This window comes from Amblyomma mixtum, chromosome 4 (assembly GCF_055824585.1).
Source record: "Amblyomma mixtum isolate Tamu chromosome 4, ASM5582458v1, whole genome shotgun sequence".
Classification (NCBI taxonomy): Eukaryota; Metazoa; Arthropoda; class Arachnida; order Ixodida; family Ixodidae; genus Amblyomma; species Amblyomma mixtum.
Window position 1 is genome coordinate 138,024,415 of NC_143015.1, and position 71,859 is coordinate 138,096,273.

The window sequence follows — 71,859 nt, forward strand, 5'->3', positions numbered from 1 at the left end:
TGTCGACTGGTCTACAAAACCGCAGTGGCAAAGGTGGCAGGCTTATTGTGACGCATTGCGGTAGTGAGCAAGGTTTTGTCGAAGGCGCAGTGAAAGTTTTCCGAGCGAAGAAAAACTCGGGCGATTACCACGAGGAAATGAGCGGAGAACAATACGAAAAAATGGTTCTCCAAGAGACTTCTCCCACTACTACCACCCGGCAACGTTATAGTGATGGACAACGCGCCATATCATTCTGTGAAGCAGGATAAAGTGCCGCGGATGAGTGCCTCAAAAAGGACGTATAGGCTTGGCTGTCCGGAAAAGGTGTCGCGTGGAGCAGCGGCATGGTGAAGGCCGAGCTCATGCAGCTTGTCAGCAGTGTGAACACAGGCGGGGAGCGATACCGTGTGGACTGCATTGCTGAAGCTGCTGGCCATCTCGTTGTGCGCCTGCCACCGTACCACTGCCGACTGAACCCGATAAAGCTTGTCTGGAGCGACGTCAAGGGTTTCGTGGCCGGCCAAAACAAGACGTTTAAGCTCCAAGACGTCGAGCCTCTGGTTTGGCAGGCCGTCACGCAAGTGACTGTTGAGAAATGTAAGAATTCCGTGCTGCATATTATCAGTGAGGAAGATGTGATGAGAAAACTGGACCACATCATCGACGATGTGGACCAGGGACCGGCCATTGTTGTCAACCTGGAGGACGATACAACCAGCATTGCTGAATTCAGTTGTGATGAGGACGATGAGATGATCGAGCCCGTTTAACGTGCGTTGACTTTAGCGCTGCACATGGGCTTGTTTTGCATTTCGCCACCATCAACATTCGGCTGCCTCGGCACGGTGGAGTAAATAAATTTATATGCACATGACACGATTACTGAAATTTACTGTGACGTGATAACAGAGGAACTGATGAGAACAGGTCGTGACAAAAAAAAAGTGGGGCTAGTCCCTTTGGAACGGGCGTCCGCCTGTCCAAAAGCAAACCAAGGAAAGAATAGAAAGACATCAAGCGCCACCTGCTAGAGGTAGAAAGAAGCTATCTACTAGTGCGCCTTCTTTCATATGGATCGAGCCACCTGGACATCAGGTGGATCGAGCCACAGGTGCATAGGAACACACTAAAGTAGTGCGCGCCATCCCGATTGGACAAGAGAGCTCTACCTTTCGTAGAGCTGCAAACATCTTGTGAGACGGAGCATAGAGAAGCGAGAATTGACAAGAGGAGACGGAAAAGTGGAAAACGCTGAAATTCAAATTTTCATCACAGACAGCTCAGTAGCTAACCACCTCATCCGGCATACCGCAAAACTTATTGAGAGCCCCTTTCGGGACAGTTTTAATGGTCTCACGTGTACTTCTCTTGAGCAGTTTCAAATAGAACAAGTTGTTTAAACAAGTCAGCGCCTTACCTTTCAACGCGCTAATGCATGCCAAACAGGCAAGCGAAGTCACACTCAATCCGGAGAAGCATCAGCACTTGCGTAAAGTGCAGAGGCGTCCTCCTTAAGATGTGTTTTTGGCCCTGGGTTCGCACCCCTTGTCGCAAAGGGTGGTCGCTAAGGGTTCGAAATGTAATTCAGCCACGCCCGCCACATTTTATCCCGGAAAGACGTGAGACAGGCTCAAAATTAATGTACACAAACTCCGGGCGTTCAAATTCTGAAAGGTCAATTTTGCTGGCGGCTAAAAAATAAGTTCACCACCATCCGCAGAGGTTGTTTTACGGATATTGACTGCATGGCATTCAACATCTACGAATTTTTTCTTGACCACGGGGTAAGAACATTAAAGCGAATGATAGCATGCAGTCTATAACTGCCGCTATTGCTCTACGCGCTTTGTTCGCTAACACGGAAAGCGGCGTAGTATCTCTGTACACTACCGAAATCAAAAGTCGCTGGGTATTGGACTCTGCATAGAGTATGGGAGGTTGTTTTTTACTGTTTCCTACAGAAGACCTTTCTTTAGGTTTACTTGAAAACTGAAATTCTGAGCATATCACGGCGCCGCAACCTTTCTCGAAAAGACACTCATTGCGCTGGCTGGTTTGCATGGAATAGTCTATCGTTTCCTCTTCTTTTTGCCTAAGGAGAAAATTGCTTGCTCAGTCACCAAAAGAGATTCGCATAGTAAACTTTGGTAGGTGAACTTCTTCGAGAAGTCCGAATCCCAAAATCATCCGAGGAACTATTTCAAAAAACCTAGAATAAATACTGGTTCCTACGGCATGGCTTCACCCAATGTATACTTACGCCCCCGCCTTGGTCTCTGGAAAAAAGAAAAAAAAAAGATAAAAAAGACTATGTGTGCCTGCGCCTCGAAAGATGACCGAATTTCAACTGAAAACTGCATGCAGGCTTTAAGATTCAAAGCGTAGTGCAGGCAACGGTTATGTTGATATCACGAAGTGCTTGTAATGACAAACTAAGACTAGGTCATATTCATTTATGATCTTACGGACCCCAGAGACTACAACTAAGATGATCGCAAGAAAGAATTTCGAAACAGAAGTACGATGCAGTAAAAGTATAGCTTCTATGAAGCAGATTTCCGAAATTATACCATCCCCTTAGGCTTACGCGTTTCCTTCGGGCCTTACTTGAAACGTTCAGTTCATCCAATCCCTGAGCAGCCACAACGGTGCTAAAGCAGCACCACTACACAAGGGCATGTCTACTAAGTATTACTCTAATATTTTCACTGCCCCACTGCTTCTCGCATGCTACTACCGTACTCCGCAATGGCCTCAGAATCGAATACGATGGCCACAAAAAGTATGTGTTTTGTGGTAAGTTGACACATGTATCTCTACGGACATCTCAGTATGGCGATACCGACTCGTTTTAGACTCGGTATCCTTACAGAAAAACGCTACTCTAAGTCACTGGTTTAAAGACATTGGTGATCAGCATCTTCGAGATACTGATCTTCCGATCGGTATCTCGCTGATCGGTATTCCATGCTGTGCCGGGCGGAAATGAGGCCGAGAACACAGTTACACTCTGTTCTCACCTGTACACAAGACTGGAGTTTCGTCGCAGGCTTTGATTCTAAGGAGTTTGAGAGCAATAACAATTTAAAAAAAAAACAAGAATGCTTCATGAAATTTGTTTACATCACGCGTATGGACATCTCTTCGACTTGCTGTTCCCAACCGCCGATAGGAGGGCCAGGACTCAACCTGAAGCACTGATAACTTTATTCCGATAGTTTCATAGGTTTCAATTCCATTGTGATTCGAGACCCTATTTGGTGATGGAGGGTAAGTTTCAGCGTCTCTTTAGAGTAGATATGCTTTGACTTTAACCCCGTTTTTTTTTTTGTGTTCTTAGAGCGATGGCGATTTGCGCATCATATAGTATTGCATTCAGAGCGGAACTTCAGTCTCTACACAATGTAATGCAAAGTCTCGCAAGGAGCCTGCGAATAACACAGAATTTAAGATATAATCAACAAGTTAAGTTCGCCTGTCCCAGTGCATCAGCGGAATAGCAATTAGTTATCAAAAGGGCGGCGCATCAAGATAGTCAGGCAAAACACGAAACACCGATGAGTTAGGTGATGAGGAAAGCAATGGTAGGTCACATACCAATCTAAAGACTTGAGGAAATGGTCCGCGTAGCGGTGCAGGTGTCCATTCAAAGCAGCGGTGTTATTGTTGTTGTTGTTGTTGTTGTTGTTGTTGTGGCGTCTTGAAATAGACTTCACCTTCACCCAATAGACTCATGCTGGTATTCTTCGTCGTCGATGCACAGCATCCTTAGATCGCGGCGTCGACGATGAAGAAGAATAAACGCTGCTGTGTCGAACCTCGCGCATTTGGTCAGATTCACGGTCAGAACTGAGCGAAGAAGACATCAATCGCGAAGCGCCATTACTGCTCGGAGTGGACTGCTTGAGTCCTTTGGTGACGATTCTGTCCTGTTAAACCGGTGAGTTCTGTCAAGTTATATCGGCGAGTGACGTCATCACTCAACTATTCGGTGCCTCCCCGCCGTGCTGGCTCAGTGAGTATGGCGTTCGGCTGCTGACCCGAAAGACGCGGGTTCGATCCCGGCCGCGGCGGTCGCATTTCGATTGAGGCGAAATCCTAGAGGCCCGTCTACTGCGCGATGACAGTGCACGTTAAAGAACCCCGGGTGGTCGAAATTTCCGGAGCCCTTCACTACGGCGTCTCTCATAGCCGGAGTCCCTTTGGAATGTTAAACCACCATAAATCCAAACTAAACCAATCTTCGATGCTTCGCCAGCTTGCGCACGTTATTGTGGAGAGCTTTTGAGAATTTTTGAGAACTCTCCACTCTTTTGAGAAGTGCTAACTCTGCCCGAAATTATGGATTTTCTAATTTTAGCTTGACTGTAACGCTTTACATTTCGTTTTCAGGTTATTAAACTCCCTTCTAATTAACACGCTAGCCGGTGAACATCTGGGAGGAAAAAAAAAGGACGATTCAAGTCAAAGACAACAGCAGAGTGACAAATTTCGTTCAGTTGCGCGCGTTCCAGGCAACACAGTGTACACAATTTTATTTTTTTTTCAGATTTCTGCTCAGCGTCATGTTCTACAACAGTCCCTACATCAACCCGGCGCGACATCTCCTGCCACGCGGTTATCCACCGGCCGCGAACGATTTGGGGCACGCGGCAGGGCCCGAACAGGACATTCCTGCCAGACTACTGATCGCAGCCGAGGGTAGGCATCCCGACTGATGATATGCCGCGTGAAATCATTTATGCCTCCACCTCATCCGTTCAAAGTGAAGTTTAAAACAGTTCAAATTCAAATTTAAATTCTTTATTTACATTTAAAAGTACACAAAGATGTGTTCAACACTGTCTGGACCCGTAGCCGTAGGCTAGTCATGGGTCCAACAAATGAAATACAATACAATCATACAGACACTCCAGTACAATGCAACTAGAACATGTAACAACAGGGGAGATACATGTATATGAATACAAGTGCAGAAATGAAAAAAAAAAACATTTGCTTCTTCACTGACCAGTGACTTAGAGGTGGCGTATTTCACTGCAGACCATGGTTCCAGAACAGGTTGGCGCAGCCACACAGGGCTGCATGTTGAAATACTTTGACCAGCCATCCTCAGACCGCAGTTAATTGGGCGATTTATTAATGCGGAACACATTTTTGCGCTCACTGCATAGACCGGTAGTAGCATTTTGGGGGAAGTAGTTGAGCGAAAGCACTACCCTAATATGCAGTTTACGTACCCTCTCTGGTTCCCATGCTGTGGTGCCCTTCTGGCTGCTTTGTGATTCATTGCTGATAAAGGCTCTGGTTTAGCTGGCCACGAAGTAAGGTCCGAAATACATGTTTGTGCGGAAGTTCGAAAACCACTATACTAAAGGGGTAGTACTCAATGCAAAAGTCGCTCACCATTCCGGGCCTGATTTGACGTTGGTTTAACCTTGAGAAGCGCACCATAACAAGAGACTGCCTTTGACACATAGACCTTGGCCGATTTGGACAAAAATCGATGTTCGACCATAATTGAACGTGCCTGACACGACGTTGACATCAAAATTTGGCCCCGGTCATTTTCAAAAACTTGGACCAGCCCACCCCCGAAATACGACCTTAGCTGGTTCGGGCCAAAATCGATGTCCAGTCGTAACTGAGCCTACCCGACACGACGGTGACATACAAATTTGGCCTGGACCATTGCAAAAATGTTATCGCTCGACCTTTGGGAATAACCATGATTAAACCTTGCCTAACTTCTTAACTGCATTCTAGTGCTTCTGATCTTTGTTATCTTGAACACATTTTGTAATATTTTCTGGGATTCGCTAAAAACTTAAATGAATTGTGCAGAGTTCCGAGATACCGCATGTCATCCCATGTAGTCTAGCATATCTAACTTGACCCCTGACTTTTCCAAGCTTTCAACTGAAAGTGTGCCCACAGTACCTCATGTAAGCCTTCTTTTCCTCTCTCTTACAGAGGCAAAGGCGGGATCGTAAGTAACCCTGTGTGCAGCCGTACTGTATCAAGAACTGTCAATCCACTTTGCCTTCAATTGTTTCTCAAGTGATTTGGTGGACTAAAACATTTCTCGCTGAAGCTAACCAACAAAGGTGTTTTTTTCCTTTATGCGGCGTTAATTTCATAATTGAGAAATGAATTTTTTTTCTACATTAACTTCAAATAATAAAACACTGCACTCCATATCATGTGTGAGTGCCAAGAGTGCCCTCTGAGGAATCTTCGCACCGCCGCACAATGCTGAGAATTTCAAGTTTAAAGTAAATCCAAAGACGTTGCGTAAGTCTTTACGAAAGAAAATTATGCGGATGTTTAAGTGTCCATAAGAGTACATTGGGGCAGTGGTGTGCTCTGGATTTATTTCAAACACTAGCGGCTGGAGCTCCCGCACGTACAGTCGGGGACAAAAGTCTCTGGACCACGTGTTCCTCTAACGAAGCCGATAGCTCTGCTATTAGTCGGTGGCTGGTGACCACACTTGTGGAGGGTAAAAGTCAAAATTTTGTTCTTTCATCTCCACAAGTGTGGCCTCCAGCCGCTGTCTAATAGTAGAGCTACAAGCTTCGTTTGAGGAACACGTGGTCCGGAGACTTTTGTCCCCGACTGTACATCAGCAGTTTTTCTTCTGTGACGACAAATGTACTGCTATCCCATCAAAACCAGGGTAGGAGTGCGGGCTGGTTGGTGACCCATTACATTATATGTAATCGCGTCTCTCATAGCCTTAGTCGCTTTGGGACGTTAAAACCCCATAAACCAAACCATTATATGTAATCCATCAGAACCAGCTCCCGTAATCCTCTGAAAAGGCAGACCACAAGCGACACTAGTTGGCGCCCATTATCATCACTAGCCTGACTGCGTTTCCTGCAGGCCCAAGGCCCTTCGCATATCTCTACATTTAACCCCGTCCTGATCCAGCTGCGGCCACCGTATCCTCGCAAACTTCTCAATCTCATCCACCCACCTAACTTTCTGCCGCCCCTGCTACGCTTGCCTTCTCTTGGAATCCACTCCATTACCCCTAACGCTACCATCGGTTTATTTGTGCATTCGCATTACATGCGCTGCCCAAGCCAATTCCTTCCTCTTGATTTCGACAAGGATATGATTAACCCGCGTTTGTTCCGTGCCTCACTGTGCTCTCTTCTCTCTTAACGTTACATCAGTAATCTTCCTTTTCCTTTATAGCACCTCGCTGCGTTGTCCATAACTTTAGCTGAACCCTTTTAGTTGTCCTCTACGTTTCTGCCCTGTAGGTGAGTACCGTAAGGTACAGCTGTTATGTACTTTACTGCCATTCATGACCTGAGAAAACCTCCCAAATGCGCTCCACACCATTCTTATTACCTCCCTAAGTAGACGTATTCTTTTACCACCTCCAGCGATTCGCTACCAATGTTCCCGGCAGGGACTGTTGAATATTACCTTGGTTTTCTGCATATAAATTTTTACACCCATCATTCTGCTCTGCCTGTCTAACTCACTTATCATGCTTTGCAGTTCATATACTAAGTGACTTTGCAAGGTAATGTCATCAGCTAATTGCAAATTACTTGGTTATTCTTCATTAGCTCTTATCCTCAATTTTTCACGATCCAGACCTTCGAATACAGGCGGTAAACAGCAATGGCGAGATAACGTCTACCTGCCTGACACCCTTCCTATCGGAATTTTATTGATGACTTTATGGAGGACTATAGTAGCTTTGCAGCCGTTTTAGACACGCTCTCCTACACCCTCATTTCGCAATGCCTGCATGACTGCTCAGGTTTCGACTCAGTTCAATGCTTTCTCGTACTCTGTGGAAGCTATATTCTTTGGTTATATTCCGCGCATTTCTCTATCACCTGAATGATAGTGTGAATGTGGTCTATTGTCTAAATTCCTTTACGAAAACATGTCTGATCAATTGGTTGATTGAAGACTAAAGCTCTCACTCCTCAAGCGATTACCTTACTAGATACCTTGTAGGCAACGCTCAGTAAGCTGAACAGTCTGCAATCTTTCAGGTCCTTGATGTGTCCTTTCTTAAAGATTAAGAAGACGTTAGCGCTCTTCCAAGCTTCTGGTATGCTCGAGGTGATATGGCATGGCGTATACTGGGTGGCTAGTTTTTCTAGCACAATCTTGCCACCGTCCTTCAACAGATCTGCTGCTTCCTGATCCCCATCAGCTGCTTTATACCTTTTCATTGCTCCCAAGGCTTTCTTTACTTGTTCTTTCGCTACTGGCGGGATGTCCCATTGCTGTGTGTTACTGCCTCTCTCATTTACGTCCTGATTACGTTGGCTACTACATAGATTTGTATAGAACTCTTCGGCTACTTTAACTATATATCTTGTCCATATTTCTAATGACATTTCCCTCCTTGACTCTTAACGCTTACACCCAATTTTTGCCTATGCCTAGACTATGCCTAATTTTGCCTGTGCCTCTTCTCCACTCCTAGATTACCCCCATTGTTTAGAGCATTAATAATCAACTTCCTTATGTCGGTTACCTTTCGCATGTTGATTAACTAATTCATGGCGGTAACGGAGCTATTCGGAACTGTTAGTTGCGCGCACACATTGCAATAGCAGCAGCTATAGACTGCATGCTATCATTCTTCTCATTTACCGCATCATGTCAGGAGGAAAAATATCAATGAAGTGGGACCCCAGACAGCCGAAATCAGTCAGAAAGTTCCGCTGATGGTGTTAGATTTATTGCATACATGTCCAGCGCTGCAAACTTGGCTCAGCAACACTGTACCGCGCGGAGTCTAACGTACTATGGAGTACTGTGTTGGAGTTAAATGACGGACCGTGGTGGTTGTAACGCGATTAGGGGAGAGATTCGCAGGGCGTGTATCTGCTCCGCACGGCTCCTGCAATTATCTTGTGCCAAGCAGAGTGGATAAATATGAGTGTAGAATGTTTGATTAGATGAAGTTGGTATAAGTCGAGGAATACTAATATAGCAAATACACATATGCAGCAGCTATCTTCAAACATGCGCAGTAAATGCACAACACATGCTCAGGAACGTGTATGCATGTCAGAGATCTACAGTCGGAGGCAGAAGTCTTCGGGACTTTTGACGCGTAACCGAAGCTGAAAACTGCTACTAGCCTGTGGCTGAAGACTACACTTGTGAAATTGAAATTTTAATTGCTTTATTCTGTGGTAGTGAATGGAGGTGATCACCGAAAAACGTCGTCCGTAGGCGCCGAGGTCTCTTTTCGCGTGCACTGGAGGCCTGCATCAAGCGACGACAAATATTTGCCTCCACTTTCCATTTCATGCAGGGGAAAAGGCGCTCCGACGCTTATGGTGATCTTGTGCGCCTTGCTGTTTTTCCTGATCTGTGGCTCGGTCATCACGGTGTCTTTGCTGATAAGCCGTAAGCACTGGCAACGGTCAAACGCCTCGCGTTCATTTGTCATTACAAAGGACGACAGGAACACTACCTTCACGTGCTGGTAACACTCACTTTTCAAATAAGTTTGCCTTGTGGAAGGAAAGCGACGGAATGTTTACCAGGTGTCCCAGCTAAATGTAACCAAGGTTTTAAAAAAGACAGGGTGTCCTAGCCGTCTGAAACCAAATGGGGGTTGTTTAGAGTCGCGTGACCTAGTCTGCAGTATTTTTTCGTTCTTCAAGGTTGTCTAATTAGTCAAGCTTAATTAACTAACTTTTTAATTATTGACTCGAGGAACAAAGTGTCAATGGAAAAGTTGAAGATCGCTTTGAGAAACAGCTTACTGAGTCATTTGCAGCAAAGTAATATTTACATAAAGTAGTTTTTTTACCGGCCTTTAACCATAACCCGCACAATAAGAAAAAGCTTCCACACGACAACTGCGCCACTTCAACGTCCCAAGACGCGCTTTAAAGAATAAAATTCGTTTTTTCTCAAGTCCTCTCCTCGATGAGACTTTGGGTGCACGTCGGGGCAGAGAAGTGAGCGAGCAGCTCGTCACGTGACAACTTTCTTTTAAGGCCAATAAATGAAGCTACGTAAATCGTAACTTGACGGAAACAGCACTACTAGCGGTTTTTCGAGGTGATATAAAACTTTTGCATGACGCTTTCTTCCAGAAGTCAATAATTAAAAAGTTAGCTAATTACACTTAACTAAATAATTAACTTTGAAGAGCGAAAAAAATACTCAAGACTAGTCCACGCGACTATGAAAAACCCTGAGTTGGTTTCACTGGACTAGGACACTTCACCTTTTTCAAAAGTTGGTTACATTTAGCTGGGACACCCGCTATACGTAGCTACATACGCGAAGCTGAAGGAGAAAAAAAAAGAGGGGCATTTGGGGAGGAGGAGGCAGTAGTATGATTCCATTTAGGCTGCTTTTTGCCCTTGTGATGTTTTTTTCCTGTTGTCAATGAAACTGAAAGTTGAATTCGCAGAAGATGACTCGTAAGACTCTTGCAGCTTTTTATTGTTATTGCTTCTCAAGAGCTATAAAGACAAGGGCCAACCTGTGTTCTGGTCTTCTTAAGCAACAATTACTAGTTTATTCGCTGCTGCAAGACAGCAGCTCTGGATCAGGAAATGAGCACAGAAATTCGTCACCCGCGTGTGCTCGTCAAAATGTATTGTTTCTGAGGATAGTTGGAACACTACCTAAACAGAACGGAATAGCCGGACAAAGAAGCAAAAGTGTCACTCATAAAGCGAAACAAATTCTTAGTTCGCGCGGAAATTCCTTCGCGTTAAGTATTTTGTGTCGCTTCTATTTTTCTCATCTTTACCATAACTGTGCTTTGACAGTGCAACATCTTGCTACTTCACAATTACGGTATTCTCTCAAGCGGAAAAAATGGAGCTCCGGATCTCGTGTTACCTTCATACCCTGAAAAATATACTCCGCAACTTTAGATAGCATTGTTAAGATGGTTGTGCAGCGTACGTCCTCAATGCACGCATTCGCTACAGGTGGTATTCCAGCAGTCCATTCTGCTAATTGCCTTTCAGAGGGTAAGCATATCTCGTTTTCAAAGCCATCTGCAACCAGGAGCCATCACGATCTTAATATCCGACCTCTTTTTGTTCGTACTAACGTTTTCAAATACAGCTTTTTTCCTCGCACTGTGGAGAATTGGAACTCTTTGCATGGCAAGATTCGTGCATTATCAGCTTCTGATTTTCCGTCATCAGTTGAGTCGTAGCATTGTATGGTGTTGTTTTCAGCGTTTATATTTGTAATCCTTGTCATGTACCCTTTGATGCGTGGAATCGTTCCACGTTTTATGTACCCATTCCTGCTATAGCCCCTAGAATGGGGCTGCAGTATTTTCAAATAATAATAATAATATTACAGAGCACAGCGATGCAAGTTTTCCTCCGACAGCGTGCCCAGTTTCCCTTTCGGAGCGCATGTACTTTTATAGCTTTTTTTTTTTTGGGGGGGGGGGGGCACAACCTCGTGTTTTACTAGAGCCACTTTTGTAAATGCGTGTGTAGCTCCCGACCACCCTGCCACCGACGTCGGCGACGAGATCGAACGTGGTCCTCCCGCGCCTGCTCCCCCCATGGTTGTGGAACTGCCGGTCTTGGTCGACGACCCGACGAACCCCACGCCTCCAAAGGGTACTGTAAGGTGCACTGTCTGCTAATCTTGCAGAGCACTGCAGAAACTTAACTTTCACACTAAATAAATAGTTCTAGCAGCTTTGTGCCCCGCAGTCGGGTTCATATGAATGAATGAATGAATGAATGAATGAATGAATGAATGAATGAATGAATGAATGAATGAATGAATGTCGGATCGAATGAGTGACTAAGCAGTTGATAAGAGCTTTATCTTAACAAATCATGAGGGAATAAATATTTGGTAAAAACTCTACCTAAATTGTGGCTCATCGATTTAAAATCTTGCGCAGTGAAAGTAGCATAGCAACGCTTAACCAGTTCACGTCACTCCGGGGAGTACTTTTCACGCTTGTTTCTTTTTCGTGCTTCTTCTGGAGAAGCGAACACCGCATTTGGCACTGGTGAACACTCACAAGTTTCGGTTACACCGCACGTAAATACCTCCGAAAGCAGAAAATTGGACAGCCGTCGCAGTAACTCACTTCGTAGAGCACCGGACGCGAAATTAGGAAGTGGCGGGTTCGGATCCTACAGCCGGCGGGTGGTTTATTTAGTCCGGGAAACTAAATGTTACCGCAATCCCCGCATTTCGTCGTTGGCTGCCTGCCTGAGATGTTAAAATCCCGTCTTTGAAAATGTAAAGTCTTATAAGGCTAATAATGATCGACAGCTGGAAAGATGTGATAGGCTGCAGTGAACAGTCGCCACATTGTTATAACTAAAAGTTAACAATAAAAATTTTGTTAATCAGCTGACTTGATAACATTATTACCTCTTTTTCTCACACTCGAAACTCTGTAGTTCCACATGACTCAGAATCCTTCTTTATACCTAAAAAAACTATTTTTAATAATTGTTTGGTGACCTTCACTGAAACAGAAACGTTCGCGCTTGTAGATTAACATTTGCCAAGCAGCTGTATTAGTGCGTTCTTGCATATGTAGACGTAAGATATGATAGGAGGGCGTTGCTCACACGCTGCGATAAACAAAGTTCTCTGTGCAGTGTTCGCACAGATGCGGGGTGCGAATGTGTAAAATACGACTCGTGAGTTTCAAAAATATGCTCGTATGTGACCCTTGCCGACAACCCTCAAGCCACTGAGGCTTGAGGGTTGAGAGAGGCATACAACGAAATCTACGGCGCGCCGCCATTTCTCTTGGATATGTCGTTCATATACTATGGCAGGTCTTTAAATGATGACATTGTAGTTACCAATTTCTTGGCCAGTAAGAGAACGATAGAAGTGCTGTTCTGTACGCGGTCGCTAGAAATTACATTTGTTGGTGTGCATTCTGCGCCGCGGTCCACGTGCTGAATAGCACGGGCGCTGTGTCCTTTGCTGGCGGTCATCCTGTTGCTGTGTAAGAATCGTCGGTGCCTCCCTATGACATGTTCCGTAACCTCGCCTATCTTCGTCGTGCTCTATCACCTCCCTCAATACTAGCGCAGCTTATGGTTGCAGTGAACGCGCCCTGTATTAGTTAAGAAGTCTAACAATATTCTGATAGTTTCAGTGCAGCAGAGGTGTATACAAACGTATACGCCTAGCGGACCATGGATGTGCACGCCACACATGCGCAGTGACCGAGATGGAAAGCGCTGCTTCTACTGCGCATGCGCAGGTGATTCCCTGCTGCTGCTATGTACTTACGTCTACGCGATAGTATACGCTATCCTAAACCTCCAAGATTTGTCATAAGTTGACGCTGAGTGTTCCCCTCTATACCGTACTAGACTGTAAGTCCTTGACGCGCGGAAGATATACCGGACATAGGCGTGTACATGGTTTAGTTCAAAAATATTATGCTGCACATGTCTGCAGCACCGGTATCCGAGACCCTGCTCTGCACCTACGGCGCCAGGACGAGCACGGACGCGGTGATGGCTGAAGACGGCCTCTGCGATTACGCTTTCTTCGACTCGCTGTACGGAGACGACAAGAACACACTCGTCGACCACACGCAGTTCGGGGATGACCTGAAGACCTTCTTGCGGGCTGCCGACAGATATACCAGGACTGCACTCGGACTGGCGTTCTCTTTCCAGTGAGTATATGCTTCCGTGGATTTACAGCGCCATAAAAAAAAAAAACACGAGTATTCACATTCAACTATTGTAATTAAAATCAAATGCAACCGAAAGACACTTTGATCGAGGAAGAACTGAATCGCTACAGTGCTTGGGGTAATCCGCTCAGTGCAGGGACGAGTATCCGGGACCTGAGGCGTCGATGTAGCATAACGTCTCACATAACAGAAAATTTCACGTTGCCATCACAGCTGAATGGCGTCATGATCAATTACTAAGCGTGTATTTAGACTGACTTGTTACTGAGGCTTAAAAGCTGTTATGGTTGCGAAATAACTACACCAATAAGATTTATTCTGGGATCAAAAAAGTGAATGCCGCGAAACACGCCCATGTAATTGAATGCCCTGCATTGCATCATCAAAAGGTCAATGCTGATATTGCAATATTCATCTGAACTCTAGTAAGGATATAAAGAGTGCATTCTTAGGGTTACTTGACATGGCCACTTGTGGCATATGATCCATGGCAGTGAAAGTGAGGCGGCTTCCTCGCGGTCACCCTTAAGCCCCACTCGATGTGCGCAGGCGAATGGCACGGGCGTCTGCCGATCTACGACAGACACATTCCAATCCGCTGGGAGATTTCTGGCACATGAGAATCTTCCATGCTGGAGTGCTCGACACGGCCGAAAACGCGTACTGGCAACAGATGCAAGAGGCCATCTCCCTGGTCAAAGTGAGTCTTATTCTCCCATCATTGCAAAAAAAATTTGCAGTGGTTTAGCTCTGGTTGACCTTGGAGGATTGCGAAAGCAACGAGAAGAGAGAGAGGCGATGGAGAGCGCGTGGCAGCGGTGGCGCTCCCGACACGCGAGCTATGCGCCGCTGCTGCACATGCGCAACCGGCGAGCACGGCAGCGGAACTTCTGAGTCACCCGCGCGCAGCGACGGCGGCTGCGCGCCAGCTGTACGCCGTGTGACGTCACTGCTCCTCGCGCATGCGCAGTATGGCCTTTCGTCAGCTCCGCGAAATGGCTCGGCGACTCGCGTAGTGTTGCTTTCGCAACAAAAAAGTACGCAGCAGCACACTCACGAGGCCGTTTGCAAGTGCTGCTGAAGTCCAGCCCTGCGGACTGCGTTTGGAGTAAATGGGGCGGATTACGCCGCCTCATCTGCTCTTCTCCTCATATGACCTCCCTTAAGTATGCTACCTTTTTCTCCTTTGTCTTCCTGTTGCTTTCCAAACTCAGGTGAATAACTTGAATAACCAATCATTCTACTCATCACAGAATTTAAGGGGACACGCGGCAACTAAAACCATTTTCCTTCTTTATACCCATGAAATCTAACCAATTCGGCAAAGATATGTAACTGCAGCTACATTTGTTAGACTACCTGCTATAGTTACTGCACAATTACAATTAACACTCTCGTAATTCCAGACGCGTCCAAGTAATTAAAACCGCGTTTTTATGTCAGCATGTTATCGAAGCCCTGTTCAATGCAATAAATGTATCGGTTCTTTCTTTATATGCGCAGTACTCATGGAAATAAGAGTTAAAGTGCAGTATGCATATTTCTTTGCAATCGTTTCGTACAAAGGTCCGAGGCTAAAAAATCTAAGCATGATGACAACTGCCGCCTCTCCGTTTCAAAGGGTATGATCTAATCTATCCATCCATCCGTCCACCCACAAATCCATCAATGCGTCCGTCCGTCCGTCCGTCCATCCATCCATCCAGTTTTAACCCTTGTGCAGGCTATGTACGCAGTTGTGAACAACGCCAGCGTGCTGTTTTTTTTTTCTTACAGACTGCAGCACCAAGCAGTGATTTCTTTGTTTCAGTGAACTTCGCATCCTTCATATAGAAAATAAGATTTTTTTTGTGCCTCATAGCGAACGCAGCAGATAATATCTTGCGAAAAAAAGAGCAGTGTTGCACGTCATGCGCCATATTTGTAACGGCTTATTTTGCCACCTCTGATAACTATAATTTTTCTCGCGCTTTCAAGCGTAATGTGCACCTTATTATTATTATTTCAAAATTACTTACCTAAAATATTCTTCTAATGATCCTTAGTGTTTCTTCTTTACAAGTCGCGGTATTTCAATGTTGCTATTCCCATCAATTATGACACTTTGCACGGAATATTTCCCGCTCTAGCAAAGAATTAACCGTTACTTGTTTTTGCTGCAAAACTGAAGAAATCTCTTAACGCCTTAATACATTATTTAGGCGGAAAAATGTTTCTTTTTGGTGAAAACAAAAAATGGCGTCTGAAAGGGTTAACCAGGTGAACTTGAAAAATATGAGTAGGAAGTAGTGGACTAAGAGCAAAACAATAGCTTGGACTATAATATACCGGTTTTTCTGAGAGGCCCTGCAAGACGAGCGCAGCGAAGAGCATAAAAAAGGTACAAACTTTATCAGAAAAGCGCACCTCCAAGTGATGGAGGTCTACATCATTTGGAGGTCTACATTCGTTAACATGAATTATATGCAAGAGTTTTATTTTTGTATAAGTGGCGAACCCTTTATGTACCGAATTTTGTGCCCGTTTCAATGTTTGTGTTATTACTAGTTTTTTATTCCACATTACCCACTCGTGTCATAGCCCGTGATCAGGGCTGACAGTATAAATAAATGAAATGATTGCTTTTAAGCCGAGCAGTGGGGTGTCCCTAGCATTCCAACAAGTTCAAACGTCCGATGGCAGGAGGACTACAGTTCCTCTGAATTACGAAATGTTCGGAACTCTGATGATGCAGAACGAACCACAGGGCGTGGCCGAAAAACAAGTCCTTGGTGACAAAGGCTGTGCCAAACAGCATAACGCAATGCGATACAATATGTCAATGCAGTGTTCGTGCGGATTGGCTTGTAAGCGTTTTTCAACCACTTACAGACGTTTCACGACGTTGCCTCGGAGTGGGGTCAACCTACACTGACAGTGCTTGCCTTGCCGACTCCGCATAAGGACTGGGTCACTTTCCTCGTCGACCAGGGCAGGTCAGTTCCTCAGGCTATCTCTATAGACCATAAAGGGCAACGTTGACCATGATACTGGCTCTGTGCGCTGACGAAGCACCTGCGCAAGGCCTACGCCGCGCGTGCTCATGGGATTTTTCAGCACGAAGAGCGACGCGACGCCGACGACATCGCCGGCTTCTCCGCCTCACGACCTCCTTAACGCTCTCGCGTTACAAGAAGAAAGTAAAAGAAATGTGTGACTAGCAAACACGCCGGAAGCAAGCAGAACGAGTAGAGAAAGTTGGGTATCAAGACACGAAAAAACACAAAGTGTCTTCGTGCCACAGTTTCGCTCAAGCAAAGCAGCCCCTTTTTTTTCAGTTTTCGCAACGTATGCAATAATTCAATGACGACTCAAACATGGCCTCTTCAATAGCAGGTCGCTTTTGCGTGGTTTGCTGAACGGCGCCTCACACAGGAACTGCCCTTCCTCTATGTTTGTGTTGTGAAGAATGCGGCATAGGTCCACAAGCTTTTTAAATGCGCACTGGAGATGGGAGCATAAACATAGGCCCTCAGTCCATTGCACAATTTAACGCGCGAAGGCGTCCAGATGAACTCGATAAATGCGCGGGAGTAGGGTGCCACGTGCGAAACAGGATTCCCCCGCGTGCAGACGTGAACATGGACACGAGAGGAACTAGTCAGTCTCCGAGTGCCAGCCGATCGAAAATGCGGGCTCGCTCACTGAAGGCTCTCTTTACTGGCGCCCACAGAACCAACTTGCAAAGGCTTTCACCCCTATTGGGTGGTTGCGGACTCTGCAAGACAAATTAGAGTTCCCTATAGGGGAAAGAGGACTGTGGAGTGGACGTAAGCGGTCTGATGGTGATGATGATGACCACGTGTGACCACAAAACACCTGAATCATTCAAGAATAGCTCATCCGTGCCCTATCGTAGCGTTATGGAAGCCTTGCGCGGTAACAGTTTCTTGTCGTTTTTTTGCCCTAATCATTTAGAGCGTTCGGAAAGGGGCCCCACCGGATGTCGTAGCAATGCACGCTACATAACGCGGTCACGTTTGAGAGACACTGTGTGGCTGAGAAACTCCAGAGATAAAAAAAAGAAACTAATAGCAAGGCTACGAGTAATTAACACGAGCGTTGAGAGTTAGCTAACACCAGGTAAGGGAGGAATAACAAAAAAAAATTGCTTCGTTTGGGGCATGGTGTAGGGCTAGGTTTGGGGGAACGGTAGTTTTTTACGCAGAACCCCAGGTGGTCGAAATTTCCGGAGCCCTTCACTACGGCGTCCCTCATAGCCTGAGTCGCTTTGGGACGCTAAACCCTCATAAACCATAAACCATTACGCAGAAGGACAACGACCTTGCGATTGCTCTTGTGAACGTTGATGTATTGTCCATGACTGATTCCATGGATGTTGCGATCGCAAATCCTCGAATTTCAATTATCGAATTCAATAATTTCAAAGTGCTTAAGCAGATGTTTTCGCTGCTCCTTCCAAATAAACAGTAAGCTGTTATGAAGGTGAAAAAATATGCGGGCATTTCTGTGTGCGAGCGGGAACACAATACCGGCTCCCTGGCGCTCACCGAAACTGAAATTGGGGCCTAAAAATGGCTTGGATAATACTCTAACGCTGTGGTCCGGATTTATCGTTTAATTTCCATACCAACCCTTGTCGGCACCTTTCAAGACGGAAAACCTCGACACGGAGAATTTTTATCTACGATGACCTTTAAGGACCCTGTATCGCTAATTGAAGACGGCATGGTAAAATGTCTGGAGGTTGTCTGTAACTACCTGAAAAAAAATTCCTTAAAATCATGGGCTTTCTTTCCAATGTGCAGGAAGTTGGGATACTATCCAGACATGTTCGTCGTAAGTGGCCACTACAGATTCGGCGACAACACCGTCGACCCCTGCGCCGTGATGCCTCCTACCCGTTACTCGCCCATTAAACTGCCGAACCATTTGCTCCAGGACTACCGATTCGACCTGGTTAGTCAGAACGCACTATTTATTTATTTATTTATTTATTTGTTTGTTTTGTTTATTTATTTATTTATTTATTTATTTATTTAATTATTAGTACCTCAAAGGCCCACTAGGGGCATTACATGAGGGGTGGGCATACATATCATTGAAAAAAAATCAGTGATGAATGATTTGAAGTATTCCAGGCCAGGATGGATGAAAGCTTCAGCGGGGAGGTCGTTCCAATCTCTTGCGGTCTGGGCGAAGACTGATTTCAGACGCGCAGAAGTGGATGCTCGAGGTGTATGAACAGCTTTCGGATGACTGATGCGAAGTGAAAGGCGGTGTGCAGGGGTGATAACGGGTTGGCTGAAATGCGCCAATGATAAAACTTGTGGGAAAGGCAGAGTCTGGCTATTTTTCGACGGGATTCAAGGCTGGGGAGGTTAGCTTTTGTTTTCAATGCTGTTACGCTCGTATGATATGAGTAATCAGAATATACGAATCTTATCGCGCGGCTCTGGACGTACTCAAGGGTTTTGGCTAGGTTAATTTGATGGGGGTCCCAGATCGAGCATGAATATTCAAGTTTAGGACGGACAAGAGTTAAATAGGCGGACAGTTTTACGGAAGCAGGTGCCAAACGCAAGTTATGCTTTAGATAACCAAGAACACGGTTAGCTTCGTTGGTTATGTTCATTATGTGGGTGGTCCAAGAGAAATCCTGTGTTAGGCTAATACCTAAATATTTATATGAAGATGCGTGTGATATCATGGAACCGCGAAGGGTGTAATTGGGAGTAGGATACGATTGACGACGATGAAATGATACTAGCGTTGTTTTATTAACGTTTAAAGACATTAGCCAGTTTGCGCACCACTCTTCCACAAGTTTTATGTCGCACTGCAGATGGTAAGTATCTCTGTTACAAGTGATGCTGCGGTAGATGACGCAGTCGTCGGCGAACAAACGAACGGTAGAAGATAGATTACTTGGGAGGTCGTTGATATAAATTAAAAAAAGTAGAGGTCCTAAAACCGTGCCTTGAGGTACGCCGGAGGTAACAGGGGAGATGGAAGATGCATGATTGTTAGCCCATACAAACTGTTGGCGGTTAGTCAAAAAATTCCGGAGCCAATAGTACACTAGTGGGTGGAGGTTTAGGCGCGAAAGTTTAAATAAGAGGAGTTGATGGGAAACTTTGTCGAAAGCTTTTTCAAAGTCTAAGAAAAGAGCGTCGACGGGTGTGTTCGTGTCCATACTAGAACTGATGTCATGAGTAAAACGGGCCAGTTGGGTACAGCAGGATAGGTTCTCCAGGAATCCGTGTTGAGAAGGGTCAAAAAAGCTGACAGACTGCAAGAAGGTCATGATGTGTGAATAAATTACGTGCTCCATTAATTTAGAGGGAACGCTAGTGAGGGAGATGGGACGGCAGTTCTTACTAGACGATGGGGGGCCTTTTTTGTGTACTGGGATGATTTTCCCCACTTTCCAGTCGTGGGGTACAATACCGGACTCGAGTGATTGCTGGAAAATACGAAAAAGAAGAACAGCTACAACGTTTTTAGTATTCTTGAGAACTTTTGTGTTAATTTCATCTATACCAGCAGATGAGGTTAGTTTCATGGAATCGATCAACGTGTTTATTCCGTTAGGGTCGAAACGTATGTCAGGCATAGGAGGGTAATCAAAATAAGGATAGTCAGGCATGTCGCCTACAGGATCGTGTGTAAAATTGGATGAAAAGGTATAATTTAATGCTTCGGCTGTGTCAGTGTGTGGAATAGGTGAACCGTGTTCGTCGCAAAACGATATTGGCGGGGTTGCTTTCGGGTTTATAGCCTTCCAAAATTGCCTGGGGTTGTTGTGAAGCATATCGGGTAATGTGGATGAGAAGAAGGTTTTTTTGGCTTGTGCTGCGTGAGAAAGAAAGTTCTTTTCGGCAGTATGATACCGTTCCCAAGCGCGGGCGTCATTGGAATGATTTGCCGAACGAAAGAGCCTTTTCTTTTTGTTAAGTAGCCTTTTGAACTTTCCGTTGAACCATGGCAATGATGACCGTGTGGTGGCTGTTTTAGTAGGGATGTAGGTGTGGATGGGCTCGCGCATTTTATAATTTTATATTCTCCCCTGCATATTGAAAGTTCGAAGCGACGCTTGCATAAGCCATAAAAAAGGGAAAGGCCCCCTTCAATAGGGACACCTCGGTCGCATCTGGCTAAAGTTCATAATGCGGCTCGTTCTGTAGACTTCGTTTCACCTCTTCCGCCATCTCATCCCTAAGGACGCCGATCTCTTGCCCAAGTTGAGGACATTTCTGAGCCTGCCAGCGCCTTTCTCGGCAAACAAAAAGCTGCTCGCTTAGGCTCTTGCATTGTAAGAACAGATGGGCCTTCCTTTCCACTGAAAGCCGCCAAACGAAAACCTTTCCCCAAAACTGACACCCTCATTAAGAAGTGTGTAGGCTTGAAATGCATTTGCATACAGCAAAGGTGCAGTGGATTCTAGAAGTGCCAATATATGGTTCTAGTTGCACCAGGGTATAGGCTAAATCATTTGGAGGCTGAATGCCCCCTCGCCTTCGCTAGCTGCTGTTCTTTGAGCTTGACAGCGTGCGCATAGTCTACTGGGCGGCTTTGTCGACTTGAGAAACCTCTATGAATACCGGCTTTTCATAGCTGGGGATGGCCGTTGCCATTCTTTGATGCTTTTGGTACTTCATCTGCAAATGTTTTTTTTTTTAATTTTTGCGGGTGGTTCTGCAGCATTCTCTACGTCATTGATACTAACAAGACAAAGCAATGGTCCAATCATAGAACCTTCTGGCACAACCGGGTAACATAACCGCGCGGCCCCACCTCCTGGGCCTTCGCCTTACACCGCACCATTGGTCGCGGTGCACTCTGCCCAGCCGACTCCTTACTGGGCGGATCGGCGCCAGGCACCTCGGAAGACTGACCTATGGCGGACTCCGGATCAACGCCCGCTCTGTTACCACTGTGGTGAGGCCGGCCATCTCTACCGGCGGTGCCCCTATCGCGAAATGGGACTACGCGGTTTTTCCATCGACAGCCCCCGTCCACGCCCTGGAGAGCGCCCTCAAGACATCGCTGAGTATGTCACCCGCCAGCGTAGTTCACCGTCTCCCCCGCGCCGCGAGTCGCGATCGCCCTCTCCACGCCGGTCTTCGCCCTCTGGGTCCCGTTTCGCCCCAGGACAACGTGGTTCCTCGAGCCCTCGTCGGGAAAACTAGCTCCGGCGGCCTTTGGAGGCGAGGCCGCCGAACGCCGTTCCGACGCAAAGCTTCCACCGCCGCAGCAACTGAATCGCCCCGACGTCGCACGCCGCATCGCTGCACAGTTTTCCCCGACGCGCCTTTCGTCTCGCCGCGATGCCGCAACCCCGATCGCCGACCCGCTTCCGCCGCCGCACCGAACCAATCGCCCCGACGCCGAACGCCGCATCGCCGAAGAGTTTCCCCCAACGCACCACTTGAATCGCTCCGACTGCGCAACCCCAGTCGCCGACCAGGTTCCGCCGCCGCACCGACTGAGTCCTCCACAACAGCCATCGACGGGCCGTGCTGAAGGCAGGGTCTCCTTGGATATCCCCGTTCTCGTCGACACAAAGGAGGTCAGTGCGTTGGTCGATACGGGCGCAGATTACTCTATCCTTAGCGGACGGCTTGCGACGGCCCTGAAAAAAGTGACGACACCCTGGGACGGCCCCGACATACGCACGGCAGGCGGACATCTTGTCGCACCACTCGGCATGTGTGCGGCCCGGGTTACGGTTCGAGGCTGCACATTCGTTGCCACTTTTCTCGTTCTCCGCGAATGTTCTCGCGATGTCATCCTTGGCATCGACTTTCTTCGCGAGCACGGTGCTATCATAGACCTGCCGAACCGCTTGGTGACGTTTTCTACCGCAATGGCCACAGAAGAACCTGCGCACCAGGGTTCTCGGTCCGCCCTGCGAGTCGCCGACGATAACGTTACGGTGCCACCACGTGCCAGCATTCTCGCTAGAGTTACCTGCGACGAGCCACATAGGGGACTCCGGGTTGTCGAGCCTAATGTCTCCCTCGTACTCACTAAGGGGGTTGCGGTGGCACGGGGCCTTGGATCCCTTCATGACGGTTGTACAGAGGTCCTTGTCACCAACTTCTGCAATGAGCATCGACATCTGTTCCGTGGCACAGCCATCGCTTACGTCGACCATGTTCAGGAAGTGGCCGAATGCTTTGCTTGTGCGGAGGACACACCTGGAGCTGACGCCGAAGCGGTCACCAACGTAGACATAAATCCAGGCCTTCCACCGACGGAAAAGAGGCAACTCCAGGACCTCTTGCGGGAGTTTGGTGCGTGTTTCACGTCGTCGTCTAAAGTGCGCCAAACGTCGATAGTTAAACACCGCATTATCACGCATGAAGGAGCCCGACCCATCCATCAGCAGCCCTATCGTGTGTCCCCTCGTGAGCGAGATGCTATTCAAACACAGGTCGAAGAGATGCTCACAGACGGCGTGATCCAACCGTCAAGCAGTCCGTGGTCGTCTCCTGTCGTCCTCGTGAAAAAGAAAGACGGGACACTACGGTTCTGCGTCGACTACAGGAAGCTGAACAGTGTGACCAAGAAAGATGTGTACCCGCTCCCGCGTATCGACGACTCCCTCGACCGACTTCGTCAAGCCAAGTACTTCTCTTCGGTCGACCTCAGAAGTGGTTATTGGCAGATAGAAGTTGATGAGAGGGACCGCGAGAAAACCGCCTTCATCACACCGGACGGGCTGTATGAATTTCGTGTCCTCCCATTCGGGCTCTGCTGTGCTCCTGCCACGTTCCAAAGAATGATGGACACCGTTCTCACCGGTTTGAAGTGGCAGACCTGTCTTGTTTATCTTGATGATGTCATCATTTTTTCTGCAACGTTCACGGAACATCTGCACCGCCTCAGGACTGTCCTCGAAGCCGTTCGATCCGCCAACCTCTCCCTCAAACCAGAAAAATGCCACTTTGGGTTCACCGAATTGAAGTTCCTCGGGCACGTCATTAGTGCTGACGGAATCCGCGCTGACCCAGAGAAGCTTGCTGCCGTTGCTGCCTTTCCGGTTCCCGCCCACAAAAAAGCAGTCCGACGCTTCCTGGGCCTGTGCTCCTACTATCGCCGCTTCATTAGAAACTTCGCCCAGCTCGCCAGCCCTCTGACACTCCTAACCCGTGATGACACGTCATTTTCCTGGGGCAACGAACAGCAGACTGCCTTCGACGAGTTACGACGCCGACTCCAATCGCCGCCCATCCTGGCACATTTCGACGAAGATGCTGACACGGAGGTGCACACGGATGCGAGCAACGTCGGTCTTGGCGCTGTTCTAGTACAGCGGCAAAATGGCGTCGACAAAGTAATTGCCTACGCCAGCCGCGCACTGTCGCGCGCTGAGTTGAACTACTCTACTACGGAAAAAGAATGTTTGGCGGTAGTCTGGGCCGCCGCTAAGTTCCGCCCATACCTGTATGGTAGACCGTTTCGTATCGTCACCGACCACCACTCGCTGTGCTGGTTGAAAAATTTAAAGGACCCTTGCGGCCGCCTAGCACGTTGGGCATTACGCCTGCAGGAATTCGATTTCACCGTCACCTACAAGTCAGGCAGGAAGCACACCGACGCTGACAGCTTGTCACGCGCTCCCGTCGAACCTCCTCCAGAAGGCACCACCGATGATGATAGCTTTCTTGGAGCGGTCAGCACGTCTGAGCTCGTTTCCAGACAGCGTGCCGACGCCGAGCTGGGTCTCCTCATCGAACATCTCGAAGGCGGGCGCCCTGCAATACCACGATACCTAGCTCGTGGACTATCATCGTTCTGCCTGCGGAGAGGGGTGCTTTATAAAAAGAACTCTACTTCAAGTCCGACAACTTACCTGCTCGTCATACCGTCCGATCTCCGGGATGAAGTCCTCCTTGCCTGCCATGATGAACCGACTTCCGGCCACCTTGGAGTTACACGCACCTTATCCCGAATCCGGAAGAAATATTACTGGCCCAACCTAACTTCAAGTGTCAAGCATTATGTCCGGACATGCCGGCAATGCCAGCGGCGGAAAAAACCCGCGCTCAAGCCTCCTGGACTGCTTCAGTGCATCGAGCCACCACAAATACCATTCGACAAAGTCGGCATGGACCTTCTGGGGCCATTTCCTCTCTCGTCGTCCGGCCACAAGTGGATCGTAGTCGCCACAGACTACTTGACCCGCTACGCTCGAGGTACTGCCGCCGAAGTTGCCCACTTCTTTATGCACGACATCGTGCTTAGACACGGCGCCCCATCGGCCATCATTACTGACCGAGGCAAGGCGTTTACAGCCCGACTTCTACGAGACGTCTTAACGCTTAGCCATACTGCGCATCGACCAACAACAGCGTATCATCCCCAAACCAATGGTCTAACGGAACGGCTCAACAAAACATTGGCGGACATGATCTCGATGTACGTCGACGTTGAACACAAAACCTGGGATGAGGTCTTGCCGTACGTTACCTTCGCATATAATACCGCGACGCAGGAAACCACCCAGTTCACCCCGTTCCGTCTCGTGTATGGCAGAGAGGTCCGCATGATGCTAGACGCCATGCTGCCGTATGGCGACGCAGAGCTCCCCCCTGAAGCAGGCCACTTCGTGGAACAAGCAGAGCAGGCCCGTCAGCTGGCCCGCTTGCACATCAAGGACCAGCAATCCGCCGATGCCCGACACTATAACCTTCGGCACAGGGACGTGCACTACGAGCCCGGCGACCACGTGTGGGTGTGGACACCCGTGCGCCGCAAGGGATTGTGCGAAAAGTTTATAAATAGGTACTTTGGCCCGTACAGAGTCCTGCGCCGCCTGAACAGCGTCAACTACGAAGTTGTACCCCATGGAACTGTGATCGTCGGCCCTCAGCGTCAACGGCCTGAAATTGTGCATGTAGTGCGCTTAAAGCCGTACTTTTCACGTGACTGAGCGCTGCGTTCACGCTGTGTTTCGTACCTTTTTCCCCTTACCCCACGTGTGACCTTGACTCTCGCCGCATTTAATTCAGCGCACGTTGTATAGTTCACCTCACCCCTATTCTTCTTGTTTTTGCTCCTCCTCCCCTCACTGTACTACATACCCCATTGCACATCGAGACGATGTTTTCTTTCGCGGAAGGGAATAATGCCACGCGCCTAACGCGCCGCGCGGCCTCCGCGCTGAATCGAAGACGACGACGAAGCGGCGGTGGCCTCTCGCGGCGCGCTTGTTCTGTTTGGTGTCGTGGAAGCTGACTCTATAATTAAAAGAAGGCTCCCAGTCTTGGGTTCTTGCCGACGCCTACCTTCGCGGCTCCTCTGGTCGTGACAATATTAAACGAACAGATTCGCAGCCGCCAAGTCAGATGAGCTTCTACCCGTTTCCAAACCTTTTATTTATTATCGGCTTCACGCAGTTTAAAAATCAGGTTACTGTGTTGCTCCTTATCATGGGCTTTCGCGAAATCTCGAATGACATGGATCTTCTGATGGTCATCTAATGCTTTGCCAAAATAGAGTGAACGCCCTCTACGGTCGCGTCGTCGAAAGCTTTCGGCGGAAATTATGCTGATTCGCATGAAATGACCCATTGGCCTCAAGATAAACGGTGATGTGCTACGCTTTTATGACAGGCTGCATGAGTTTGCAAGTTACTGAACTAAGGCGCATGGGTCAATATTTGGTCATCAGCGTTCGTTTAAGGGTAAGAATAACGTCGGCACAGCAACAATCATGCGGCACATGACATGACACTAGGATTTTTTCGAAAATTACAGCGAGGCAAAATGGAGCTCATCTTCCTCGCAAACTGGTCACCGGCCCAACTGTCCCAACTACCACTTTCAACTTTAAAATTCAGTGTCTCAAAACCTGCATCTATTCAAGTGCAGACAGCAATGTAATTTAGCGTGTACTGACTTCAAATCCTAAACTTCTGTCTTTGGCCCAACCAAACAGATGTTATCCCTCATGACCTACGACGCCACCGGAAGCAGTGCCTAATGGGTAAAGTTGCAAGATACGTGTTTTAATACAAGAAAACAAAATTTCAGCGTGCTTCTTGGTGATGAGAAATTTGAGAATTGAAGCACACATGATAGGTTTAACTTTTCTAAATGCAGAGTTCACAAATTTGGAATAATTTAAAAAACAAGTCTGTCACGTATAACTAATTAGTGTACAGTATTGAACATGCACAGTTATGTAAAGGTGATCCAAAATTTTTGTCATGCAATTTTCAATGTCGAAAGCAATGCAATTATTTCACAAAATCCCCGCAGGAGTCTGCCCCTTCCAGTATTCGTGAGGTCAAATCCAGAAACGGCTCAAGCCGTGGGTTGGTGTCGGTCACCATGAAGGGCCGCTGGACGTCACCGAGTGAGGGAGAGCCATTCGAGTTCTACTCACAATGCGACTACGACTGGGATGCGGTATCATTCGGCAGTTACACGGAGGTGAGTGAAGGAGTGATTTACAAGGGTTTTTGTGACCCCCGGAGCAAATATCGGTCCAGCTTCAGTAGGTTATAAATTGAGGCCGATAATAGCTGTGTCGATAGTCGGCTGCAGGCTGGTTTTGATATGTGTCTTCACGTGCACGCTAAAGGGCTTCCTGGCTGTCATTAGGATCTGACAGCATTGTACAAATAGAATCAATATGAAACTAAGCAACTGAGCCCGTGGCAATACTGGCTGATCAAATGCCTGCGGCTGTTCTAAAAGCTGCAGTCACACCCTGTCACCAGCACGATGATTTGTGCCCAAAATATTTGCCACATTAAGAATTGTAAGAAGAGTTACTCCAATTTTAAAACTGGTCTGCGCACAGAACGAGTGCTTTGGAGCGAGGAGCTGCCGACCGCTTTATAAAGCAGAAAGCACGAAAGAACGAATAGATTTGTCTGCAGTATTAACAATGGTCACTTGGACATAATGGACCCGCATTGCCATGCCATGGGCTTGCGTGTTCCCTTTCGCAATTCTTCTAGCTGTACATGTCCGCAATATCCAGAGTGTCACACCTCAACGCAACTAATTATTTCAAACGCTAGTGAGTCCAACTTAGTACTATTTGCGATCTCTTCGCCTATAGCTTACACCGATTCTTTTAGTCAGTCTAGTTGTTTAATTAAAGATAATCATACAAATTTTCGAGTCTTGGCTTCAGAAAAATAATGTTAACATGAGCCCGCTGAACAAGACACTGCTAAGGGTAGTAGGGCATTGCTGCTGTGAAAAAATAATAAACGGATGCTGTGAAAGGAGGCTACGCAGTCACAACAGCAATCATTCGGGTTCATTCACGTGGAATGGTGTGTCTATCTAAAACCTTCGCTACTTTTAGCTGAAGAAAAAAGCGCAGCAACAGAGCCAAGAGAGAAGACGGGACAGCGCCTGTCCCGTCTTCTCTCTTAATTGTCCCTGTTGCTGCGCTGTTTTCCCCATACACCCAGACATCCAGTATATAATACCTCTCACATTACTAGACTCACGCAACTATCTGAGGGATGTTGGCCGACTTTGCGGCGCAGGCTAATTAGCTTCCGGAATAGGCGGACCACCCAAGGCTGCGTAATTGCCATTATTTAAATAAAATTTTGAATCAATCAATAAACCTCCATGCCTCCTCCTCAACACATGCCGTCACCTGACCTAGCGCCACTGCAGGACCCACTATAATGCACCTGTTCTGTCATGGCTAATCAGTATACCGCACGGCGGATAGCGATCCCCTTACGTAGGGCCACCACCATAGAATCCCTGGTTCTGCGGAGGCTCGGCCTAGTTCTGTAAGTGCTACTGCTGGAACGCCGCGTCCCTTAATAACGTAGTAATGAGCTGAGGCTAGCCGGTGAAGCCTGTTTCATGGAAGCCTGATAATTCTTGTCTGTTTTTGCGTTTTGGCGCCCCTACCCGCACTCTTCTCATTCCTTTCCAAGCCCCCCTTCCGCACCCACTGTCTCACAGGGAAGGTGACCTCACTGGTGAGTGGCACGCACTGCGCAGGCTATTTTCCCAAATCTCCCGCACACCCATTCTCTGGAGTTTTGTGGACCCTTAGTGGGGAGGTGTTTCTTATGTACGGAACGCTTTGTCAGGGCAAACTCAGGATCATACTTTGCAATAGTGGCCGTGTCTGGCTACATTGCCAGTGTAGATGTTTCTTTCACAGAGGGGAGTTTTTGGCTTGAGTGTGGCGCTACAGAATGTGCTGAGTTAGTGTGACGGTAAGAATGCCTCCTTACTTGTGTTTGGTGCACCTTGGTTGATTGCACGCCACAACTAGCAACTAACTGACTTACTACCTCTCTAACCAAGCAACCAAATGAGTAGTCATCATCGTTCTCGCAGGTGTGCAGAGACGGGGAGTACGCGCCTCAACTACAGTACAAACCTGACCACAGCGCCGTCCTGGCGCATCATGCTACGCAGCGCCGTGCGTTCGCCTACGACAACGAAGAGGGACTGGCTGCTAAGGTATCGGAGGCTCGAGTTTTGCGAGAGCACTTGAAGGACCGAATTCAGTCAAGTAATTAATCACTCTTTGCGTCCAGCAAGTTTTCGGCTCAAGCCTGCACGGAAACGGCTGAAAGATAGTTTACTGCGGGCTGTATACAGAACCGTTCATGCAGTAGCACGAAATTAACATGAATTTAAATCGCCTTCGGGCATTGTTTAGCCATCTGGAGTGCTCTGTGATGACTGCGAAAATTAATAAGAGTTTTTTTTTATCAGTTTATTCACTGCACCCATGCAGTTTCAAACAACATGAATATACTTCAATAAAACCTTCCTTTTTATTCTTTATGCCTGCAGCTGTGCCAGGTGAAAGGCGAGGCGTTGGACTTGAACTTCGGCATCGCCGTCTACGATGTTGACTTCGACGACTACTCCAACGACTGTTCGACACTGAACAAGTTCGGCTCGCACAGTCGGTTGAAGGCGCTGAGGATGATCGTCGACTACTACAAGAGCCTGGCTCATGATCACTTCGACGAGGCGTCGTGTACGAGCGTCGTTGGTTGAGGGCGCTGCGGTGCGCTGTTTCCTCTAACGCTTGAAAAACGCGCACCTGCCTTGAAATAAAGGTCGAATGACGGCAGACAGTACAGTACGCGTTCGTGTCAGCCTCACCTACACCGGCAAGTCTTCGCAGTGCCCTTGTGTCCGACAGGCACTCGAAAGAAGTGCGGCTAGAGATTGGGTTATTGGGGTTTAACGTCCCAAAGCGACTAAGGCTATGAGGTACGCCGTAGTGAAGGGCTCCGGAAATTTCGACCACCTGGGGTTTTTCAGTGTGCGCTGACATCGTACAGTGCACGCGTTTTTCTAGAATTTCGCTTCCATCGAAATTTGACCGCCCTGGCCGGGATCGAACCTGTGTCTTTAGGGTCAGCAGCCGAGCGCCATAACCACTGAGCCACCGCGGTGGCCGTAAGTGCAACAAGAAATTAACTCTGAAAAGAGTAAAGGATAACAAAAAAGCGGAGGTTTTACGATTACAAATGGAATCCCGTTCAGCTCTGAAGTATCCATGGAAAGAAAACATTTAAATTTCTTACATTTCTGGAAGGAACACGGATAGTGCTCATCGAGAATATTTCATAATTCCCGATACAGAGATCAAGGAAATATTGAATTGTTTGCTCTTTGCGTGTTTTTTGTAGCCCGGGTTAAGCCTAAATGCCCATTCATAGAATGCGCGGAGTTCTCATACCACTCCCGGCCCAGCGGTGCATCGGTGAAGGGATGCGCCACTGCTCTGGCAGGTGGTTGTTTCAAACAAAGCTTACAGTTGGGCACGTGAGAGCCAGGTGACTCTTCGCCGCAGCCAGTCACGTCTCGTGCTTAGCTGCAACATATTCTCGCACTGTGCATTGCACATCATCGTCTTCTTCATGGGCGTCCGGAGGGGGGGGCAAGGGGGGGCGGCTGCACCCCCCTGGAAAATCACTCACTCGAACCGTGAGTGATGGCCGCACGCCAGGGTCGATGGTGCGCTCAGCCAAAAGGGTGAAAGCAGCCCCGCTTCCACGCTTTGGGTCACATCTGCGAAATGCCGCGTCCGGGCGCGCGTCGTTCCGCCGTTTTCAAACCACGCCATCGTTAGCTCCACTAAAGGGCGACCTGTTGCACACATGCAGCGGCACCGGCGAGCACGTGTTTCGAGCCGTCTTGAGATGGGTGTCTGTTTCTTTGATCTCTAGAGAGACAGCGACACGGAGGCAGACAGTGCACAGGACATCTTGTTTTCGCCTTTTTCGCTCGCTATAATCAGGATACATTAGTACGCCGGCCTCCGATGAATTCTTCAGGAGGGAAGGACAAATCAGTTGTGTCCACCCCGCTTTGTCGGGCTGCTCAGGGGCAAGCGGGCGATGAGTTGGCGCCGCCGCCGCTCGCTGTCTCCTCCGATCCACGTACGGGAGAGCGCAGTTCGGTAGAAGCGCCGCTTTCAGAATCTTCGGCAAAGGGGATTAGCTGCTTTTGTTCACGGCGACGCAGTCTCCAGAGGCGCCCCCACACCAGCGTTCCTTGCGTCTTCTCCGAAAACCAGCGCCTTTGGTCAACGCAGCCCGACGGCGCCTGCCTGGCTCGCTTGTCACTAGCTCTGGCTGGGCCTCAAATCACAACAGCGCCCATGTACTGTGCGATGTCAGTGCATGGTAAAGAGACCCAGGTGGTCGACATTATCCGGAACTCTGTACTACTCCGTCCCTCATAGCCTGAGTCGTTTCGGGGCTCTGAACCCCATAAAAGCACAAAAACAAATTTTCCGACCGGAGTGGCGAGTGTCCCTTCCCCTCGGAAGTCGCGCGGCGTTCCTTTCACCCCCCCAGTGCGCATTCGGAAATCTTGCACGTGTGCGCGCCTCTTTGTTTGTGCTTCGGTGTTTTTAGTGGCCGGTTGTCAACGAAAGTGAGAGCAACGAAGACAGCGGACGAGAAAACGACGAGCGGCGAGCAGTGTGTGTGCGGTTGCTCGACTGTGCGGATGCGCGAGCAAGACGGAGCGAGGTGTATGAAGCTGCGAGCGTGCATTTATCTTGTAAATAAGTGTTCGTTGTATATGTAGTCATCTTTTGTTTTCAACGTACGCGTTCAACTGTTTTTCCAATCAATGTGTATGATGAGTGTGCACCGAGAGCGTGTAATGAAGCACAGAAATGAATTTATCACCCTTGTAATTACGCAATTCGCCCAGAAAAATCCGAGGCGCCAGTTGAGTTTGCGGGCCGCCGGGTAGCGGGCCATCTCCGTATCCCCCCGGGCGCCGCCGACTTGGTCCTTATCTTAAAGGGCCCGTGCCCACCCCAGCGCAGCAGACACTCTCTACCTCTCTTTGAGCGAGCCTCCTCTCCTTCCATTCCCTCCTCGAAATTCTTCTCTCCCGCTCCTCGTCGAGTAGGCTCGGCAAGGCAAAATCACCCCTTCCTTCTCCGGTGTAAGCCGGAGGCGTGGTGTCTGTGGAATGCGTCACAGGGCACGTCATGGCCCCGCCTTCAATAGAATTCTTTTCTTGGTTTTTGCATTTTCTCCGCACACTGAACGATCGAGAGGCGCGATCGGCTCGACCACCTAGACTTGTTAGCGAGCGCATCCTTTCATACATCTGTTTGTCATTCCCAGTTAACGAGCCACCTTTTCATTTTCTTTTAGGCCTCCCCACCGTTTCACGAGCGGAGGGGCGGAAGTCGGTTGTGTTCGAAACACACGGCGAAGCGCGGACCCGGCAACCGCCCGTTTGCTTTTCTCCATGCGTGTTTGTGTTCTGTGTGTTTGTGTCTTTTCTCCGCTCCAAAGCATATGTCATTCATTGGAGTCAAGGCGTACGCAAGATGCACGAAAGATAAGCGGTGTGTGTGCGGAGCGCTCAAGTGGGTGAGCGAGGGAAAGGCTCTGCTGCACTGCTAATTAAAACCTTGTTTTGGGGGGCTCGCATAGAAGAAAAGAAACTGAGAAGGGAGCGCGCACGCAGAGCGTCTCGTGACGTGATCACGGCGGGGGGAGGGGGGGCGAATCAACTCCCTCAGTTTTACTATTTTTTTACTTTTTATGGCTAGGGTTCAAGGCTGTCGCCGCACGCTCCCTCCGCAGTTTTTTTTTTTTTGTTCCTTCATGCGGGTTTGTAGGCATGAGCCAGAACAGAAGGCGCTGCGGAAAGCCTTGTGCAGACGACGCGACGCCAAGGCCCAACCTTCTCCCGTCAGTCAGAACGATGCACCAATGGAGTGCCTTTAGCGAAAGTAGCCCCCCTTGACGTCAGCGGGGTGCAGAGTAGTGGGCCGGGCCCGTTTTTGAAGGAAGGAAAGAACGAACGGGCTTTGATTTGAATTTTCGCAGCTTTTCGGGGCGCGCATGGCTCTAGTATTTTGCAGAGGTTATTTTCGATGCCTCATCTATGCAGTGGGCTTGTTTTTCAAAAATGTCCGGACCCTGGGCAGTGGCCCTTTAAGATGTTTTAGGCGGCGTAGCTTTTAAGCAGACAGAGGAAACGCTAGGGTCAAAGGGCTGCCGCCCCAAAAGGTAAAAGCAGCAATGGCAGCGAGGGGTGCCGGAAGGGGACCCGTTCCGCGGACAGTGCGTACGAGTCGCGTACCCCGGCTATTGTCGGGGTTAAGTTCAATGGCTTTTCGACGGCGGCGTCGAACTGTGCGAAAGAAAGCTCCAGGGACACTTGAGGGTGAAGCTTGCGTGGGAGGCAGCTGAGTGCAATTACGAATGGTCGTGAGGCCGGATGGAAGTGGTCATTCGGGTAACGAGTTGTGATTACTCTGCCTCTGGCCAGAGGGCTCAGATGCCACTCTGTAGTGTTTGGAGCCACAGCTGATGGAAGTGGTGCTTGCGTGCTTTTGTGGTGTTGTCAAAGTGTTTTCACTGTGTGTGGAAAAGCGCTATCGGCTTCTTCAAAGGCATGCGGCCCTCGCGAGCAAACAAGCTCGTGGGGACCGGCGTGTCTTTGGTCTGTTGAGTTGCACAGAAAACGCTCTGATTGGTTGTAAGAAGCCCATCTCTCATTGGTTACTAAGTTTGTCCCCAGAATGCTGGGGAAACTTATTTAAGGAGGCGTTTTGGCGCCAAAGGGGGAGACTTGGGCAGGGACTCTTGGTGGAGAGTCGGAATCGCGAGACGGACAGGGTCTAGCTTTGCGCTGGCCACGTTCCGAAGGACGAGGAGCCGCTACGTGTAGCGCGAGTTCAGTCGGCCAGGCAGGACAGGGTTTCGTAGGGGCGAGCTCTGGCCTGGCGCTCCCGATCGTCCTGAATGCTAGCGACCACCCTGGTCGATGTGTATATGTGTAAATAGTTGTAAATAAACCCAGCTTGTACATTTCCGCGAAGAAGTTCGTCTACGTCTCATCTCCCTCCTGTGTCGCGCCCAAACGGACCCCCATCTCCACCACCACAAAAGAGGAAGACCTGAACCCGAGTCTAACTGCGCCTACAGTTGCTGTTCAAGGAAGACTGACTGAGTGACTGTAGTTGCGTGTTTGTGACCATATTGTGCTGTGTGCTGGTCATCAATCCGGGTGAGTCGAGAACCCGTATGCAGCAAGACTGAGCACTCTTCTCCACGAAGTGACAGTATCTTTTTGCATTTTTATTAATTTTAATTGTTTCTTAGTTGATAAACTGCAATGTATCTCTCCTAGCCACGCTTTAATTTGCTGTTTGTAATTTTTCTTTCATGTGTGTATTTCACTTATTTTTTATTTATATATAAATAAATTTACTCCGCAAAAAGTGCCTTTTGCTACGAACATACCCCCCCCCCCCCCCCTCCGGCTCCAACAACCAATGGGGCCCCCCCCTGCAAAAAATTCTGTGGACGCCCTTGGTCTTCTTCAACTAATACTACGCTCGTCTACCGAGCCGGAGTACCCGGGTTCGAACCCGACCGCGGCGGCCGCGTTTCGATGGAGGCGAAACGCAAGAGGCGCCCGTGTGCTGTGCGATGTCAGTGCACATTAATGATCCCCAGGTGGTCGACATTATTCCGGAGACCTCCACTACGGCACCTCTTCCTCTCTTTCGTCTTTCACTCCCACCTTCCTGCCTTCCCTTACGCGGTTCAGGTGTCCGCCGAGATATACGAGACATATACTGCGCCATTTCCTTTCCTTAAAAACCAATTACCGATTAATAACGTGGCCAGACGTGCCGACGACCCAGCAAAGCCAAACAATGAGCCTACCGAGACACCGACAGAGCCGCATTCAAATTTCGCATTAGGGAGAATCATAATTATCCAAAGAATTTGTTTTCTGTGGAGCACGGCGAAAGGCCGCCGACGTGCAAGAATTTTCGCCCCCTGTTCCGGCCATGAGACGACTGCTGCTACGCGCTGTTTAGCAAAATGGCGTCCATGGCGTCAAATGAATACAAGGGTAGGCTCCCTACCTTACCTACGGAAGCCAGAATTGCCCATAGGTCCGCCATATTGCGCTCGCAACAATCGGAGTTAACGAAAGCCGCTATTCTCGCATGCTTCGGGGGAGGGCGTAGCGGCTATGACTGGTTTGAACATCATGATTTCATACTTATAATTGTAACGATCTCTTTTAAAGTTCACAGTTTTGTAACCCTCCTGTTATTTTCATGCAAATTAGATAAAATAGTCATTTTTCTATGATATTGTTGTTCCGTCCCTTTCGCACTGTTTTTTCCACCCAAAATGAATATTGTTGTTCCTGCCGTTATCCGTAACAATAGCATCAAAACAGAGAAAGCAGATTTTTCACGAAATTGCGGGAGACTAGGGGCCTCAGTCATCCATACTGGAAGAGATATCTGCAATACCCATTGCTTTCAGCAATGTGCTTGTCGACAACACCTCCAGGTACTCCAACTCAATAGCCCCACCAAATTCAAATAACCGAAATAGGCATTACAGCTATATACCATGGCATCATGTGACCAAAAAGCAGCCCTGCAGGAAATTCACATGAACACTGTAAATAAAAATTTGATGGGACATTTAAATTCCAACACAAGTGTATGATGCAATAGCTTAATGGGCTAATGCCCATATACGCATAACTTAACATCTTTCCTTAAAAACCAATTTACATTCATAGACTCCCGGGAGTCCTCATACCACTCCTGGTGCAGCAGTTAAGCAGTGCACCACTGCTGTGCGTTGGCAGGTGCTGCCATCTGTGGGGCTTCTGTGACCATGGTTGCTCTTGCCGAGCAACCTCTAGCGACCAGTCATTACCTGCCACCTTCCATGGCGTGCAGCTTGCTCACAATCCAGTGAGAAGGTTGCTTCTGCGGGGATTTGTCGTGGATTTTTTCGCTCACGGCGAACTACGCCAAAGATGCCGACGCTAGTTTTTCTGCAACACTAAAGACGCACTTCAGAAGGAAATAAAGTATGAAGCATAACTAGTAGTCACCACAGCAGTTGAGTGGGAGCCGACGAAAGGGGCGCAATTTCAGATTTCTAGAAATGGCCTTTTTATCTGTAGTAATCTGGCAAATGAGTACAAAGCCATGCCCTGCGTTTATCAAGTATGCTGAAACCTGACCAGCAAGGGGTCTATAATAGCACCTAGATTAATCCTTTCAACCAAGACTGCCAACTGCACTTCGCATCAGAATTATAATTAGGAAATATCCTGTTGACCACTTCTTCCAACTGAAAATTTAGTGGTAAAGCTCAGGAGGCCATAAAAAAATTCTTTTCAAGGCCGCTGAACTCGTCACTGCAAAGAGCAACCATTATTCCTTGCTTTGTTCCATTCGCAATAAACACTTGGAAAATGTTACCAGAAAATTGAAAGGACATCAGGAAAGCATAGCTGAGTATTATACACAGAAGCAAGTTTATTCATTACGTCATAACACAATGTGTACTAAAACAGAAGCACAAATGCAGTGCAACTGAAAAGAATAAAATAAACCTTGTCTCAGTTGTAAAAAAAAGCCTCCACAGTGTAGCACAATACAGGAACTCTTATATACACGTGTTGGATATGATCGATGCAGATTAAGACATGGTGCTGGATCTAAAGAATCACCAAAATATTCCTTCTGGCCACAGCACACGATACAGGAGTACTGTAAAGCTCAGAACATGTGCCTAGAATATGTCAAGTGTTCTAGATTTCTAGTGGTCCACAAGCTTTGGCCTCAGATTCTACCAGCATCACAAAAATTATGACAACATAGTGTTAACGTCTGTACAAAACTTTTGAGGAGTTGTTTCCACTGCAGGGCAAGAAGTAGCAAAGTAAACCTAAAACTCATTAAAGGCCAAAAACATCTAAAAAGTCTATACCTATTGATTGACAAAGCCTACTTTAAAAACGCTACCATTAAAAATCATTAAAAAACAGAACAATGGCAGATGAGGGAAAAAAATAATGACAAGCAATTTACAAGGCCCCCTGCTACACCTGTACCTTAAATAAAAAATTGGGTGAGAGTATGTAACAGCATAAGAACGATTCCTGCAATGCTTTTTAAATTTTGGCCACGCACGAATAAATTATACAAACCACAGAATATGAAAATGCAAGATCTGCCACGTGCAAACAGCAGGATTAAAATGCACAGCACAGGATTGCAATTTACACATGACAAATGAACATGCACACATAAAAAAAAATCAGCAATTTTGATTACTTATAGTGCGTTGTCGAAAATATGCAGGCATGTCATGCACTCATGTACCGCAGCATAAAGACACTACGGAGTCATTAAAATCCCCTTAAATTTTTGAAGAGAAAAGACATCAGTCGCACACCAGGCCCCTTTTCGCCATCAGCAGATCGAATCTCCTGTTTGAGCGAACTTTGCCCAATATTGTGCGCGCTTGGTGTTGCCGAGTAGCCGTACGGCGAGCCGGAGTAATCCGTTCTCGCACGGGCACCTTGAGCGGCTCCGTCTTGGCCTTCTTCAGCATGAGCCGAGGGATGCGGGACGCCGCCGCCTTTGGAGTCTGCGCCGCACCACTGGGTCCGGCCACATTTGCCAGGATGTTGCGACGGGCGGCGCACTCTGGCAAGGACTTCATCTTGGCAAACCCGGCCGCGTGAAGCTTGGCAAAGTTCGGAGTCTTCTTGACCTTTGAAGAAGACTTTACTCCTGGCGTCTTTGGTTGAGCATTCTTTGGAGACACCGAAACTGCTGTTGGCTGTGTCTCCTCGAGGTCTGGGCTGCTGACGTCATCAGCCTCGGGTGCAAATGTCACCTTGTTTTCTGGAAATGGCAGATGAAAATCAGTAAGGATTTCTAATAAGGGAGTAATAACTCATTGGCATCCACCCGAGCGCAGCCATACGGCTACAAAGGAAAGCTATACAGCTTTCTCAGAAACTTCGTAGTTAAAGAAAAATTCGTCCTGGTGCGGGGTTCGAACCCAGGACCACCGCTTCACCGGAGCAGTCACTCTACCAATTGAGCTAACCGGGACGGCAAGCTTATGGTAGGGCGAGAGCGAATTTATCAGTAACTCGAAGTGGGAACAGTGTTAGTCAAATGTTTTAGGGGAATCCCCCAAGGTGGAGTAGATTTCTAATAAGGGAGTAATTACTCATTGACATCCACCCGAGCACAGCCATACGACTACAAAGGAAAGCTATACAGCTCTGAGAAAGCTGTATAGCTTTCCTTTGTAGCCGTGTGACTGCACTCGGGTGGATGCCAATGAGTAATTACTCCCTTATTAGAAATCTACTCCACCTTGGGGGATTCCCCTAAAACATTTGACCAACTAAGGATTTCTGAAACACTGAATGTGATATACCCAAGACCAAGTATGGTACTATGCACAAACCATTAAATGCTCTTACATTTCGTACAGCCTACAGGCAGGTAGAGACAAAAAGGCAGATTGAGGAGACAAAACGCAAGTCAATGATATACCAGGTGAAATTGAGAAAAGGAAATGGACGTGGGCACTAGAAGTGATGAGAAGGAGAAATAATCAATGGGTCCCTTAGGGCAGCATTTGATAGGTTTGAGCTACAAAAAAAACTGAATAATGCACCATTGCCTCTCCACCCTTGGGATCATTAGGAAGAGGCAGAAGAACAGAATATAGATAAGATTAGGAAGTTTGCGGGGGATAGGGTGGCCACAGCAGGCACAGGACAGGGTTAACTGGAGGTAAAAAACAAAGGTTTTTGTCCTGCAGTGGATGTAGCTTGGCTGATGACAACAGGCAACACACTACCAAGCACAATCATCACTTGATCACAGCCACTGAAATAAAGGGACAACACAGTTGCAAATACACGAGCACAGCGCCTGAGAACCTCACTGTTCCCGTGAAAAGTTGCAGAATCGAAAACCAGGCATTCCTTCTAGCAAGCACTGGGAACCAAGAAGCTTTCAAGCACGATTGGTAACTTGACAGCAGCTTGTTTGAGTGACACACGAAAACTTGCAACCTCCTATTTTAAAGGAACACTGCGGAAAGCGTCATGCAAATTCTGGTCAGAATAAAAACTGGTTCCAAGGTTCTTTCTGGGTATGCCTACATTTGTTTGGCAGCAGAACACATTTACTGCCAAGTAAATTATGTTTATAAATTCCCCCTCCACTTGATTCCAACTCGAGGAGTCTAGTACAGAGAAAAGGACTCCGTGATCACCGTTTTGATGGGAATGCCAGCGTAGCCTAGCCTCTGGGACTTGCGGCTAAAATTCTGTGTCGATGCATCAAAGTTTACTTGCGAAGTCGGCCAGAGGTCACTACCTCTGGCCGACTTCGCAAGTAAACTTTCTGTATTTCGGCTGTGTTTTTTTTCTAGCTTACAAAGCTTATTAAAAGCTCCGTTTTCGGAGTGCAGACCCCTTTGCTATGAGAACGCAGTACCCTACTCTTACGGGCCAGCTTCCATTCGTCTTTGGTGCCCCTATAAAACAAACAGCGTCCTATGTTCTTTCAAGGAGGACCTAACTGGAAATATAGCAAAACGTTTCAGCGAAAGGCTCCGGTTTACTAGATCCTGCTGCATCCGCTTTCAATGTCAAAGCATTATAAATCACATCGGCAGCTGCAGCATTGACCAGCAGCCGTTGTCCGAAAACTGCCCAGTGATGTCGCCGTCGTGTCTCTCGTGGCGCGAGTACTAGACCATAAAATAGCAATGTCTACAGCAAAGAAAAAAAAATTTACTCCAAAGGTGTGGGGAATAGGGGATACTCAAAATCCCGCAAGTGCGCTTTCCCGCATGACAATGTTGCCCAAAACAAGATGGCGACTATGCGTTTCCAGCTGAAACAAAGCAAGAAAGACTAGTTTTTTTTGTTTGAGTCTTCCAAAATACGTTTCCTACATTCCATCCACACCTTTAGCGCCATCTTGTTTTCGGCACTTGTGGAATTTTGAATATCCCCTATTGAACCAATGATCTTCAGAGTGAGAGGTGCAACTCATAGGCCCCTAGGCCACAAAAATGTGCTGCTTCTTTGACTATATGTGCTGCGTCTTTTGACTATATGCCAATAAGTAGGTATGTCATTAGAAAGAAAGCAATCCTTAATGAACCTCGCAACAGAAGTCATGATGAAACAGTTTTTCACACTCAAAGAATGCAAGCACTTTCAAGTGCCCTCCTTAATTTTTGAGCACACAACAGAGAAGATAGCGGTAGCCAAAGGGTTCATGGACTTCGAGCCCTTTTTCTTGAGGCCACTCTGATCAGCACGAAGCCGCAAGAGCAGCGACAGCTGCTCTAGCTGGCCTGCAGGATCATGGCGGCACATGGGGCCCTGGACTGAAGGCTCCGCTCAGGAAAACAAGCACGCTATACTTGTATGAAAGTTTTCCTCCTCCTCCTCCATTGAAGTGCTACGAGTCTATGGCAAAAAGCCCGAAGGAGATTCTGCTTGACTCAAGACGCGTACGTGCGTGGCGGCGATTTGGCGGGGCCAAGACCACACGGAGGGGAGCAGCCTGAAGTACTCAATAGGAGCCCCACAACAACTGCCAGTTCTTTTTCGTCGAGCAAATACAAAGATTACACCTACTAACGCTGTCACAAAGCGTATTGGAAGCTAGAAGATAACAGCGGGAGTGGCTGACTGCCCTTGCTGCAACCCAAGGCACTGCCCCCATGACCATTCTGACCGCCTTTGTTATCTGTTTACTCTCCCCACCTCACAACCACTCGCACAACATTTATTGGCAGCTGGCACTAGTTGCCTAGAGATAGAGATAGGCTAATACAATTCAACAACTACTCCATTAGATAGACGTGCAACTTAAATGCGGTGCTGCCTGACAAGTGGCAGTTTGACGTTCAGCAGCTGGCAGCACTTTGCCTCGCATATAGATGTTTAACGGAGCAGGGACTCCAAATTTTGGTCACATGTCTTTGTAACGACGCACAATACATCACTCAACATAGATCATCAGGCGGAGTTTGCTTGTGCCCGATAAATAATGTGCAATTTACCCCCTTTTTTTTCCTCTCGAGTTCTTCCGGTTTGAACAGCCAACCAGTGCCTATGACGTTAAAGATGAGGAAATACTGAGGTCGCGTCAGACATATAAAAGCTGCAATGGAGTCGCCGCTTGTGAATTTGTTGTAGGCTCCTGGGTGTAAGAGCTGGAGCAATAATATCCCAGTTTTTGAGCGCATCATGTGACCTCAGCATTTTTTCAACTCTTATGTGACTTCACTGCCCCCCTATGGCTATTCAAACCAAAACAACACGTGAGCAAAAATGAATTAAATTATTTACCAGGCATAGGTGGAATATACACGCTGATCCACGTATACAAATGCATTTTTCACCATTCCAATGAAGCAAACCCACAACAAAATTTCAGTGTCCCTATTCCTTGAAGTGCAGTCCACGTGCTGCGGGCACCATTTGAATATCGCCTTACGAAGAAAGTGTATGCAGACAGTAAAACATAAGTATGATACCACAAGTGCCGCACAGACTTCTTGTGAACAGTGCACCAGAGGACTCGGCATTTCAAGCGACCAAGGATTTTGAGTGTATACCTTCCGACAAGGACCTAGATATTGCCACGAAGGCTTAGTTACATTATCCCCACCAGCACACGGCCTGATCACTGTTCGCTACAGGAGGCTTGACAAGAGCACCCTGAAAATACTGAACAAACGATCACACACAGTGGTTTCTGCATTCTTCACGATGGCTGTTAATGTATCTGGCTCCTTAACTCAAAAGTTAACTGTACCTTTAAGGTATGAGGCCACTTTTAAAAAGCCACGTTTCTGATAAAATTAAGCTTTTCAGATTTTCTTTCATCGAAATTCCAATTCATCACTGAATGAACTGCAACAAAAATTATGTTTCTAGTTAACACTGGTTAAAAGATACATACAATGTTGTAACCCTCTGAGCATCTCTGGAAACTGAGATTAATAGTTCTGTAGCTGAGCTAATTTTTTTCCTAATTAATCACTGTTCTTATTAATTTTTCAGTTTAGACTTGTAAACTGTTTTACCAGCTGTCTATTCTTGTTGGTATTTAATGACAAAAACACTCGCAAAAGCGGTGCAAGATGGTAGGAACACAGAAGATGGTTACGTCAGAATACCAACGCTGAAGCTTGGTTTGCATCATGGCATATGTCAATTCAACACTGGTCACAGATGTACGCTAGATGTTTTCAAGCACATTGGGATCAAACCTGGTCCGCGCACACAAAAAGCTCTCCTGACAGGTGACCAACAGCATATCTGGCAATCTTCCTTTTTTTTTTCTACTGACGCCACACAAAAAAAAAAAACAAGGAAAAAGTGAGGTGAACTTTCACATGAGCAAAATCAAACAGTGCAAGGATAAGGAGCTGAGCTACAAAAAAAAAAAAAAATGACAGTGATTGACAGCGAGCTATGGAAAGAAAAATGATAGGTGTAACGTTAAGAGATTGGAAGAGGGCGGAGTGGGTGAGGGAACAAACGCGGGTTAATGATATCCTAGTTGAAATCAAGAGGAAGAAATGGGCTTGGGTAAGGCATGTAATGCGAAGGCAACATAACCGCTGGTCCTTAAGGGTAACGGAGTGGATTCCAAGAGAAGGCAAACGTAGCAGGGGACGGCAGAAAGTTAGGTGGGCGGATGAGATAAAGAGGTTTGCGGGGATACAATGGCCGCAGCTGGCAAGGGACAGGGTTAATTGGAGAGACATGGGAGAGGCCTTTGCCCTGCAGTGGGTGTAGTCAGGCTGAAACTCCATGAAAGGCAATGAAATATGAACGGATATCTGTACGACTTAGGCAAAGAATGAGGTCAACGCCCACAGGCCGTCACGCCGTGTTCGTAAAACTGTCTAAAAAAGCTTAATCGTAAGAAACGCTGTGACGCATTACCGGACCGCTGAATCGCTACAATATAATAATGCTGGTCACCTCACAGCGACACGTTCGAATGAAGTGGCCAGCAAGTTTGCGATTGGTCAACACGAAAGCCCCGAATACCAGCAAACCTGCTTTGACGCCCCCCACAACGCACAGCTGATTGTAAACCGCCTGTTTACACAGACAAGAACCAAGAAACGCTTCTACTTTTTAACCGCGTGGCTCACTTGTTCAACGCCTACAAGCATACCGTAGAAAAGCCCTCAACGTGGGAGACATTGACTACATTGGGCATGTGAACAAAAATGGCATGCACACCCGACCATGCTAATAAAATCAGCTAACAGAAACCAACCAATTCACTGTCACGCTCAAGGGGTCAGAAAAGAGAAGAAAAACGAACCTTTGCCCTGGGCGGAGCCGACCGCAACGGACTGCCGGATGAACTTCACTACCTTGGCCTTCTTCGGATTGCCCTTGCACGTGTAGCCGAGCTCGCGAGCCAGGGCCAACAGCTCGGCATATTTCTGAGACTCCAGGTCGTCTATATTGGAAGCAATATTAATATCCATTGCTTCGAGCTGCGCGTTCGGACCTAGGCTGAAAGTTAACGCGACAACACTCGACTCCCCAAATTTAAATCACCCACAAGGCGATCGCGTCGTCACGTGATGGTGCTAAAAAGCAGCCCTGCAGCAAATTTAGCTACATCAAAAACATCAAAAATATCTCATAAAAACACTTCAACCAAATTTTATTAAAGTGTGTGCATTAAAACTGCATTGTGTGTTTTGCTCTGTTTATAACTTTATATTTTATAATAGCGCAAACCGTGACGTCACTACAAAGTTGTCACTTCACTTGGCGCCAAACTCTATGGCGCCAAAGCGCTTTTCTCGTCGTGTTGCTGGTGGTGCCGATCATCAAGTGTGTTGTGATGCCGGAGGTGAGTTCGTGACTGCGATTCGTGTTTTATTGCATCCTAACGAAACTCCCTTGCTTCTGAGGCGCAGTTAGACTCCATGTGAAGCGTGTTCGGCTTACGTGTTTCGAAATGCGAGTGCCGGCAGCTGATTGTGCTCGACCACTCCTTGCATCTCGACGTCCGCTGAGGCAAAAACTGTAAAAATGTTTTATGTTTCACAACCAGCAGAACTTGAAGCATTGATCCTGACTGAACTCGTCTGTTCCACACTCATAAAGCGCAAGACTCAATATCTGAGATCGTTGGTATACATGTTTGACGAAGAAACCAGTCGATGAAAAGGACGGACTGGAAGGAAGGTTGCACGACTACATTGGACTAAGCTGTGCATTATTAAAGTGCTGCGTTCCCCAGCAAGGCTCACAGATTCTGAGCAGGACAGTCAGTAAATATAAAGACATCAATCATATTGGGACCGCAGCGGTGATCTAGTGGTTTGGGCTTCCGCCTCGCATGCAGGAGGTTCGATCGCCGGTGTCGCCGGGTGCCCATCGGTGATACAATGCGTACGGGATTTCCCCTGGCCTGGTGCTCGGCTTATATGGGGTAAAATGCTTGGTAAACGGATCTTTGAGCCCACCTCAATTGAGAAGACGAAAGCACCTTGTGCCGTGGCGCTCTTAATTCTTCCCTGTTTTTGTAAAGCACTTGATATTTTTGGTCCGAGCGCCATGGAATGGCATCCATGGTGCAAAATGTTCCACTCACGCCAGTGAGAACGTAGGATGAAACTGCGACTAAAAGCGTACTGAAAAGCAGTGACTATAATTTGTGCAACATGATATAAAGAGTAAAAATATGAAAGTTTGCTGAGCCCAGCATATGTCCAGAATTGTAAAAGTGTCAGAAGGGAATGTGGCTTGCCGCATGTTGGAATGTGCAGTAAGTTGCAGTCAGCTGAATATTGTGGCATTATTGGTGTCACCTTCGCCTAGCAGCCTCATGGAGAATCCTTATTTTCACTGGGAGACAGGAGGTCTGGGAATGTGCTGGGTTCATTCATGCTCTCTGCCTGAGGGCAGACTGATACTAGCGATAGCATGTTACATGCAGATGGAAAAATTATTAAAGTAGTTGCAATTGCGATGTTATCACTTGAACAGGGTTTATTTTCTTGGCCTGTGACGTTATGCAGGACTCTAGTGACATCACTTCTGGCACCAGTGGGCCCATGACCGTGCCGACTGGGAGTCAAGGGGTAGCAGCTAGCACACGTGAAACGTGTGCAGCGACTGCACCTGACCAGCAAGAACAACTAATGCCACCTGATGTAACCTGCAAGTTCAGGTAAGCCTTGCATATGCATGATGTCTCGCAAACATGCTCCTTCACTGGCCTACCTAATTTGTTGTATGCTCTGTGCACTTGCTCTGGGGTATATATCCCAATCCTGAATGGCAAGTTAAAATGTTGGTCACCATGATGTGATATGGGGGTTTCCTTATCAAATAGGCAACAGGCTTGGTAGTGGGTGCCCTGGGCAATGTGCTATCTGCGCTGATGCTGCTTATGTGGACTTACTGAAAGTGGACGTAGCTATTGTTGGATGTAGCTATTGCTGGAGTTCTGCTCCGTCGAGTTTACATCTGTGCTTTGTAACATTTTATCTAGATGAGAGAAACTGTAGCAAAAGGAAGTTATTTCGCTAGTCCTGACAGATTGCCTCCAATTGCATTCACGTCTAACTGGTGTCATTTTCATGACAAGAGCCTTTATCGGAAGCCGACCCTGAGATATCATGTGGCTGAAGCCCGTTGTAGTTTTCGGAACTGCTCCAAGCTGATCCAAGCCAATCCAAACGGTCATGAGAGAAGAACCAGAAGAGGGGAGAAAATGGAGGGACGCCGTGGTGTAGAAAGAAATGAACATGGAAGCTGTCACGAAATGTTTTAATGAAGCTGTAGCCTAGTTTAGCTGGTTATTTTTTTTCTCGTTGTTGGTATTACGCAGGTCCTGCAGCTGCCCCTTCACGATGCTGCGGTGCTCATTCAGCTGTCCAGTGAACGAGATGGAAGAACACATTAGACATGGGCACCGAGGCGCCCTGGGGTTCAGTGAGTTGTGGACTCCATTCTTCATCATTGCTCTCTGGGGGCAAGCCTTTTTTGCCCAGACTCACGGCACCTGACAGGAGCCGATAGTGTGGCTGTGTTGGAGTGCTTGAATATGTCCGGAATGTTAGAAAACGAGCAGAAATAGCAATAGGTTCTGCTGTTTATCTTACATATGAAGCCGTTGCTATGCTCAACGGGTGGTGGTTATTAACAACTCTAGATAGAATAGAAATAAATGCAGGTAAATGCGTGTATTGTGGCCGTTTCAGCCCCACAAACAAGGTTATTGAGTTGTGCAATGTGGCTGGTGGTAACATCTTATATGTAGGGGTTGGACTTTCTATTTTTTTTTTTTAAATTCGGCGGACTTTTTTAGGTTTTTTATTTCAGGACGCTACTTTCATTTTATTTTCTACGAATAAAATACTGACTCTTTGTGCTGGCTTAATGAAGCGATTTAGTGTGGTCAAAAGTAATTTAAAGTCTGTCTCGGTATTCATATCATTGTGAACAATTTATTTACCAGTAGTTAACGTACAAATGATAGTATTTGGAGCTATATAAAAAATTGCTACCCTTATTAAATGAGTAACTCAAGCTAATTGAACAGAAAATTGAAGTTGAAGTTTAATTCTAAGAACTAGGCTGACATGTTATCGTTGGGTTGTCACGCTGTGTTGAGAGCGAGTGTGGGGCGTCGCATTGTTTGCGTGTTGATTTCAGCGATGGAACTGCAGCTCAGTCGTCGTAGTGGCCGAAACATACTTTTGTGACGCCCACTCATGGTTTTGTGCCAGTGTCCTACATCCATTTGGTTAACCTAATTAACTAACTGCTCTGAGCGGGTGTTGATAGCGAAGAAACAGTGCTTAGCTAGAAGACAGTTAGGGGATGGTGCTTCCCAGTCTGTGGAGGCATGTAAGCTAGCGGAGCAACACCTCAAATCATGCAACTGCACTGCTTATCCTAAAGTACCAGCATCGCATCATGCCCCTGGTTTGCCTACTTAGTTAAATTTCAACTTCCAGCTAGTTATGCCTTTTGGTTAAAACCTCGGATGAAATTCAGTTGAACCGAATTTCGAGAAGTGGATTCGGCGTACTCCTACTGGCTTTTTCGGTTTAAACCGAAAAGTCCAACCCCTACTTATACAGTAATGTTAAATTGGCGAATAGATTTAATGTCCAGCAATTCTTTTCCGTGAACAGAATATGAGCCTTGCGTATGACCAATATCATGCCATAATTAGTGTATGTTAATGGTTGTCTATTTATTTTCACAATGCCACTTCCATTGAAAATTTGACAGCTCCTTTGCAATTATAGTCTATCAACACTACAATGAAATTTACAGGACTCGCGAAAAATTTCGCTGTCATTGTCACAGAATCAGCACTATTGAAGTTGTGGCAGTTTTTGTTGTTTCGTCGCGACTTTCGCAGTCCCTCACAGCATTGTGACCTCGTCTCGCAGATATCGCCGATCGATCGGGTCCTACAGGGCCTATGGTTATTTATATTTTATTTAACAACATTAATGACATACAGTAAAGGCTTGCTAATTCGAAAAGATGGACAATTTAAATTGCCGGTTTAGTCCCGGCCAACACCCACACAAGTCTGGCGTCGGATGCTCACTGATTCGGATGGTGAGGGTCTCGCACCAGTTAATTTGAACTACTTAGGTGCGTCTAGGAATGACTGGCAACAGCAAGCAGTCATCAATATAGCCCCACTCAAACCTGAATTGCATGTTGCTCAGTCGCCTGCACTCCTTGATGTACTATCAGCGTCAATTGAAACGCGAACAGCACAACTTGCAGATACAGTAGAACCCCGCTGTTACGTTCCTCACTGCTGCGTTTTCCCGGCTGTTACATCGTTTTCTTCGGGTCCCGGCATAGCTTCCATAGGATCCAATGTATTGGGAACCCCGCTGTTACGTCGTAGCCGAGGAAACGATCCCGCATGATACGTCGCAACCGGGCTCCCCGAACCCGCTCGGGCAATGCGCGCCAACCGGCATTTTGATTTTTGACGAGTCTTGGCCAGGCTTGGCTACGGAACTGGCTGCAAGAAGCCGCACGCGAGTTGGAGAGGCCGCCACTAGATGGCTATCTGCCTCGCGAACGCCGAATGCCGCGATCTTTATCTTGGGAGGTGGTGACGAGGAGGCGCGCGGCTGCGGTCGCTTATCTGTTTTACTCAGCCAGCGTCCGCCGCAGTTGTTGCGACGCGCGTCTTTTCTTTTCTTTCATTCTTTCTTTTTATCTTTTAACTCTCCTCTATCTGCAAGTGACAGCGGTGGTGGCTCGGCTGGAGCCAGTCGGTAGGCCCGTGCAATTTCCTTTTCATCCTTCTCTCAGTCGCAACATCTTTATCGTGCTTTGATGGCATGATAGCGTTGCGTAAGCGGAAGGCGCTTCCCCTTGAGGAAAAGCTGGACGTACTAGACGCAGTCGACAGGCAGTCAGGGCGGCCTACGCGGAGCAGCGCAGCGAGCAGCCTACGAACATTTCAGTGCTTGACGCTGTGCACAACGTCGCTTCAGCGTGGACTGCAGTGAGCGCGTGAACTGCACACCACTGCTGTGCGATGTGGCCGCACCGCAAAGCGACGCTGACAGCAATGCGGCCTTCCAGGCTATTGAGAAACGCGTTGTTCTTTCCAGCGAGCGAAAGAAACTGCAATCCACCATTCTCGATTTTTTAAAATGCACTGTTTTAATTAATTTTCGGTGCTTTCCTCACTGTTGCGTTTTCCCGGCTGTTACGTTTTTTTTTCCCGGTCCGGTGAAAAACGTATGAACGGGGTTCTACTGTATTATACTAGGGAGACAAAATACATGAGCAGTTGATTTTCCCATCGGAGCCGAAAAGACCGCTCTTCTGAAATGTTAACAGCCCACGCCTGTATTTCACCTCCAGCCTCTAATATGCTTGATTTTTTATGCTCTCGTTCCAGTTGTTTTGTTCGCGTTTCATTTGACGCTGATAGTACATACATGCACCCGCAGATGTGACAAAAAACTGTCGGCCCCAAGCACCGGGAATTGTCTGGCCACATAGTTTCAATTTCGACAGCTTTCTGGTCATCCTCATGCTTCTATGCTATCACATCACTCCAAATACCGCCAGTGCCATGTCATCACTGTATGGTTGTTGACGGACGCACGTGATTGGACGAGGCCAGATGGGAAGGTGAACATGCCACTGCAGGCATGAAACGGGAAGGCAGAGATGGCGAAAAAAATGAGGAGGCAAAGCAGCCAGTGCGCCCATGACAGGTGCTCCACCAGTGTTCACTTTCGTAATTAGGGTTTGGATTTTTGCGCCGGACATTGAAGCTGGTGGACAGTTATTTTTTACACTCTGCAACTCGGATATGATTAGGGGAAGCGAAACACTAGTCAGCATAGGTGATGAAAAAGTCAGAACCGCCACAAGCATTTTGTTTCGTGTTCAAGGTCCACGCTATGAAGATTCAGGTCATTTTTGCTGTAAATGGTCTCTGCATAGGCTCCCACTCGCTTTGCTTCTTCCTTTTTGCACTTTACGAAGGAAAGATGAGACTCTGGACGAGTTCTTTCAGCCATAACTACTTACTGGGGTTTGCGCTGTGCAGGATATGCCGTAACAGTCAAGCTCGTGTTTACGCATGGCACATATGATGTGGTCACCGAGGGCAGACTCACAAGGAATGTCAGTGGTGCGACTTGTTGAAGTGTATACTGGCTTCAGCGGCTATTTTTAATGAATCTAAATGTGGAATCAAACACTCTAGGCTTTGGATGCACAAAAATAAATTGATGGCCTTCTGTTTCTTTCAGTGCAGAATAAATTGTCAAGTTCACCTTTCCTCTGGAAAAGTTTCATTGAGCACGGGAAGTTAACTGCAGTACTTCGTATGGTTTGTTGACGGGAGAATCTGAAATGCTTCGTTGTAATGCGGTTAGGCTGTAGCTATTTCATTTAATTGTGGATATCCTAGCTCCAGATTAAACTCGGGACACAAATGTTCTCAGTGGGGCGCTGATGGAACCAAGTTTTTTTCAGGTACTTCCTCACGAATTCTACATATGGATCTCAACATCCCACGACGCCCGCGCAACTGGGCATTTTGGGCAGCATGCTATGGCCACCGCTTCGTGGTGGAAGTGAGAGAGAAGGAAAGGAGCTGCTCAGGAGCTACCGACAGCCAGGGGTATTCATATTTTGCCATGGTGCGGATCATTGCTCCACCTCCAATAGGCAATGGCTTCAGCTACTTGCTGGAAGTCAGAGAGGAGGCATGCACGCACCGTTGGCAAGCCAACCCAGGCAGCATCTGCAACAGCATAGACGCATACATCGACTGCGGAAAAGCTTACGAAATTCCCAAGGCGTGTATCGAAGGAGGAAATCTTGAACTTAAATTCAGCATAGTGAAATGCTGAGTGTGTATGCAGGATATATGCTATGCTATTTGAATTAGCTATCTCTTAATATATGCCTCGTCTCGCGCTCGTTAGAGCACCGTCTCATCGGTGCAACTCGCAACCTTGAGCGACCCCGTGGGAGCCACTGCGACGCGCCTCATGGTGCACAGTGGTCTCCGGCAGCAAGACCAGTTGGCAGCCCGGTAACAGCCGCCACTGCGACACACCAAAAGGTGCACAATGATCTCTGGCGGTTAGACCACTTTGCACCCTGGTTACGGGCACCACTGCGACGCGCCTCATGGTGCACAATGGTCTCCGGCAGCAAGACCAGTTGGCAGCCCGGTAACAGCCGCCACTGCGACACACTGGAAGGTGCACAATGATCTCTGGCGGTTAGACCACTTTGCACCTTGGTTACGGGCACCACTGTGATGTGCCGGACAGTCCACAATGGTCTCTGGCGGCTACACCTAAAGCGCCTATGACTACCAGCTTGCAACCTGGTGGTAACGGGCACCACTGTGATGTGCCGCATGGTGCACAATGGTCTGTGGCTGCTACACCTAAAGCGCCTATGACCAACGATGATGAAGCGCTAGCGCCGCCCGTCGAAGGCTCGTGCTGGAGAACTGCTTTCGTTGATATCTAACCAACACCCGCCACCGCCCGTCCTCAGTCCTGAGATCCGGCATGCCATCACGCAGGAGGTCGCCGATGCACTTCCTAGTCTTCGGCAACTGGCACCCTTGGCTCCCCTGGCCGGGCTACTCCCGATCCAGCCCACCCCAATTGCCGCCCCGTTAAGCTACGACCCTCCAGTAAGCGTGCCGCCCGCACCCGTGCCTCTCACGTATGCCGAGGCTGTCAGAAGACCACCGCGGCCGCAGGCCTATGCCTATGCTCCTCCTGCGGTGCCTGCGCCTGTTGTTTCCCGACAGCGTTTCGCGCCCACTGCCTACAATCCTTGGCGCACGGCTGACAACAGACCGATCTCCTATGCCTGTGGTCTTCCAGGCCACGTCGCGCGCCTCTGTCGACGTACTCTGCCTGCGCCTCTGCACCCCCTGCCGGACTACCGCGATACGGATCACACCTTTCGAACCACCCCTTCAGGGGACCTCACCTGACCGCGCGCTTGGTCACCAGCCCTACGTTTCCCACCGATCGCCTTCCCCTCGCCGCCGCTCCTTGTCGCCCCGTCTCCGTCGATTCGGAAAACTAGCAGCCGCAGTCCCTGGGGCACAAACTGCGCTATCGTCGCCCTGCTTAAGTCCTCGCCTTTTACCGCCGAATCTTCTTGACGTGTTTGTAGACAGCGTCAAGACACTTGCGCTTGTGGACACTGGGGCCACCGTTTCTGTCATTAACGAAAACTTCTGCCGTTCGCTCCGAAAAGTTACCACCCCATCTTCTGGACTCTCCCTCCGTACAGCTAGCGCCGAGCCCGTTCATCCTTCTGCCGCTTGCACAGCACGCGTAGTCATCGCCGATGTTTTATATGTTGTCGAATTTTTAGTCCTATGTGCAAGCTCCCATGACGTCATCCTTGGCTGGGATTTTCTATCCCGCCACAGCGCCGTCATTGACTGCGCCCGTGCGCGTGTCGTTTTTTCTACGCTCTGTGATGCGCCCTTCAACGAGCCTCCAATTCGCCATGATGCTACGCTTGTCGTCGCCCAAGTTGCTTTGGGACGTTAAACACCAATAAACCAAACCATATTGTGCAAACCTCTGGTCTTGCTGGTGCTAATAGCTTCTGCGGTGTGGTGTGGTTTTTTTGTTGTTTTCCCCCGTATCCTCACAGCACACAGAACCAGCCAGATAATAACCGGGACCTTCAACAGTCCAGGCAGCAACTACAGCAGACTGGAGCACTTGCAGGTGCAGCAGTGTGAGTATGGAAGGTGGGTTGGAAGACTTTACCACCGCTGCCACCCTGTACCCACTTTATCAGTACAGTAGTGGGCAAACGTTCCTTCCGCGTGGTCAGGCAGAGCAGTTCTCTGCAGAGTCTTTTGTGAGGCAATGCAGCAGTAATCTCGTAGCAATTACCACATTCCTTAAATGTTTTGCTCACAACTGTACATTAGAGTGCTAACCATGGGCCGATGGCAGAGCCAAGCTGTACCACAAAAGAGTTCACCATTAGACTCTCTTACGCACCTTGGGCCAGTAGGGGAGGAGTACAGGAGACAGCAAAGTGGTGACCATACAGGATGGGTGGGTTACTTGAATAAGAGGAGAGAAAAGGGACTAGGACTATAGTCAGACACAACTCGAGAGCGGGGTGTCAAATGCCCCTCATAGGCAACCCTTCAGTCAATGGCATTGAGCAGTTGGTGTGATGTCGCAGTTAATCTGCTCAATCCGTGGTTAATCCCCTTGCACCTGCAAGCCCCTGCAATGCCGCACTAACAGTTGCAAGGGTGGTGAGCACGACAATCTGTTGGTGTCATTATCTGGAGGGCCTCTTTTGAGGCACATTTGCCGCTTCGTTCCCGAGCTGCATCGAACTTTAGGTTTGTTGGTGTCGTGGAGGTGAGGGAAAAAACTGCATGGAATCTTTCAGTCAGTGGGCCTGACCATGCATCCTGTGACAATGCTCCTCTCTTCTCTTTCACTCTTTTTCCTTTTTTGATGGCCCACACTGCTTTCTCCCCACCTTTCCAGCCACTCTTTCCTTTTTCAGTGCATGCCACCTGCTTTGCCTTTGTGGCTCAAGGTAGTCAAAGATTTCCTTTTAGCTCATGGGTGCTGATGGTACAGCTTCTCAACCTCTCCCTTTGTTCACTTTTTCTTTTCTTCTTTTCCCCTAATCCCCTACTATCAGTTCTCGGAAACCATGGCATTCCTGTTACCCCCTCCGCCCCCACCTTTTGGCTCTGAACTCGAGCCATTTCCCCCCCCCCCCCGCCTTGTCCTTCCTTAGAAATGCCCTCCCCTTTCTTTCTCCTTCCAGTGCCAGCCTATTTTGTTTGCCTTGTTCTCATTTCCCTGTGCCACGCTGACTAATCCTCTTATCTGAGTTTCTCAGGTCCTACAGCGCTGCCCCCCGTCGCAGCCCCTTCAAAGCCTTTGTTCATTACGCACCCCCCGGATATAAGTTTTTCCACTATGGCAGCTTAACGAATCAAGGTTCACCTCCCACCCCTTCCTGACACGCATCCCCCTCTCACACCACTTTCCTACCCCACCCCCGGGGCCTTCCTCCTCGGAGCGAAGGCCCTATTTAATCCCTGCCAATGATGAACGCTTTGCCCAGACGAAGACAAGTCCCCTTGTCGAAACGTTGGCTCAAGCAACCTGAGGTTTTCCCCTCCCTTGTTCATTTTGTGATCGCCGAGGACCATCAACCACACCCTCTCTCTGCCATGGACTCCAGTCAACGAAAGATGACGGAACAAGGTAAGCCTCTCCCCCTTCTTTCATTGGTTAGTTAGTTAGTTGGTTATATTGATTTTAATGGCGCGAAAGCAACTGAGGCTATGATGCGCCAAACACAAGGTTGGAGTTTTTATTAAAGGTGAAGCTTTTTATACTTAGAGTTTGTTTAAAACGCTGGCTTCCTTGAGAAACCTAAAAATACATGAGAAGTCCACCAGTGCACGATCGCCTAAAAGTAACATGGGGTGTAATGGAAGTCTTTCCCTATAAAATGTTGTAAAATATTTCTTTCTTAGTTCTTCTAGTTTGACACATGAAATTAAAATGTGGTTCACTGTGAGTTCGGCACCACACATTTCACAGAGAGGTTTGTTTTGTTTGGTTAGCAGAAAGCTGTGCGTGAGGTGGGTGTGTCCAATGCGGAGCCGACATAAAATAACTTCGGTAAAACGTTCTTGATGCCTACATGATTGCCATTCCCCTAAAATGGGCTTCACAGAATGTAGTTTGTTGTTTACGTGCTCTTGCCATGCAGCCTGCCACTTATTTCTGAGTTTACTGTAGATAAACTTTAAACAATCCCTGTACGGTATGTTCACTTGCTTTATTTGGCCATTCCGGGCTTGTGCAGCGCATACATCTGCTTTCTCATTGCCCACAATTCCAACATGACTAGGAACCCAGCAGAATTTAATGTTATGCTTTTGTTATGCTTTAATGTTATGCTTTAATGTTAATGTTATGCTTTCATTGGCACATGTAGCCTTGATAGGTGATAGTCAATACAAGCACATCCACAATCACACTCCTCACGGAGAACATGCACCATACATTAGGTTTCAGAGCGGCGCCAAAACCAATGACACAAGGAAACTGATAGCCGCAGCACCACAGAACATCACGCACTTCGTCATTCACTGCGGGACTAAAGACCTGAAACACAGCAGTGCGGAACAGACCATTGAGGCCATGAATACACTGGTACACGAGGTCGATGCCAACAGACCAAACACGAAACTGCAACTGACAACCGTGCTTCCTAGGGTAGTTAAGGGGGGGACACTGGTCTTGAAAAAAAAATTTTTAATAATGAAGTCACAGTTACGAAATCTTCAGGGAATATGTATTTTTGTGTGCAGATTCTAAATATGTCATTTAATTTCATATAAAACAATTCCTTGAGCACTTGTGCACATTTTATGCTAGTATTTTGCGGAAAAGTTTTGAAGAAAATTTGCTGCGGGAAACTTGCTGAAATGTATGCCATTGGGTTCTCTTGACACCAAGGAATACAATAAGGGTGAAATTGTCTTCCTGCCTATCATAGAACTTAAGTTATAGAGTTTTGAAGTTGTCGCTTCAGAAATGAGAAGGAAAGTGTGTATTCCTGCATCTGAAGTGGCAGCTTCAGTACCCTGTTACTAAAGTTCTATGAGAGCCAGGATGATAATTTTACCCGTATTGTATTCCTTGGTGTCAAGAGAACCCAATGGCATACATTTCAGCGAGTTTCCTGCAGCAAATTTTCTTCAAAACTCTCCGCAAAACACTTGCATAAAAAGTGCATAAGTGCTCAAGGAACCGTTTTACATGAAATAAATGACATATCTAGAATCAGCGCACAAAAATACATGTGCCCTGAAAATTTCATAACTATGACGAAATTAATAAAATTTTCTTTTCAAGACCAGTGTCCCCCCTTAACTTGCACCACAGACACATGCCACAATCCCGCCAACTCGCAGCTCACACACAGGACTCGTTTATGCTCCACAATTTTTTGCTGGACATGGAACATTACCAAAAAGACGTTGAAATCATCCACCACGCTCAGATCCATCATGACCCTGAGGCACTCCTGGCCAGAGATGGACTTCACCCTAATTTTTTTGGCGTCCAAGTAATGGCAGACAACATAAAGTACCGGCTGGGAAATACATTTAAGGGGGGACACTGGTCTTCAAAAGAAAATTTTATTAATTTAGTCATAGTTATAAAATTTTCAGGGCACATGTATTTTTGTGCACTGATTCTAGATATATCATTTAATTTCATGTAAAGCAATTCCTTGAGCACTTATGCACATTTTATGCAAGTATTTTGCGGAAAGTTTTGAAGAAAATTTGCTGCAGGAAACTCGCTGAAAAGTATGCCATTGGGTTCTCTTGACACCAAAGAATACAATAAGGGTAAAATTATCATCCTGGCTCTCATAGAACTTGAGTAATAGGGCACTGAAGCTGCCACTTCACACACAGGAACACACATTTTCCTTCTCATTTCTGAAGCGACAACTTCAAAACTCTATAACTTAAGTTCTATGATAGGCAGGAAGACAATTTCACCCTTATTGTATTCCTTGGTGTCAAGAGAACCCAATGGCATACATTTCAGCGCGTTTGCCGCTGTAAATTTTCTTCAAAACTCTCCGCAAAATACTAGCATAAAAAGTACATAAGTGCTCAAGGAATTGTTTTACACAAAATTAAACGACATATTTAGAATCAGCACACAAGAATACATATGCCCTGAAGATTTCGTAACTGTGACTTCATTCATAAAATATTTTTTTTCAAGACCAGTGTCCCCCCTTAAGCGGACGCTACAGCCCACTCATGCTCCCTCTCCCAGTCTGGCCAACACTCAACAACAGACCACCCACAAAAGCGACAACACCCAGGAACGAACACCGCCTACCCCCGCTAGGACCCAGGACACCTCCACACAGTTCACTCCAGAGACTCGCGACGCTGGCACACAGACGGAAACCGTGGAGCCCACTCCAATGGAACAGCACGTAGGAATCTCACCGGAAGTAGCCACTAAACAACAAAGCCACCACTTCACACAGACACCTACGCGATTAGTGACGCACACTAGCACCCAGATTTGCACCAACGCGGATCTCGACACCGATACCACCCCCAAACAGAAGTCCCCTAAGCACACAACACCCGTCAAGAGGTCCACTCGGCGCAAGCACAGATGACTTACATCTGGCAGCACCAATCGCCCCGAACCCAAAAGACGAATTTTCCTGGTCGCCAGAAAACTAGCCACTAAACAAACTACCGATTCCACCTACACACTTACAAATCCTACTCACAGCACAGGACAATAACCAAAGGACTTCTAGTTAATGTTAGGTGCTACCTCGGTGCGCTCAGGCTTGAACTCCTCGCTCGATGGGAAAAGGTTTCAAATGACGCATCCCTTTCATTCATAGCTATTTTAAAAGAACATTGTCAAGAGCAGTTAAATTCCCTCGATGATCAACTTAGTAAGATAGAACTAAATTCGGACGAAAGCCAGGCACTAGCAGATTTTGTAGCCAGAAAGGAACGCAAGCTGCACGATAAACAACTGCGTAAAGAAATCGGAGGTAAATTTCCGCTAGATACGAATACATCTGGACAGTTTAACAACCGCCCGCCAATTTCGATACAGACAAAAGATACGCTTTTTCCACCACAGGACACTGACAGCAACATTGGTTTGGTTTGGTTTATGGGGTTCAACGTCCCAAAGCGACTCACGCCATGAGCGACACCGTAGTGAAGGGCTCCAGAAATTTCGACCACCTGGGGTTCTTTAACGTGCACTGACATCGCACAGCACACGGGCCTCTAGAATTTCTCCTCCAAAGAAATTCTAGCCACCGCGGCCGGGATTGAACCCGCGTCTTTCGAGTCAGCAGCCAAGCACCATAACCACTGAGCCACCGCGGCAGCGACAGCAACATTGTCGATATTTCTAAATCCCTAAGTGATAGCGACAAACGGATTCTGAAGCATGGCCTTACATTTTGTCCAACTAACAATAACTTTAACGAGTATGAACTTCACCGAGATCTCACAGAATTTGCGCGAAGATTGCGAATTAAGGAATTCTTTACCGAAAAAACGAACACCCCCGATTACTAACCTAGCTCTTTGCTGTGACACGTCAACACGTGTTCACCCTACTGAAGTAACCAGCCTTAATCCCATCCCTCTCAAAGCCAAAAGCGCGTGGACGCCGGAAGCGCAGCAGAGTCCCGAATTAGACTTGTACATTAAATCTGTCTCGAAAGAAATTATAGACCAAACAAAGCAAGCTCGAAAACGCAGAAACGTCACCCCAACTGAACAGGCTACTCTGAACCACTTAGCTTCTAGAACCGATATAGTCATTAAGCCTGCAGACAAAGGAGGTAGCATAGTTATCCTGCCGGCCGAAAACTACAAAAAAGAAGCTTTTAGGCAACTCAACAACCCTTGTCATTATAGGAAATTAGATTCAGATCCCACTTCAGAGTTCTGGAAATTGATTCTGAACAGACTGGCAAACTTATTATCAAGGGAACTAATCACGCAGTCCGACTACCACTTCTTAAATCCGCTAAACAAACAGGCAGGACATTTTTACCTACTTCCCAAAATCCATAAGGTTTCCGCAGAAGACTTGTTTACCGCAGATATCCCCGGCAGACCTATCGTTTCAAACAATAACACGCCCACAGAGAACTTATCAATTTTCCTGAACAACTATCTTGCAGATATTCCCACCCACCTCCCTTCCTTTGTCGAGGATACACCGCACTTTCTCCGCATAATAGAGTCTCTGAATGATGCTTCCATTATCCCAGCAGATAGCATACTTGTCACACTTGACGTCGCCGCTTTGTACACAAATATTCCCATAAATGAAGGTATCGACGCGCTCTCCAAAATTCTAACTCAAAGTCCTCACCCGCACGAAACTGAAGTGTACCTCACGCTACTTGAATTGGTACTAACACTCAGCTACTTTGAATTCGATTCTTCTCACTACCTTCAAGTATTTGGAACAAGCATGGGCACTCCCTTCGCACCCACCTAAGCGAACATTTTTATGGGGCTACTAGAATCTGAACTTCTAAATTCATTTCTAAAAAAACCACTTATATACCTGCGTTACATAGACGACATTTTCATGATATGGGAGCATGGGGCTGAGACCCTGAAGGCATTCGTCACACATTTCAATTCATGCCACTCCAGCATTAAATTCACCTTCAACTCCTCGAAAACGCAAGTCAATTTCCTTGACACCACTGTCCGTTTAGAAAATAGCAAGCTCAAATCCACACTTTACAGGAAGCCCACTGACCGACAACAATACTTAGATTTCACTAGCCATCATCGAAGACACTGCAAACAAGGTATATTCGTAGGACAGGCAACGAGACTAAGAAGAATATGTAGCGACGACGACGACTACCTGAAACACCTACACTCGCTAAAAAACACACTAATCACCAGAAACCATCCACACACAACCCTCAATAATGCGTCCCAACGAGCAACCACTTTGAAACGAGATGTAGTTCTTAAAAAAACGAACAAAAGCTAACAGTCAACGACCTCCTGCACTTATAACGAAATACTCAAACGCGCTTCCAAACATAAACAATATTCTGCGGAAATACCACCCCATTTTAACTGGTAACGACCGTCTCAAGAAAATATTTCCCGACGCACCAAGAGTAACATACAGACGCAACACAAACCTGAAGGACATCCTGGTGCATGCTAGGCTCGGTAAGAAACCACCACCGACAGTAACTTCATGCTCTCGACCTAGATGCAAGACATGCAAACATTTACAAAGGGACACTACGGTTAAAAGTACGGCAAGCGATTTCAGTTTCGATATAAAGACCAGTTTTGACTGCACATCGTCCAATATTATCTACATGCTCCAGTGCTCCTTCTGCCAGAAACAATATATCGGAGAAACTGGGCAAACAATGAGTGCCAGATTAAACGGGCACCGGGCTGACACAACACGGAATGAACAGAAGCCAGTGTCGACCCATTTTAATCAACGCCATCACAAATTCGACGAACTCAAATTGGTCATTCCTCAGTCAGGCTTCAAATCGACTAGGGATAGAAAATACAGAGAAGCATTCCTAATCCACAAATTTAAAACACTGCAACCAACAGGGATTAACATGTCTAGAGGAAACCTGGAATCTCTCAGGTACATTCCAGGGTTAGCATAATTTTAAATTAACAAATGTCTTGCACGTGGTTCCCCGCAGGGGGGCATCTGCAGCATGCAGACGTTGGTGAGTGGCGACACCACAGGGTTAACCCGAGCATCCGCAGGGACATCCCCGCAGGGGGATGATGGTGAACAATGCGTCACCACGGACCCGAGCATCCGCGCTTAGCCGTGCGTGGCATCGCCGTGTCCGGGGAAAAGGGGATCCTGGTGGTTGAGCCGATGCCGAGCGTTTGGACCCTTAAGGCCCCTCGGCGGAGGCAACACACCACTTTGGCCCCAGCTTCCTGTAGACGGCACCTCCGGCCTGACCCGACCGGGGGAAATCGGCAGTCGCCTTTTCCTGTCCTCCCCTCTATCTTTCACTTTCCTATTTCCTTTCTTACAACTTTCCTGTATCCTCCTCTCTTCTTCGTTTTTTCCTCTTTTTCCTGGCGGCGAGGGTTAACCGTGTGTGACCAACTACCCTGAGTTGAGTCATATTAGGTTATAGTTAAGGTGTACAGCTGGCGTGGGCAGGACTTTCTTTCAAGTTCCTGTCGCGTCCCCTTGTTGGACTCCATGGTGGGTGGCTGGCACCATGACCGAAAAACATCAATTTTTTATGGCTCCCCCCCTTTCCAAACACGATCGCTCTCTCAAAAGAGGGCGGAACGAAGCAGCAGACTTTTTCACGAAAAAGAAACAAACTTTCACAAAATTTCATGTTATAAACAGTAACTCTGAAGAAAAGCAAGCTCGAATCATATCCCCATTTCTTGTTACTAAATGCTTAACAGATACCTTGGGGCCTGGCTACAAGGTATCCACAATGTCCAGCGGCGACCTACTCCTTGAACTACGCGAGAGCATCCAGTGCTCGAAACTCATAAAAATTGCTTCTGTAGGCGACATCTCTGTCTCCGTTACTCCCCACCGATCCCTCAACTCAGTCAAAGGCGTTATCTCAGAGGCTGACTTCATCCATCTAACAGAAACCGAAATGCTTCAAGGACTCTCCGATCAAAATGTAATTGACGTCCATAGGATCAAAATCCGCAAGGATAACAAGGAAATAGACACTAAACACATGGTCCTTACATTTAATACCAGCAGCCTGCCCGAAACAATCGAAGTAGGATACCTGAAAGTCAACGTAAGGCACTACATACCCAATCCCCGTCGCTGTTTCAATTGCCAGAAGTTTGGCCATGGCCAACAGCTGCCGCGGCCGCAAAACCTGCACGAAATGCGCGTTAAAGGACCACCAGTCTGAGGAATGTGACGCAGCACTACGCTGCGCAAACTGCGAAGGAGAGCACGCTGCGTACTCCAGGGCGTGTCCGTCCTGGAAAAAGGAGAAAGAAATCATCACCATAAAGACCAAAGAAAACATTTCATTTAAAGAAGCCAGAAGGCGTTTTGCACTCACAAATACATTCTCCTTCTCAGCAAAACCAAACTTCGCTGATGTGGTGCGCAGGGGCGTAGCACCACACAGCACTCCGGCACCTGCCGAGGCCAGTTGTACTGCGCCTGTGGCAGTGCCACCCACGCCCCAGGCAGGGACAGCGAAGGCTGCTCTGCCAACTCCAAGCCAGGGAGTGCCGGCCCATGGGCCAGCATCCCGCAGGACTTCCCCCCGTCGGGGGAGGCCCGACACCAACACATCCGCGGCTTCGCGGTCCTCCAGCACCTCTGGTGAGGTGATGGATACAACTCCCACTCCGCCCGGTTTGCAGCGGCGGACCGGCTCTCACGAGCGAAGAAAAGATAGAACCCCGGTAACGGGCCCAGAACAGTAAACTTCTTCCGTTCCATTCCCACCCAAAAACACAAACATGACATTTGTGGTTCAATGGAACTGTAGAGGAATGTTGAGGAACTACAGTGACATAACACATATTCTAGGGCCAGTGATGCCTCTAGCCCTATGTCTCCAGGAGACCAATCTTGGTCCACAACATTCAAATATCTTAAAACATTATACAACTTTCAGGCGTGATCGCGAATATGCAAATAGACTCTCGGGAGGCGTCGCAATCATCATCCAAAGCAGCGTCCCGGCTCAAGAAATCAAACTGAAAACAAAACTTGAGGCGGTTGCGGTTAGCGTCATCAGCTACAAAACCATAACAATATGTTCTGTATATCTTCCCCCACACATCACATTTACATGCCAAGATCTAGAAGGCCTGATCGATGAACTGCCGGAGCCATTTCTGGTAGTTGGCGATTTTAACGCTCACTCTCCGTTTTGGGGAAGCGAACGCTGTGACTCTAGAGGCCAAACAATCGAAGAGTTTATACTTTCGAATAATTTCTCTCTTTTAAATACGGGAAAAGCCACATATTGCTGTCCAAGCTCAGCAAAAATGAGCTCTCTCGATTTAGCTTTCGCATCACCATTACTTTTTAACGATTTTAAATGGGATGTTTTAAATGACCCCATGGGCAGCGATCACTTACCTACCGTCATCAGGCTCTCATCGTCCACTCCAATCATCCCCACAAGGCCACGGCGCTGGAAAATTCAGCTCGCCGACTGGTCACTCTTTACAAAAAGTGCCACTCTGGAAAAGGAATTTTGTGACGACCTCAGCACAGATGAAATTAATGAGAAGTTTACTGAATGCATAATATCGGCCGCAACACTCGCTATACCACAAACAACAGAACTTGCATAAAAGAAACACAAAGCGTGGTGGACACAAGAATGCACATTAACAAAAAAACAACAAAACAAAGCCTGGAGCGCTCTGCGTCGATATCCCACTGCAGAGAACTTACTTACCTTTAAGAAGGCAAAAGCCAGAGCGCGGTATGTGTGAAGAAATGCAGAGAAAACCTCTTGGCAGAAATATGTCTCTTCAATAAACAGCTCAACAACATCAAAGAAAATGTGGGAAAAACTTCGTAAATTTACTGGTGACCATACCCCTTTCACACTTCCGCTCTTGACAGCACCCGGGACACAAACATGGTTAGAAGAACAGGCCAACATATTGGGCAAGCATTTTGCTGAGATCTCAAGCTCATCCAACTACACACATTTCAGAAACACAAAGCAATAGCTGAAAAACAAAAATTCCCATCCGGAGCAGGTATACATGAGGATTACAATTAGCCTCTCACACTGCGAGAATTAAATAAGGTATTATCTTCTGGAAAAAAGACAGCACCAGGACCAGACAACGTGCATTACGCTATGCTTGCCCATCTCTCCGAGGCTGCTGTAGAGGCACTGTTAAAATTCTTTAATAAAATCTGGATAACTAGAAATATACCTGACGAGTGGAAAAAAGCAGTCATAATACCTTTTCTGAAACCCGGAAAACCACCAACAAGTCCTAGCAGTTACAGACCAATAGCCCTCACCAGCTGCATTGCTAAATCTTTTGAAAGTGTAATAAACATTAGACTGACCTTCATACTTGAATCTCGGCAACTATTAGATACACACCAATGTGGGTTTAAAAAAGCATGCTCCACCACAGATCACCTTGTCCGCCTAGAAAACACCATCCGGGAGGCGTTCATCCACAAGCAGCACTGTATTGGGGTCTTCTTCGACTTGGAGAAGGCCTACGATACCACGTGGAAGTTCGGCATCCTCCGTGACCTAGCAGAGCTAGGTATCCGCGGCAGGATGTTGAACTGCTTGAACGACTTCCTGGCTAACCGCACATTCCGAATCCGCCTAGGAGCAACTCTCTCCATGACTTTCACCCAAGAGAACGGCGTACCCCAGGGGTGTATTCTAAGCACTACACTGTTCATAATAAAAATGAATTCCTTAGCTAAAGCAATACCCAAGTCCATAATGTATTCAGTTTATGTAGATGACCTACAAATAGCATGCACATCCTCCAGCATATCAACCTGTGAGAGAAAAATACAAATCACACTAAATAAACTAGGTGCTTGGGCAGACAGAAATGGATTTAAATTTTCTCCTCAAAAAACAGTAGCTGTTCTTTTTTCATTGCGACGAGGCCCACAGGTCGATCCCAATCTATACCTGAATCACACTGCGCTACCAATTAAACAAGAATACAAATTTTTAGGCCTAACTTTCGTCAAGAAACTCACATTTCTACCACACATTAACCACCTTAAAAAGAAAGCTTCTCAAGCCCTCAATATTTTAAAAGTTCTCTCACGGAAGCGGTGGGGGTCTGATAGAGCAAGCCTTTTACAAATATATTGCTCTCTGGTGCGCTCCAAGCTGGACTACGGGTGCATAGTATATGGTTCGGCAAGAGCATCCTACTTAAAAAGATTAGACCCCATTCATAATCTTGGTCTGCGCCTATCATCTGGAGCATACAGAACGTCACCAGTAGTTAGCCTTTACGTTGAAACTAATGAAGCCGCTCTTGAGGATCGAAGAATCGCCCTTACATGCTCATACGTCTTAAAAATCCGTTCTCTTCCGAAACATCTCTGCCACCCAATTGTCACCAAGTGCCCATGTAAAAGATTATTCATCAACAAACCACATTCTATCAGGCCATTACTACTGCGCTTTGAAGATAAATGCGAAGAGCTAACAGTACTAGATGCCCTACCGAATATTGCACAAAGGAATGAATATTTACCACCATGGTACAGCCTGCCTTCAGTATGCGACCTCACAATGACACATTTAGATAAAAAGCAAACGCCGAATGAGTACATATTACAGGAATTCTTTGCACTACAAGAAAAGTATGACACCTACATTGAATTATATACCGATGGCTCAAAAACAGAAAGTCACGTTGGAAGTGCAGTAATCCAAGGAAAAAATAAACAGATAATGCGACTACCAGAATGCGCATCGGTTTTTACTGCTGAGTGTTATGCCATCTTTGTAGCTGTAGAAAAAATAGTAAGAGAGAACATCAAAAATAGCACCATTTACACCGATTCCCTGAGTATGCTTAAAGCACTGCACTCCAGAAATGCTGCTGAACCCATAATAGGAAACATCATACATAACATAATTAAAATCACAAAACAAAATCATAACATTAAATTCTGCTGGGTTCCTAGCCATGTTGGAATTGTGGGCAATGAGAAAGCAGATGTATGCGCTGCACAAGCCCGGAATGGCCAAATAAAGCAAGTGAACATACCGTACAGGGATTGTTTAAAGTTTATCACCAGTAAACTCAGAAATAAGTGGCAGGCTGCATGGCAAGATAACGTAAACAACAAACTACATTCTGTGAAACCAATTTTAGGGGAATGGCAATCATGTAGGCATCAAGAACGTTTTACCGAAGTTATTTTATGTCGGTTCCGCATTGGACACACCCACCTCACGCACAGCTTTCTACTAACCAAACAAAACAAACCTCTCTGTGAAATGTGTGGTGCTGAACTCACGGTGAACCACATTTTAATTTCATGTATCAAACTAGAAGAACTAAGAAAGAAATATTTTACAACATTTTACAGGGAAAGCATCCCATTACACCCCATGTTACTTTTAGATGATCGAGCACTGGTTGACTTCTCTTGTATGTTTAGGTTTCTCAAGGAAGCCAGCATTTAAAACAAACTCTAAGCATAAAAAGCTTCACTTTTAACAAAAACTCCAACCTTGTGTTTGGCGCATCATAGCCTCAGTTGCTTTTGCGCCATTAAAATCAATATAACTAACTAATCTTGCACGTGGTCAGACCATTTCCTAGAACCTCGCATAAGTATATTACTGCTCTTTTCACCCTTCCCATGTCATATCTTCCACCACATTTCCCGCCTTCTCACCGTCTCCCTTTTTTCACCCTTTATTTCTTTTTTTTCCTGCTATCAGTTCTCGGAAACCATGACATTCCTGTTACCCCCTCCAGCCCCCACCTTTTGGCTTTCTCTGAACTCTAGCCATTCTCCCCCCCCCCCCCTGCCTTGTCCTTCCTTAGAAATGCCCTCCCCTTTCTTTCTCCTTCCAGTGCCAGCCTATTTTGTTTGCCTTGTTCTCATTTCCCTGTGCCACGCTGACTAATCCTCTTATCTGAGTTTTACAGGTCCACCCAGCGCCTCCCCCCCGTCGCAGCCCCTTTAAAGCCTTTGTTCATTACACACCCCCCGGGTATACGTTTTTCCAATATTGCAGCTTAACGAATCAAGATTCACCTCCCTCCCCTTCCTGACACGCATCCCCTCTCACACCACTTTCCTTCCCCACCCCCGGGGCCTTCCTCCTCGGAGCGAAGGCCCTATTTATTCCCTGCCAATGATGAACGCTTTGCCCAGACGAAGACAAGTCCCCTTGTCGAAACGTTGGCTCAAGCAACCTGAGGTTTTCCCCTCCCTTGTTCATTTTGTGATCAGCTATATTGAAGGGTAGTTTGGAAAAAATTAACTGTATTCATACCTTTGTGCTGCATATAAAGTGATTTTTGCAGATACGGTGATTTGAGGAGCCTCTGGGTCCCCTTAGGGGAGAATTGGCAGCGCTTTATTTGCTAGTCTTTCTGGGGCCTCTTTTTAGTACTTGCATTGTTTATCGTTGCATTGTTTAACATGCAGAAAACCAAAGTAATGTTCAATAGCCTTGCAAGGGAACAGCAGTTCGCAATTGGTAGCGAGGTGCTAGAAGTAGTAAGAGAATATGTCTACTTAGGGCAGGTAGTGACCGCAGATCCGGATCATGAGAGGGAAATAACTAGAAGAATAAGAATGGGGTCGAGCGCATATGGCAGGTTCTCTCGGGTCATGAATGGTAGCTTACCAATATCCATGAAGAGAAAAGTATATAACAGCTGTATCCTACCGGTGCTCACCTATGGGGCAGAAACGTGGAGGCTAACAAAGAGGGTTCAGCTTAAGTTAAGAACAACGCAGCGAGCTATGGAAAGGAAAATGATAGGTGTAACGTTAAGAGATCGGAAGAGAGCGGAGTGGGTGAGGGAGCAAACGCGGGTTAATGATATCCTAGTTGAAATCAAGAGGAAGAAATGGGCTTGGGCAGGGCATGTAATGCGAAGGCAAGATAACCGCTGGTCCTTAAGGGTAACGGAGTGGATTCCTAGAGAAAGCAAACGTAGCAGGGGACGGCAGAAAGTTAGGTGGGCGGATGAGATTAAGAAGTTTGCGGGGATACAGTAGCGGCAAATAGCAAAGGACAGGGTTAATTGGAGAAACATGGGAGAGGCCTTTGCCCTGCAGTGGGTGTAGTCAGGCTGATGATGATGATGATTGTTTATCGGCGCTGTAGAAGCCTGGCCTGGCTCTAAACACTTGCCATTTCTCGTATAGAATCAGCGGGAGGAACGTTTGTTCTTGTTTTGAACATGTTGGTTGTTTCTGAATATGCCTTGTGTTTTGTTTGTCCGTTTGTTAAGCACTGCCGATGATGTTCTTCATTAGGTCACGTGTTAAAAACTGATGGCAGGTGTTCCGCTCTAGTATGTCTGGATAAAACAATAACATCCATCTTAAAACCAAGCCTTGTGGCACCCTGGCTGAAACCTATCCCATTTAGGCGACCATGCAGAGGAGTGACCTCAAATCACTCTTGCCAAGACAAGTCAGGATCAGCACAACTTCTTCCCATATGTACAGCTTATCTTTACAAACTTTAGAACATAGGTGCACACGTGAACGCATCATTATGCTGCACAAGATCGTTCACACGTCATCTGGCATTCAGGCACCCTTCACATTTGTGTCCTCAAGCGCACGTGCAACCCGACGGAACCACCCAACAACAAACTTGGACACTGGGACACTGGTCTTGAAAAGAAAATTTTATTAATTTAGTCATAGTTATGAAATTTTCAGGGCACATGTATTTTTGAGCGCTGATTCTAGATATGTCGTTTAATTTCATGTAAAACAATTCCTTGAGCACTTATGCACTTTTTATGCAAGTATTTTGTGGAGAGTTTTGAAGAAAATTTGCTGCAGGAAACTCGCTGAAATGTATGTGATTGGGTTCTCGTGACACCAAGAAATACAATAAGGGTAAAATTATCGTCCTGGCTATCATAGAACTGGAGTAAAAGGGTACTGAAGCTGCCTCTTCAAAAACATGAATACACACTTTCCTTCTCATTTCTGAAGCGACAACTTCAAAACTCTATAACTCAAGTTCTATGATAGGCAGGAAGACAATTTCACCCTTATTGTATTCCTTGGTGTCAAGAGAACCCAATGGCATACATTTCAGCAAGTTTCCCGCAGCAAATTTTCTTCAAAACTCTCCGCAAAATACTATCATAAAATGTGCATAAGTGCTCAAGGAATTGTTTTGCATGAAATTAAATGACACATTTAGAATCAGCACACAAAAATACATATTCCCTGAAGATTTCGTAACTGTGACTTCATTAATAAAAATTGTTTTTCAAGACCAGTGTCCCCCCTTAAACATTGTTCCCTTCAAACCACATATAGATTGTTTTAAATTTTATTTTTTTCCTCTAACTGTTGAAATTTGGAATAGATTGGACAGTTCAATTCGTTCATTGCCAATTGAAGAGTTTGTTGTTCAGTTGCCTGACAATTTGACCTGTTGATCGGTATTTAATGCTTCTGTATTATCTATCTCTATGCTACCCATGTTATTTGTTTTTACTAATGTATTTACCCACTCCAGCTATGTCTCTCCTCAGAGACAGCAGTATTTGTAAATAAATAATAAATAAATAAACTGCGCTAGGTCCCATTGGAAAAAGTGCTCAGTGTTTGACAGCAGTCTAACTTGGGACATTTCACAAACAAGTACTTGCATCTTGTGAGCTGCCACTTGATGTTCTGGCTTCTTTCTGGAGCTATATGGCTAGCATACCTCATTGTTATGACTCTTTAGAAGTAACCAGTGGCATGTGAACAAAAAGTGCCCCAAAAATAGTTTCAGCCACTTTATCCCCGCAAACTTCTTAATCTCATCCGCCCACCTAACTTTCTGCAGCCCCCTGCTATGCTTGCCTTCTTTTGGTGTCCACTCCGTTACCCTTAATGACCATCGGTTATCAAGCCCTTGCATTGCATGCCCTGCCCAGGCCCATTTCTTCTTGATTTCGACTAGGATGTCATTAGCCTGCGTTTGTTCCCTCACCCACCCTGCCCTCTTCCGATCTCTTAACGTTACACCTATCATTTTCCTTTCCATAGCTCGCTGCGTTGTCCTCAATTTAAGTTCAACCCTTCTCATAAGCCTCCACGTTTCTGCCCCTGCCCTGCCGCAGTGGCTCCGTGGTTATGGTGCTCGGCTACTGGCCCGGAAGACGCGGGTTCCATCCCGGCCGCGGTGGTTGAATTTCTTTGGAGGCGAAATTCTAGAGGCCCGTGTGCTGTGCAATGTCAGTGCGCGTTAAAGAACCCCAGGTGGTCGAAATTTCCGGAGCCCTCCACTACGGCGTCGCTCATAGTCTGAGTTGCTTTGGGACGTTAAACCCCAATAAACCAAACCAAACGTTTCTGCCCCATAGGTGAGTACCGGTAAGGTATACAGCTTTTGTACACTTTTTTCTTCAGTGAAATTGGTAAACTGACATTATGAGAGAACCAGCAAAATATGCTGCATCCAATTCTGATTCTTCTAGTTATTTCTCTCTTGGAATCGGGATCTGCGGTCACTACCTGCCCAAAGTAGATGTATTCCCTTACCACTTCCAGTACCTAGCTACTAAATGTAAACTACTGTTCCCCTTGCGAGACCGTTGAACATTTTTTTGGTTTTCTGCGTATTAATTTTTGTATGCTACTGCTGCATATGAATGCCAGCAGAAATTTGTTCTGCATTAAAATAGTATTCATGAATAAGAATGAATACTGTTTTTAATGCAGTGAAAATTTTTGCTACAAATGGTCGTTTCCTGCATTAGCGGCATCCAGTGAGTGACTACGCCCGTGCAAAGAAAGCAATGTTGTCTCCGACTTCCGAAGAAGCAGACCGAGCATTGGAAGAAGTGTGCCAAAACATCTATGTTAAGAACAGTTCAACAGAACATTTGCAAGACATGTGCATATGTGAAAGTGATAGCACTTTGCTAGATGTGTGTGAGCTGTGCGCGTGGAAGACAGTCGATCGCCGTGTGTGACACCCTCATGCAAGCTAATGTGTGCTTTTGCTACGTTAACATTCGTCCTTAATAAAAGTAATACTTTTCCATCTGTGTGTGTGGTTTGTTCCTTGACGTACTAGTTCAAGGCCTGTGAAAACACGAATGTCGATTAGACGGAACTGAGGATCAAGCGCCCGAGACATACTTTGACCAGAGGCATCATTAGGCTCAGCAGCAACCCCCTCCCCAAGCATCAGTTCCTCTGTGCTCGTGCCCAGCTACAGTATGGAGTTCTCACTGCACCCTTCATACAACAGATAATTCAGTAAAACAGTTGAAACATGCAGTTTGTGCATCTGTTTAAAGTTTATTTTATGAGAAGCAGAGAAATTGAAGGCACATTTTAATTTTTAGAAGGCAGCACTAACACAGAAATACCGCACCAGATGTTTTGTTTAAGTGTGTATGAATGTCAGATTTTGACTGCAAAGCGAATAATTGGTTGTGAATTGAGGGGAATATTTGCAGTTTATTTTAACCTATACACGTAGTTCAAACTGAAGAAGTGTGTTCCTAAAACACAGCCATGAAAAAAGAAATGGAACGCATGTATTGCATATATACTTGTCATCATCATTTAAAGCACTCTGGGGTCCAGCTGAGGGAGAAATGAGTTATGTTGGGTAACATAACTTCTTTCCTTTTTATATTATATTCACCTCAAAGCCATCTGTCCTACTCAATACTAATCTCACAAATTTCAACTTATGATTCAATTTTAAATTTACAAGCCCTTATTTTTTCAGCACCATATCGCAGCTTCCCGAGTCTCATTCACTCACTAATAGTGGGTGTAGGCTGTGTTCTTTAATTCTGAGGCTAAGAACAACTATATTAGTAGAGCTGATGAATGCTCGCATTTCAGCTTTAGTTGAATTGTGCATTTTGGCCACAAAAGCTTAATATCATGGTCATGGGAGCCCTCACTGACATGAATTGCTCCACATCGAATTGACTGCCGATTGATTACGTCATCATTAATATTGTCTTGCTGTCGCGTCCTTTAGCTCTCTCGTGCATGCTTGTTGATTCGTTAATTACTGAAAGCCATGCTTCTGCTCAAAAAGTGAAATGAGATGGGCACTAAACCACACGTCGTGGACATTTGTGGCATTCAGCTCTTCCTCTAATCCTCTCTCTTCTATCCTCCTCATTTTGCAGCCCTTACAAAGGCAGCAAAATGAATCAACACGAGTGAACTGTCATGCCCCAGCAACTTAAACACCTCTTCACTACCTTGGTGTCGCTGCTCATTGGACACTGTCTTTGCAGATATCACTCAGGCTTAGTTTGCTGGTGTTTGGTTGTTCAATTGAGTGGTGTTTGTCAGTGCTGCACAAATTTCTGATTTTCAGGTTTAAAATAGAAAGGCTGAATTTTCTGCCGAAGCTCGATAGGTGTTGGCCGAGGTTGTCCTGGTGGTTCAGCTTATCTGCAAGGCACTGTGTGGAGTTCCGTTAACGTTATTTCTTCTCAAGTAGTGCAGTGCAAACGGCTTTACAGCTGCTGCATATGGTTTCTTTCGTGGTTGCTGGTCGTTTTCTTGTTGGGTGTTGCTTTCCTATGCACCAACTAGCTAACAAGCAGATTCTTCCGCTACCGCTTGAAGACTGGCGTTTCATATATAGGTTCTTCATAGGCATCCATCACATCAACGAAAGGTAGCTCCAGGTGTATATTTCTGGGCACATTCAAGCAGGACTTGCTTTTGGGCCACGCATCACACAGACATGTTGTTGCTGACCATTGGCTTGACTCTGCCATCAAATTCAGCGTATGCATCATTTACTTTCTTTTACTTGAGGCTTGTTTCTCTGTCAAGGCGTCTTTCAATAATTTTAAGAACATTTTCTTAGGTCGAGCAGTCTACGGTTGCATTACTCTTAGTGTATATATTGAGTTCCATTTCATTGAAGTACAGAAACACTGTGGTGAAGGAGCCGCCGCGGTGGCTCAGCGGCTAAGGTGCTCGGCTGCTGACCCAAAAGACGCGGGTTCGATCC

General features: G+C 46.9%; 3 protein-coding genes across 3 annotated transcripts; 2 read left to right on the forward strand and 1 right to left on the reverse strand.

Annotated features, from left to right (window-relative positions):
- Positions 1 to 326: 326 nt before the first annotated feature.
- Positions 327 to 29,676, forward strand: LOC149348416 (uncharacterized). The gene is made up of 8 exons (XM_089541754.1): positions 327 to 717; positions 11,463 to 11,588; positions 13,417 to 13,639; positions 14,210 to 14,360; positions 16,532 to 16,635; positions 18,469 to 18,619; positions 26,932 to 27,105; positions 29,467 to 29,676. Exons 1-8 carry the CDS (start codon positions 327 to 329, stop codon positions 29,674 to 29,676), a joined length of 1,530 nt encoding a protein of 509 aa, XP_089397880.1.
- Positions 29,677 to 36,454: 6,778 nt separating this feature from the next.
- Positions 36,455 to 43,629, reverse strand: LOC149348417 (uncharacterized). The gene is made up of 2 exons (XM_089585820.1): positions 43,349 to 43,629; positions 36,455 to 37,855 (listed from the first exon to the last, which is right to left on the reverse strand). Exons 1-2 carry the CDS (start codon positions 43,515 to 43,517, stop codon positions 37,389 to 37,391), a joined length of 636 nt encoding a protein of 211 aa, XP_089441946.1. The 5' UTR covers positions 43,518 to 43,629; the 3' UTR covers positions 36,455 to 37,388.
- A 193-nt stretch (positions 43,630 to 43,822) lies between these two features.
- On the forward strand, positions 43,823 to 46,238 carry LOC149348418 (uncharacterized). The gene is made up of 3 exons (XM_089585821.1): positions 43,823 to 43,891; positions 45,066 to 45,217; positions 45,881 to 46,238. Exons 1-3 carry the CDS (start codon positions 43,883 to 43,885, stop codon positions 46,056 to 46,058), a joined length of 339 nt encoding a protein of 112 aa, XP_089441947.1. The 5' UTR covers positions 43,823 to 43,882; the 3' UTR covers positions 46,059 to 46,238.
- The last annotated feature ends 25,621 nt before the right edge of the window (positions 46,239 to 71,859 follow it).

What these genes read in the sequence shown, in the direction of transcription:
- LOC149348417 (XM_089585820.1), bottom strand. Translation starts at nt 43,517, where the DNA reads ATGGATATTAATATTGCTTCCAATATAGACGACCTGGAGTCTCAGAAA. An exon ending in CGGCTCCGCCCAGGGCAAAG is followed by an intron (nt 37,856 to 43,348) that starts GTTCGTTTTTCT and finishes TGCCATTTCCAG; the next exon opens with AAAACAAGGTGACATTTGCA.
- LOC149348416 (XM_089541754.1), top strand. Translation starts at nt 327, where the DNA reads ATGGTGAAGGCCGAGCTCATGCAGCTTGTCAGCAGTGTGAACACAGGC. An exon ending in CAGCATTGCTGAATTCAGTT is followed by an intron (nt 718 to 11,462) that starts GTGATGAGGACG and finishes ATGCGTGTGTAG; the next exon opens with CTCCCGACCACCCTGCCACC. An exon ending in GGACTGGCGTTCTCTTTCCA is followed by an intron (nt 13,640 to 14,209) that starts GTGAGTATATGC and finishes CGATGTGCGCAG; the next exon opens with GCGAATGGCACGGGCGTCTG.
- LOC149348418 (XM_089585821.1), top strand. An exon ending in GATGTAACCTGCAAGTTCAG is followed by an intron (nt 45,218 to 45,880) that starts GTAAGCCTTGCA and finishes GGTATTACGCAG; the next exon opens with GTCCTGCAGCTGCCCCTTCA.